General features: G+C 41.7%; 1 protein-coding gene across 1 annotated transcript; it reads left to right on the top strand.

Moving 5' to 3' along the window:
- Positions 1-1,880: 1,880 nt before the first annotated feature.
- emc2 (ER membrane protein complex subunit 2) lies at positions 1,881-34,167 on the top strand. The gene is made up of 11 exons (XM_061081516.1): positions 1,881-1,924; positions 2,678-2,791; positions 13,128-13,192; positions 14,132-14,217; positions 16,032-16,089; positions 21,387-21,472; positions 21,775-21,834; positions 25,434-25,515; positions 25,757-25,867; positions 27,545-27,649; positions 33,618-34,167. Exons 1-11 carry the CDS (start codon positions 1,885-1,887, stop codon positions 33,702-33,704), a joined length of 894 nt encoding a protein of 297 aa, XP_060937499.1. The 5' UTR covers positions 1,881-1,884; the 3' UTR covers positions 33,705-34,167.
- The last annotated feature ends 37,922 nt before the right edge of the window (positions 34,168-72,089 follow it).

Raw genomic sequence — 72,089 nt, forward strand, 5'->3', positions numbered from 1 at the left:
CAAACATTGTTGCTAATTGCATCTGTCTTCATTTTCCGCAAACCTCTGTACAACACCAACAAAAAAGAAATGTAGATGGAACAGGAACTATTTCAAAACCACAGAGAGCACCTCAACCTTACCTCAATTTTTTTGTCCATAACTGTTCATTTTAGAGATTGCCAACTCTGATTGCTTCTGTCAGAAATCAAAATATAATGGCTGTGAAGTGTTTCTACTGGAATATTTATTTTTTTCTTCATACATGGCGACTGAAAAGGAAAATATATATATGCTTGTCCCATGTGCCATATGTGGGGGCCTCCAGAGCATGGAAACCTACGTAAGCAACAGTCAAGTAGTACAATTTGGGTTTTCAGATGGCTGCAATTGATCTCCCATATTGTGACATTTCTGTACAAGAGCGCAGCTCCAAGTTAAACAGATGCCTTATGTCAAAAGGTTTTTTTCACCCCCACCACATACAGCTGCATCTCAGAGTTATAGACAGCTTGTTCACGGAGCACTTTTCCCCTCATGCCACCATAAAGTCACAGCCACTGCACAGTGTTTATTGCAGACCACTATTAGGGCCCTGGCCTTCAGTGGCACCTTGGCAGACAGGGGAAGCCCTCTGCCCCAGAAGACAGTGTATTATTGTTTGGATGTGGTTTATTTGGTATTTCTTGTTCCAGTGAAAACCCAACCACAGATCAACTGACTGCTATGTGCAGACTTGGAAATTACAAGTGCTCAAATCACCAAAGCTGAGCGTAACTTAAAGTGTACACATTCTTTTTATTTGTATTCATAAAAGAGTTGATGACATTTAATTCTTCTCATGTGCACTTGCTCTTGCCTGTAACTGATGATGCAAGATTTATTATAAAAATCAGGGACCTTTTAACATAAAACTTTTCCTTGTGGGCCCTTCACAACATAATGTCAACAAAGCTTAGCTGTGGGCAATGTGCTCTGGATATATGACATCAGATCACTGAAATGTCTCTGTAAGCAAGTTTTTAGTGTAACAAATATCTAATGTGGTAGGAGAGAAGTGTGTAAGAGAGCAGACGCGGCATGGGGATGAGATTCACAGAAGCTCCTGAGGGAAATCAGGATGGTAGATATGCTTGGAAAGCACATTTCATATTCCAAAGGACACTGATAAATTGTAGGCTCAGACATCCTAGCCAATTCTTAGGAGAGGAATGACAAAGACATCATCTGGATTAAATGCTGTAACCTACTTACCATCATGCTGCATGCTGCTGAAAGTGCAATGGTCATAGCTTTATTGTTATGATTATCATTAATATTGTTGTTGTTTTATAATAATACAAATTTTAAATATACTTTTAAAGTAAAAAACAAAATTATTAAGTCATGCCATTGATATGAATATACATGATTTTTAAATGAACCGCATCAGTTACTTTATAGAACAAAAAACAAATGGTATAAATACTACATATTCTTCTCCCACTATTACTACTGCTACTACTACTACCATTACTACCACGACTACTAGTACTGATAATAATAATATATTGAGAGTTTCTTGTTGTTCTTTTTCTCGTTTATTATTATAAACTTAACTTTAAATAGACTTTTAAATAAACAAGTGAAAAACTTAATGATTAAGTCATGCTGTTTGATAAAAATATATAAGCTTTTTAAATGAACCACTCCACTTACTTTATAGAAAAGAAACACATGGTCTAAATACTACTTATACTTCTACTACTATTACTATTACTGCTTCTACTACTACCAATAATAATAATATATTGAAAATTCATTATTATTATATACGAATATATATATATTTTCGTTTATTTTTTATGGCCCAAGCGCTTAAGTCCGTGACGTAGGCGCACGACGTATGTTGTCAAAAGAAAAAAGATGGCGTCGGTGTCAGAACTCTACGATGTGGGTTGGGAAGGTAAGACTGAAGATAAAATAGATTCTCCTCGTGTGCCATTGAGACCAGTGGATTACAGTTCGTGTGGGAGTCTGAATGTCCGTGTTCGTCCATGAGGGAGAGTCGTCATTGTCCCACACGGACAAAACACAAGCGAACAAGGCAACGTGAAGTGCGTAGCTAATGCTAGTTAGCTTGTCTGCTAAATCCTCGGGTTCATCCAGTCATTCAGTGAACTCACACCTTCTCAGTAGCTGTCTTGTTAAACGAGTTATTGGTGACATCACTCGTGCTTCGTGTCGAGAGTTTTGTGTTTTAGTCGGATAACTCCCTGTCTGTAGCCGGTTCGCCAGTCATGGTGGCTCCTGCTAACGCTAGCTGCAGCTACGTTTGAATAGATCTCTGGTTGTGTGACTGAACAGCAGTAATAACTACAGCGATGTAATAATGATATTACAGCCACGTCGTGTGCACGTATGCGTGAACACGTAGCACAATCATCATCACAGTGGTTTGAAGTTTTTCTTATTTTACACATTATGCGATAATATGTATACAACGTGTCTATTCACTCCCCCAGGGTGTCTGAATATCCCTGATACATTAAGTTGCATCACCCACATCAGGTCAGATGATGATAATTCAATGCAAACGATATCACAGCAAAGCTTCAGTCGTGTGTTGCACATTCCCAGAGTTGCAGTACCAGACTTTACACACATGTGTTGATACAGACCACAACTGTCCTCATGGTTTTCATATCTTTGGCCACAGAGATGAGAGACAAGCTGCGCAAATGGAGAGAAGACAACTGCAGGAATAGTGAACAAATAGTGGATGTTGGCGAGGAACTCATCAGTGATCATGCATCAAAACTGGGAGATGACAGTAAGTGTTTCAAGACAAAACAATAAGCACATACTTACAGAATATTTACAAGGGATACACATGAAAACAGGTGGGCGAAATGGCCAAATATAATTCCCTTATATCAAGGTAAAAGTTATTTTCTGTCAAAATAGATATTTATAATCTGGAAATGTCACAATCTTATTCCTTTTTAAATACTTGACTTTTGCTCCTGAGTCAAGGTTGAGGTTTTAAACACTTCTTTACAAGATTTGAGGTAGATCAAGTATGTGTTTGACCTCCTCACTGTGCCTGCATAATGCAGAATTTCTAGATGTTGGTTTCCTGCCCAGCTCTTAACACACGTTTAAACTTCCTGTTTTTGACATACTTTTGTCCTTAATGATCAACTCTTGTTAGCAGACAAAACATGTCTGTTTTGGTAAAAACACAATGAACTGCCTATCCACTTTCCCTTGAAGCTGCTCCCTTGTCACATTAGAGTAAGAGATGAGTGTAACCTCCATAACATTACATTACATTTCATTTAGCTGACGCTTTTATCCAAAGCGACTTACAATTAGTGCATTCAACCCCGAGGGTACTGACCCAGAACAACAAGAATCAAGAAAGTAAAATTTCTTCAAAAATAAAGCAAAACTACAAAGTGCTATAAGTAAGTGCCATTTAAGTGCTACTAAATTGTTAGTTTCAAAAGTTGTAAGTATTTTTTTTTTTTTTTTTATTAAAAAATAAATAAATAATAATATTTACAGAGATTGAAACCACACTGTTATTAACTGTGCGTTCATATGGACAAACATAAATAGGCACCGGCATGAAAGAAAAAGGAAAGAATACTTCAGTTGAATAATGGATGAATGGGATCAGGTTAATATTTGTATTTATCTTAGCATAGTAATATAGAACATGAGTACTCACAAGACAAGCCGATAATTGGGATATCATTGACACAAGTAACACTACCATTACAATGGTGTGAGCAGTTTCCTTAAGGGAATCTCTGCTGCCTAGTAAGTACATAATGCCTTTTTCCCTCATTTTATATATCGGGCAACGGTGAGTTCTACCAACCATTATCATGTCAAAAGTCACGGTTTCCTCTGGGACAGTACTGTCCTGTTGCATTACCCTGTAAAACTCTCCCTTTTCCCCCATTCTCATGATTCATACATTCCTTAAAGGTTTGGATACACACTTACATGCCATGGTTTAATTGAAACCAACTCTTAAATTGGCTGTGAAATGGGATGGCAATTATCAGAACAAGAGTTGGCATCATTAAAGTCAAGAAAAACTTCAAGCGTTTGTTTGTTTTGGCATAACCTGCCAGTGTCGGGGTGGAGTTGGGTTTTTCTTTTCAATTAACACAGGATGTTTGTTGGGCTGAACATGTCAGAGCAGTCTGTCAAGCATGTTTTATGAATTCCATTAATAGGCTGCTGTAGCTAAGCCATTAGTCAGTTTGATATAATGTCACATTTGACAAAATTATAATGCTTCATTAAACATTTCATTTAAAAAAAAAAAGTTTTTAATGTGCATTTAAACTTTTAATTTATTAAAATTTGCAAAATCTACTTTACAGTACACAGTATAATGTCTTACCAACAGTTACCAAAAGCAGATTAATACATAAAAAGATAAACTTCAAAAAATTAACAAACTTATTTTTGGAATAGAATGGTTGTGTTGGCGATTGTGCTCAACATGTCTTGCTTTACTAGTTTTAAAATAGAACAACGCTGACAGTTTCAGACTGGCTTCATATTGGTTTTATTGATTTGAAAACAGGTTTCTGCCCTAAATAAATCTCTGGATGAATCATGGAGGAGAAAATACAGAAAACAGAGGTGTCTAATATAAGTAGAGCTGTTTATATGACTAACTACAACCATATATAGATCAGTATAAAAATAGCAAGATAGTGACTTTTTACAGTACATTTTAAAAGGTGAGCTGCAGAGATACACAGAAGTATATTTTTTATGAATTCACTATTGTTATAGCTACTGGCTGATACTTGAGATTTGAAAATTCAACATCTTCCAAAAATTTCTTTGACTTTAATATAAAAATCCATTCAAGAAGTTGTTGGTGAGGGAAAATGTCACATAACCGTTGACCAAACCTTGCTTTATATTGTATTAATAGTGTTTCCCACAGAATTTGATTCAATTTGTAGTGGTAGTCGATGTATACAATACCTTTGCAGACAGAATTATTAAATATAACTGTATATAAGGTGCACCACTGCAATAGTTATAATTTACAAATGCTTTGTTTCATATAAATAATCGAACAATACTTGTGAATAGCTCTATATCTGTTTATTGTCAGTCTCACCTGTTGCGTCTCTCCCACAGCAGCATCTTGGCTGCTTTCCTCCTCCTCTCTTACATATCTCTCTTCATCAGCTGCAGATATCCCCCCTGACCCTCTCTTCCTTGTTGTATAGGTTTGCCCCTTTGGACTCAATTTTCCACATATCTAAAAACATTGCTGCGTGTTAAATAGGGGATTTATGGATGCTGCTCTTTGATAAATGTAAAACTGAACTATCCGATTGTTGTAATAGTGACCCTGAAGATTATGGGTAGTGTTGTATTTGTCCATGACATTGCAAATTTTTCTTAAAACATAGTTGATATCATACCGACTTGTGGCTTCTACAAGAGCAAATAACAGTGTTTCACAACCTGGAAGCCATACGTCATCCTTGGTTGGTTACAATATTATTGCTGATAATCAAAATCTCCAATCAGAAAATCAATGTGATTTTTTTTCCTCTTGAACCAAACTGCTGAGCTCTATTCTGATCGTCTTCTTATGTGCTCATCTTTTAATTGAGAGTGCACACAAAGAGGAGAGGCTTTTCACAGATTAGTCTCTTGTTATGGTGTGTGTGTGTGTCGGAGAGAGAGAGAGAGAGAGAGAGAGAAATAGAGTGTAGCAAAGAGGGACATAGCGAATAAATAAGCTGTTTTCAGCTCTATAATGAAATTAGCTTTTACCCATTTGAAATAGTAATACAAAATTGAAAAATCAATATGTAAGTGTTACGCCCCCTGGTGGCTCGTAGCTGGACATAACATAAATGCAACAGGTCTGAATAAGTGAGGGTGCAATCACACAAAACACAAGACCAGATATAAGATAAAGACAGTATTTATTTAGACAAAGCAACACAGGGATCAACAAGGACTAACAGTGGCACCAAAGAAAAAGAACACAAAGAAATCCCCCCCCCTTTACAGGTGCTTAGCACCCAAAAGTACAGCGGGTGGTGCTCACTCTAACCTGAGGTATTAACAAACAGTAAACCTACGTGAGTGTGATATGTAAACCCCGGAGTATCTTACCTATCCTTGTAGTCCCTGTGCGCACAACAAACAAAGTAAACAAAGACAAAAGACAAAACAAAAGTAGGCTGCTACAACTTAAACTACTGGTAAAAACTCACACAAGACACCAGCAAACATCAGGACCAAACAAAACAATCAGCGCTCTGACACAGCTCACCACAAAAGCCTCCTCTCGCCAACAAAACAAACACAGGACTATTTAAAGGGGAAGGGTTGACGAGAGATCTGTCACAGGTGGGGTGATTGGAAGATTGGATGCAGGTGAGATGAGCGGCCATGATACTTCTTCTTCTGGCCACTTCACTGGCACGTCCTGCCCAATAGCTCCCCCTTCCAGTCACTGGAGGCATCACCAGTCTATAAGGACTTGGGAACAAAACAACACCACAAGACAGAACACAACACATGTATACATACAGGACATACAGAACACTGTCCGTAACACTCCCCCCCATAAAGAGTCAGCCCAGGGCTGACGATACCTTAAACCATCCCGTAAACCCCAAAATCAATATCAATTTCCCACAGCGGTTTAGAGGACTACTGACCAACAATATTTACACGCGAGACAGAGCGTCTGCAAACACATTCTCGGTGCCCTTTTTGTGGTGGATCACCAGGTTGTAATTCTCAATAAAAAAAGACCAACGCATCAGTCGTTGGTTGTGGTTGTGCATGCGATGCAGAAACACTAGCGGATTGTGGTCCGTGTAAATCACCACAGGCTCCGCACTAGACCCAACATACACCTCAAAAAATTGAAGCGCAAGCAGCAAAGCCAACGTCTCCTGTTCTATGGTAGAGTAGTGCATTTGGCTACTATTAAACTTCTTCGAAAAGAATCCTACAGGGTGGACCAAACCCTCAGAATCCATCTGAGTTAAAACTGCACCAGCACCAATACCGCTCGCATCGACTTCCATGGAAAACGGTTTACTAAAATCAGGAGCACTGAGTACTGGCGCATTACACAAGAGTGCTTTACAACACTCAAAGGCAGTTTGACACCTGTCTGACCAGACAAACTTTACCAATGGACTGATCAAGTCAGTCATTGGGGCTGCAACAGAAGAGAAGTTCCTACAGAACCCTCGGTAGTAACCAGTCATTCCGAGGAATCGGCGTAACTCTCGCCGAGTGGTGGGCACTGGGAAAGATGTGATTGCTGCGATTTTGGCCTCCAAGGGACGCACTTGGCCTCCGCCCACCTGTTTACCCAAGTAGGTCACAGTTGCCTTCCCAAACTCACACTTTGCCAGGTTCAGTGTCAGGGATGCATCAGCCAGTCGCTGAAACACAGTTCTTAGCGAGTCCACATGAGCAGTCCACTCTGATGAGTGTATTACCACATCATCCAAATATGCAGTACAGTTAGGTACACCACTAAACACAATATTCACCAACCTTTGGAAAGTGGCCGGAGCGTTTCTCATTCCGAAAGCCATCACGGAATATTGTAAAAAATTGTCAGGAGTCACAAAAGCACTGATAGCAGAAGCACGTGGTGAAAGGGGCACTTGCCAATAACCTTTCAATAGATCTAACTTTGTGACATATCGAGCTGACCCTATGGTATCCACGCAATCATCTACTCTGGGCATAGGAAACGAGTCAGGTACAGTAACATGATTTACCTTTCGATAATCTGTACAGAATCTGACAGTAGCGTCAGGCTTTGGAACCAATAAGCACGGAGAACTCCATGGACTGGAACTGGGCTGAGCTAAATTATGTTCAAGTAAATAGTCAACCTCTTTTCTCATCAAAGCTCTCTTATGTGCATTTACCCTGTATGGGTGCTGTTTAATAGGCCGGGACTCACCCACCTCTATGTCGTGCTCTAACACCGTAGTGCGGGTAGGCACATCTCCAAACAGACAGGGGAACTCTGAGATAAGGCAGAGTAGGTCAGCTTCCTGCTCCCTGCTTAAATGATGCATCAAGGATGGAAGTTTCACCAACATCTCTGAATTAGACAACCGAGGGGTCTGTTGCTGGGCATTGCGTAAACTCAGGCCATCCTCATCACTCACTGCATTAGGGCTCACTGCTAGTGACACCGCAGCCGCAACAGTGGCTACAAGAGGCGCACTGCGTGTCTCCGGCTGGACCTCGTCTCTGTTGTAATAATTTTTCAACATATTTATATGACACACTCTGGTTTTCCGTCTTCTATCAGGGGTCCTGACCACATAGTCAGTGGCACTCAACCTCCTGTCAATAGTATAAGGTCCTGAAAACCGAGCACTCATTGAATTACTCAGAATGGGCAGTAACACTAAAACCAAGTCACCTGGCTGTAGAGAACGTGGAAGTGCTTTTTTATCAAACTGCCGCTTCATACCCTGTTGTGCAGCATAGAGACTCTCCCTAGCGATACTACAAGCCTCGTGCAGTCGTTCTCGGAAGCGACTCACGTAGGTCAGCACGTTTCGCTGGGTGGACGAACTCTTGTCTGTTAGCTGATCCTTTAACACCTGTAAAGGGCCTCTGACGGTGTGACCAAATACCAGCTCTGCTGGACTAAAACCTAGTGACTCTTGCACTATTTCCCTAACGGCAAATAGAGCCAAAGGGACGCCTTCATCCCATTCCCTACCGCTCTCCATGATATATTTGCGCAACACTGACTTAAACGTCTGATGCCATCTTTCGAGTGCCCCCTGCGACTCAGGGTGATAAGCACTCGAGATCCGATGTGATATCGAGAGGGATGTTAACACCTGTTCAAAAATACCCGAAAGGAAGTTGGTACCCTGATCGGTTTGCACGATCTTAGGAAGGCCGAAAGTAGAAAAGAACTTGATCAGGGCCCTTACTACTGACTGAGCTGTTATACTCCTAAGAGGGATAGCCTCCGGATACCGGGTAGCTACACACATGATTGTTAACAGGAACTGGTTACCGGATTTCGTTTTTGGCAGAGGACCAACACAATCAACCAACACGTGCTCAAACGGTTCCCCTATAGCCGGGATCGGGTGAAGAGGTGCAGGCTTGATAACCTGATTAGGCTTCCCCGTGATCTGACATACGTGGCACGTACGGCAAAACGAAGACACATCTCGCTTCAAACCTGGCCAGAAGAAATGTCGCAACACTCGGTCATAGGTTTTCGTAACACCTAGATGACCAGACCAGAGATGTTCATGAGCCAGAGATAACACGGACTGTCTGTACTGTGTAGGCACAACAATCTGAAAAACATTACTCCACTCATTATCAAAATCAGCGCGAGATTTCCATCTCCGCATCAGTAGATCATTTTCCATAAAATAATCAATTTCTTTATTTTTAGCGATCTCTGGAGCAAGAGCCGCAGCAAAACACTTTGCTAAAGTAACGTCCTCCTTCTGAGCAGCAATAAGACTGCTTCGTACCATAGGCAACCTAGTTGTCTCTGTGGTGGAAGTATCGCCCTGAACCTTAAGCTGGACACTCGGCTCAGCAGTAGACTGAATAATCACAGATGGGGAAAGAGTCGGGCCAGACACCTCAGTAGCGAACAGGGTATCCGATAAATCAACTGCTTCACCCAGACTACGTGCTTGAGCACGGGTGACCACACACACAGGGAACACTTCAGGGAAGTCCTGAGCCAACACATCAGGCTGCAAAATCTCAGGTCTTTCTAGAACTTCTAAAAGTGGCATAACTTTGCCACCAGCGATGTCATTCCCTAGCAGAAATGTGACGCCTCTAACGGGCAAAGACGGGCGCACGCCCACTTTAAACACTCCTTTTGCTAGGTCACAGGATAAATGTATCTTATGGAGAGGCACAGACACAAAGCCCATTTCAATGCCTTGCACAAGCACACTGGAGCCACTTAAAGTGTCATTGCAAAAAGGTAACACATCTGACAATATAAAAGACTGTGCTGCGCCAGTATCTCTTAATATGCGCACTGGACGCTGGTTCAACGCATTCGCACTAAGGGAAACCAGGCCGTCCAACACAAATGGTGTGTAACAGGGTTCCAGAGTATTGTCCTCCATCTCCGGGACTAGTGACACTGGACCCAACAATGTTTGCACCAAACCAACCTCTTTTGGTCGTTTGCTTGGCTGTGACAGCTTGCGTTTTAACCTAAAACAGTCAGCCTTTATGTGACCTGTTTCGTGACAATAGTAACACTCCCGTTCCCGGAGAGGCAAGGGACGTGGCGGACTAGACTGCATTCTAGCCGAGGCAGAAGGAGTAAAAGACCTACTCTCATATCGGGGAATCCCAAATGTTTGCTTGTGCGATAACACAAACTCATCAGCAAGCACCGCAGCTTGCCCTACTGTCCCAACCTTTTGCTCATTGAGATACGTCACTATACGATCAGGCAGACAGTTCTTGAACTCTTCAATGAGAACCAATTGAGATAGGGTGTCAAAATCAGTCGCGTTGCTTGCCTTGCACCAGCGATTAAACAAAGTCTCTTTCTCACGGGCGAACTCCACGAAGGTTTTACTTGACAATTTCTTAAATGTCCTGAACTTTTGTCTATACGCCTCCGGCACGAGTTCGTATGCACGAAGCACAGCTGCCTTGATAGTGTCATATGACAAACTATCTTCTAGAGAGAGGGAAGCTAAAATCTCCTGGGCTTTACCTGTGAGTTTACATTGAAGCATTATAGACCATACCTCTTTTGGCCATTGCAGGGAGGTAGCCACTCGCTCAAAGGCAGTAAAATATGAGTCTACTTCCGCCTCACGAAACTGAGGTACTAGCACGATATTTCGGCTCACTTCAAAACCTCTCGCCGGCGCGGAGGATTCAGCAGATACAGACCGAGTTTGAGCTGAACTCGCAGCAGCAGCTTCTATTTCTAGGCGCTTTAACTTCACCTCTTTATCTGCGGTTATTTCTATTCTGCGGTAATCCGCCTCTATTTCTAATTCCATTTTACGAATAGCCAACTTGTGACTATACTCTGCTTCTTTCTCTTTCTCCTGCGCCTCCATCTGCAAGCGCGCTAAGCGTAGCCTATAGCGGGCATCATCACTTGCTCTAGGTGAGGAAAATGGAGAGAGTCGGGGCAGAGTTAGAGGAGGCTTACGCTCCAGATCAGAAGGAACTGACTCATCCTTACCCAGCCCTCCCCCATCTACCTCTTCCTCCCTGCTGTCCTTCTCTGAGTTAGAAGACAAGGATAAGGCTGGACTAGCGGGCGCACGAGTAGCGGCACTGCTGCCCGTACCAAGCACTTTGTTGTGAACCAACATACGTACGACCGCTTCTTTCAATTCAGCTTTTAGCTGATTTGGGGGGACTGAAAATTCAAAATGTGCCGCAATGGCATACAAATCTTTTTTTTTACAGCGATCAATCTGTTCCACAGAAGGATCACTAAGAAAACACGCAAGATCAAACGTGTCCATGATGTTTCAACCAGCCTTAACACAAACCTTAACTAATCTAACCAATATCAACAGCCTACTTGACGTGTGCACTGCACACCAACACTCAACAAACCTGTTGCTTAATTAGGATCAAAGATCCCGGACGAGCCCCCAATTTATGTTACGCCCCCTGGTGGCTCGTAGCTGGACATAACATAAATGCAACAGGTCTGAATAAGTGAGGGTGCAATCACACAAAACACAAGACCAGATATAAGATAAAGACAGTATTTATTTAGACAAAGCAACACAGGGATCAACAAGGACTAACAGTGGCACCAAAGAAAAAGAACACAAAGAAATCCCCCCCCCTTTACAGGTGCTTAGCACCCAAAAGTACAGCGGGTGGTGCTCACTCTAACCTGAGGTATTAACAAACAGTAAACCTACGTGAGTGTGATATGTAAACCCCGGAGTATCTTACCTATCCTTGTAGTCCCTGTGCGCACAACAAACAAAGTAAACAAAGACAAAAGACAAAACAAAAGTAGGCTGCTACAACTTAAACTACTGGTAAAAACTCACACAAGACACCAGCAAACATCAGGACCAAACAAAACAATCAGCGCTCTGACACAGCTCACCACAAAAGCCTCCTCTCGCCAACAAAACAAACACAGGACTATTTAAAGGGGAAGGGTTGACGAGAGATCTGTCACAGGTGGGGTGATTGGAAGATTGGATGCAGGTGAGATGAGCGGCCATGATACTTCTTCTTCTGGCCACTTCACTGGCACGTCCTGCCCAAGAGCTCCCCCTTCCAGTCACTGGAGGCATCACCAGTCTATAAGGACTTGGGAACAAAACAACACCACAAGACAGAACACAACACATGTATACATACAGGACATACAGAACACTGTCCGTAACAGTAAGTTTCTTGGAATAATATTGTGCCAATACAAATAAATCAGTGACTGGAAAACACTGCTGTATTTATTGATATTGCTAAATCTATATTTTTTTGTGAAAAAACATTTGGAAGTAAAAACTTGTTCTGACGTGAACTACAGTAATGGTTTACACAGTCACTCACAGAAGAGGATGAGAAATGTTTCTTCAGCTGCTCTAGTTTCACAAAACATAACATGTTTTTACATAGAAATGTAGCTCACCTCTTTTCCTCTGGTACCATTAACATCCCCTTCTCAATGTGTCACCCATGTTAGTAGAGAGTGTCAGGATGTCATCTAATGATGTGGACAACTGTTACGGATGCAGGTGCATGGTCATTTTCAGTTTCACATTTTCAGTTCAACTTAATTTTGAAAGTGAGAGGTCATCATAACAAACAGAAAAAACATATTTCCCCTAAAAGGGTTAGAACAACCCAATTTTTCTTAAATGTAATGTTGTTACTGCAATTAAACAGGTTATTTATTACAGAGTCACTGCTGGCAAATACATTTAAATTAATTGATAAAGTTCTTTGAATTAACTCTTGAGCTGTTTATTCACTTGGTGGAAGCCTGCTTGTGTGCAGATGACAGGACAGACGAACACGTTCAATACATCATTTTTTCATGTTACATCGGACAGTGGAAAGGAAAGGGCGTTAACACAGTCTTCTTTGTGTGTGTCTCTTCTGCCCAGTATGGATTATTTATGAGCAGGTGATGATCGCAGCGCTGGACTGCAGTCGGGATGATTTGGCTCTGGTAAGTTTTTACTGTACTTCCTCATACACCCAGGAGCTTCAAAAGCAAAATGCTCTCTCACAGCTATTCCTATTTTGCAGCACCCCTTTTTGCCAAATGTGAAAATCTGAGTTTCATTTGGCCAAATGGTATTACTCTGTCTGTACTTTGGAAAAACAATTTGCTGAGAGTTGGAATTAGAGGGTGTAGCAAATGAGAGGAGAAGCATGCTTCAACTGTTAGCTGAACTTGGCCATCATTTACTGCCTTTTTCCCCCAGGATTTATTTGCCTTCCTAAAGCCTAATGTGATGTTTCTGAGTTCATGTTCTGAAATATTCATAGCTCTGAAAAACATTCAAATGTGCACAGGATAAAAAAAGACAAGAGGTCAGAGTAATTGAAATGGTTCATCTGTAATCAGTATGGAAGTGACAAATCCTTTGGCAAAAAGAATGACTCATTGAGAACGAAGAAGGCAGAACTCAGTCATTAGAAATAGTTGTCTGTTGGCTATCCTCTCAGCTCTGCTGCCAGACGTTTAAGAAAAGCACAAGGACCAGACTTGAGCTGATGGATAGCGCAAACGATTCAGATCACGCTGCAGATTTTTCCATCTCATTCAGGATAATGCTGAATGTGATTGCAACCATTCCTTACCTCTTACACTTCTCAAACAAAAAAAAAAGCTCTGAATGGAGGGGGGAGGAAAGTATCCTCCTTTTTTTAATAGCAGGCAAGGTAGCCCAAATGGGTAGCATATAAACTGTGAAGGTTATTTTTGACAGCCTGCTTTCTTATCACTGTATTAGGTTTGTTTAGCTGGAACAATTCAAGGCAGGTGGTTCGGGTTGAAAAATCACGAGTATCTGTCGAAGTAAGCGTGTGAGAGCATGAGTGTAACACGAAGTTTAGTTACAGCCAACTGTAATTGGTCTCTCCTCTGCCCACATCCTTACAGACCTGTCTGCAGGAACTGAGGAAGCAGTTTCCAGATAGCCACAGAGTGAAGCGATTATCGGGCATGAGGCTGGAAGCTTTGGAAAGGTAAGCATCGGACCGCTCCAGAGATAAAAACAAAGGGGTGACAAAAAAGCACTACCTTGCTGTTATTTATGATACTTTTGGAGGATTGGGGGCAAGAAACAGTTACCAGGTCTTAAGTGGTACAAAGGTCTGGTTGTGTGTGGTAGGGCGTGTTTATGTTGGATAACCCAGCATTCTTTAGGAGAGGAGGGGAACATAGAGAGGAAAGGTTCAATGCTGGGTAGTCCTGTGGCCCTTTTGCCTGAGTTAGGGATTCCCGGGACGGAAGTGGTCGGATCCCACTGTTATTCTGGGGGTCCCTCAATCTTCTTTGGTTTCGGTTCTATATTTGTTTTCTTTATTTTGTCACTCCTCATCTTTTTCCCCTCCTTATTTTCATGCTTTTTTTGCCATCCTGTTTCGGTGTCTGGGCTGTGAGTATGTCCCCTAAATATTGACATGTGCTACACGAGCCCTTCTCGTCCTCCCTCAATGATATGTTTTATTTTTGAATCTGCAGTTTGTAAAAAAAGTAAGCAGAATGGAGCATGAGCAAGAAAGATAAACAAGGGGGGTATTTTAGTCTGCTCTGAGCTGAAGTAAGGGTAATTCAATCTGTTTACTTCCTCACTCACATTCCACAGCCGGATCACCATTGCTGGTTTATCGGTTATGTCAGAGTTTATGTGATAATTGAGAGTGATTGCTTCGGCACTGTCAGATTAAATAAACGGCACACTGGGATCTAATTGGCAGCAGACAGAGCTACACTTGAATGACACAGCTTCAAACGGCAAGGCTCTTCCCCTTCACACACACACACACACACACACACACACACACACACACACACACACACACACACACACACACACACACACACACACACACACACACACACACACACACACACGGTTCCTAAATAAATAAAGCAAATCAAAGTGGCTCGTGAGTGGTTGCCTGGTGCCATCTGAAATCTCCCAAAGTGTGGCTGAGTAATAAAGTGAATGTGAGGGAAGCAGCAGCGCTGGAAGTGGGGCTGCTCAGGGTTAATGGAAACCAGAGTTGCTTCTGTCTGTTGCTGGCTGTGGGCGGGGCAGTTTCTGATCACTGAACCCCGCCTTTCACTGCTAAAATGTTAGCATTGCAGATTGCCCCCAATAGAAACAAAAGTTGAAGACTCATCCGTCAGCGCTTGATTGGACATGACAAGTAAAGTTCACATGCCTCCGATTCCCAGATTTCTTTACCATATGATTTTATATTTACAGCTCATAAATTTCCCTCTTTAAACAGACTCATGTGGTTGCAGTCCAAGAGTGTAGGCTAGGCTGCGTATTGTGTAAGATATTGTTGCTTATCAAGTTCATATGTGTGTATTGTCGTATTATGTACTGGCCTAGAGACAGACAACTGGACCTGAGCAGTAGCTGTGGACCTTGAAAGATGTAAAAGCAGCAATTTTATTTTGTTTAAAGGTGAATCAAACTGGATCCAATCAAATGAAAATACAGACCTCTAAGCAGTACAGTCTGTTTGTATTGATTTCATGACTCATTGTGAAGTGATATAAGCTTCTCACAATGTTGGCTGCGTGACCAGCAACCTAAACTTAAATGAGTGTTTATTTCCTCCTTTAGATCGCCACTGATTTCTTTACAGGGTCACTGTAATCACAGGAACCTGCCATGCTGTATACAGAAACTTGACTACCTTGAACTCTGTTGGATTTCCCCACCACCTAATTTTAGCCAACTGGGGACTAGGATCTGGGATTGGTTTAAAAAAATAAAATAATAACCAACAACTTTGTCTTCTTGTCCCTTTCTCTCAAGATACGACGAGGCCAACAAGCACTATGATTCCATTCTTCAAGATGACCCCACCAACACGGTAAGACTGAGGAGTCGGGAGCGATTGGGGAAAAATCTCTCTGCTTAGCATTCTACTTTGCCTCACTCTGTGGTCTCAGCTTTTTTGGCGGGCTTTAAATCTGCCAAAGCACTTTGGTGTCAGTGGTGTGAGTTTGCTAAGTTAAACTCCCCTTGGCCTCCCTGACCTCAACCGCAGTGCTGATCAGCCTATCACCCACACAACTGAAAAGTGTTTAAGGGGAGGTGGGGGTGATTCATGGTCTTAGTCAGTGGCAGACATGTTTGGTGGAAATAAGGTGTAAATAAGGCACTGGCCTTTGAAGACAGTGATTTACTGGACCTTTCAGACCCCCACGCTGGACCAACGACTGAGCTCCTGTCCCGGCTTCTCTGTTGTCGTCTACCAGCTCTGGGTACAAAGTCCTGCTGATAGGTAGATGCAGACGAGCCCAGAATAACCCTAATTTCTCTGAAGCACTCTCTGTGCTTCCTTCTCTCCTCAATTTTCTATTCATCTCTATCAAATGACTTGCAGGAGCATGTCTAGCCAATCCCACACCACCATCTCAAAACATAATGTACCTGCTGTAAATTGTTTCCATAAGGACATGTGGCCACGCAAGAAAATAAATCTTTTAAAGGGTTTTCAAAAGAAACCATGACCTTATTTATTTTGGCTGTACCCCTCCCCCTCACCCCAAAGATGTTCAACGAGTTTCCAGTACCACGCTGACATATGGATCGCTTTAGATGTGTTAAACATTTTTCTAGCTAGAAACAACAGCATAGGCATCCTTGCTTTGGATGCCATGTGAAGATTCTTCATATCTTCAGCTGTCTAATCTAATCAAATAGAAGTCTTACTGGAAAAAAACTACCTAATAAAATCCACCTCTCTTTAATGTACCCCTCCCTCCCTGCTTGCTTTCACTGTGGCATTGAGGAACAGCCTCCTCATCTGTATGTTCCCGCCTCACACCATGCTCTGCCACAGCTGCTGCCTCCCACCATAGTCACTCCCACCTTTACTTTGTCAAGACCATCTTTGTTTATATAATACTTTTGTTGCTGTTGGAAGTTTGCAAGTCGGATTGGCACGTCACACTTTAAAACGAGGGAAAGGACTGTTTTCATGGGCTTGTTCCCTCAGTTTAAATTTAAAAGATTGCTCAGGTCGCAGGAGTATTTCACAAATCAGTTTAAGGGCTGGAGTAAAATTATAATATGTTTAAATTTTGTATTTTGTCCAGCAAGTATGTGCAAAAGCCATACAACAAACTGAAAGACTACCAACCAATACGACCTCTCAGAATTCCTCAGTCTTGTGGTGTATCCATCTTTAGCGATGTTAAAAACAGCAACATCTTGCAAAAAAATGTGTTTAGTGATATTCTACTTTCCTGAATTATCCTGAAGGCTTGTTCCATGTCTGACAAGAAAATAACATAAGGATAATTTGCAGTGAATTATATGAAGATATTCTGTTCCGATTATTTTGTCCAAGACAGGATTGAAGTAAAAAACACATATCGCGTTATTTTCTTGTAACACTGTCATTTTCATATACAAAATGCATTCTGCTCCAGCAAGTCTTTGGCGTAGTGTGCAACAATTTGCTTTAACATCCGTTCACTGTTTTTACAATGGGAGTTGTAATTTTAGTGAATCCCACGGCACCTCCCAGACACAGCACAGATCCTCAGGGGATTCCAGAGACATCCTCTGAAAGGGAACGGTCAGTTTCCTGGTCTCTGAATGCTGGATACTGCCACCCTGGCGAGTGTAGGATGTCAGTCAAACATGGGGCCGGGAATGGAACAAAACAGACAAATAGGTTCTCTGTCCATGGGATGTTAACCTTAAACCCTTTTTTTCCCCACAATCCTTGTCCTTAATGACTTGGGTGTAGCAGTGGCAGGTGGAGCGATGACATAGTGACATCGTTCAGGTTTTACAGCGAGGGCTATCTCCTCCCTGCATGTTCTCCAACATACTCTTAAGAATCGGGCAAGGGATGGGCCTGAGAAATGGCGGAAAATTGGCGACCACAAGGAAGACTTGCGAGGCATCCCAGAATGCGAAGCAGAGATTGGAAACTGAGCTGTTGTAATTACAGGCTGTGGAATAGATGTGGTACCCATTAACCAAAATTGTTGAATCAACAAAAATTGCTCAAGGTTTTTTTTTTTGCCATGGCGGTGTCCAAAAAATGTTTCAAACTCTTAGCCGTTCCATTGCTTGCTATGTTCCAATACCTACAGCAATGATCTGGCAAAATTCTTGTCTGTGTGCGTAAATGCATTTTCTTTCCACCTTTTTAGTTCTTCTTGTGAATATTTTAGATCATGTAGTGCCCTCAACATTTGCATATACTGATGTGCCAATTTATCATTTGTTTACAAAAGGATAGATTCATTCGTTGCATTAAATTGAATCGCAATACTCTCATTTTAGCATAATCGTTCAATATAAACAGGTAGGATTTCTAAAATAAGCCACTGAGGTCATATGGCCGACTCTTGAGGTTGACCCACAATCAAATGCAATTACAGATTTATCGTAGAACAAGATTTAATTTGTCCGGGTTAGGTTATTTGAAATTGAAAGCCTCAGTCCTGACTTTTTTTTTACCACAAATACAAATTATTTCAAATTTTAAATATGTTTTGTAAAGGGTTATAGTGGAAAATAAACACCATAATTGCTTCTTACAAGAAAAGTTTAAAGAATCATAAAAAATATGTTTAGTCTGACACTTCTTCCCTTTTTTCCTCCACCCTTATTCACCTACGTAGGGTGTACTACGTGTGCCACCCTTGTTGTGATGTTTCTTATTATAAAGAGAGGTTGCGGTAGGTCATAAAAAGCCAGGGGTGATGTAAATAATCTACTCCTCACTCCTAAGGCCTCCTCAAAGCGCTAATTAAAAAGGAATCACGACAACAGAGGGATCAGACCCACTGCCAGGTTTTTCTGGATCATTAGTTAGAGAAAGGAGGAGAGAGAGGTGGTTTGGAATTGCTTCTCGTTTAATAAAGTTCTGTGTGACTCTTAGGGCTACCAACTTCCATATGTTCCTTTGAGCCCCAAATGGTTCTTTATCTGGGAAAAAGGAAAAAAAAGTTGGGAAAGAAGGGAGGTGGGTGTGGCGATGGTGGGAGTGCACAAGTGCGGAACGCCACTTTTAACATCAGTGTAGAGTTTGTTGTACTTTTTCTGCTTTCTCTTATTTGGTATTGGATGAGAAAAGATCCCACATGCTTATACTTTGGTCTGAAGTGAGTATAAATTCCTGAATATTACATAGCATAAAGTTCTTTGTTTTGTAGTCAGATGACACAAAAGGGAAAATAATGGCCTTTCACTGTTTATTGTTGCTCAATAGTTTGCTATCAGATTTTAATCATCAAACAAAAAAAGGTGAGGTGAGGCTGCAGTTTATCTATAAGTCGTTGTCTCAGCTTGATGAATAAGTTGTTTTCTTATGATGGATGTGTCAGAAGAGGTCCAGCTTTACAGCCCGCAAGACATGACTCATACACAGTCATCAGTAGCTCTGGTTATGAGTATAGAAGAGGAAGCCTCATTCAATCAAGTGCCAGTCCATAAATAAAATAGGCTGTGGTAGGGTGGTGCACTCCTAATGGAGTGGCAGCCTCCTGTTAAGGTTTTCACTCTCAACCAAAGGAGGGAGGAGGATTGGGGTAAGACATTTGGTAAAGTCAGAGCAGCAGGAGTAATACTTTCTAATTCAGATTGATGAGAATCTAATCCACCTTGAGGTCGTTTCAACATCGGAATGAAGCGGAAAGCAATTTTCAGCTGATGTAAGTTGGGCCGGTGCAGTGCTCGCTGCGTGCCGTGTCGGCAGGAAGACAGGCGTTGGGGTTTGGGGGAGTGTGCCATTTTCCCCACTTGGTTAGGGTATGACTCACCACTTTATCACAGCCACTGAACTCACTCCAACTCCTACACTTTGACTCATAATGTGCGTGTTCATCTCCTGTTGGCCACTATCTCCTGTTACATCTTGGTCGACTTAGATTCATTTCACTTCCCCAGTTATAATATGATTGAAGTTAAGGCTCTTATATACTACTACGCGTCCGTTTCTCGGAGAGGTCTCAGCGGAGGGCAAAGAGTCTTTATGATTTTTACTTCTCCGTCAGTCTACGTCTGGAAAAAATTCACCGCCAAACCCATAGGTGGCGCAACGGAAGACGAGCTCAGAGAAGCCTACCCCATTTGGGAAGAAGAAGTCCACGTGTCTCTGTTTACATGTTAGCTTGCGTCCCACACACTGAACCATGGCAACTAACAGAACTAAATAAAGTGACACCCAGCGGGTCAAAATGCTGATGTAATCGTTTCTTAGCGCAGCGGTTCCCCGGTCTTGTTTCAGAACTGTGTTGCTGATTCCACAGCTTGAATCTGCTTGAGGCTACATGTAGCTAGAAGCTACACGGACCTAGCTCACCCCAGCTTCCACACACAGTCAGCAGGGACTCCCGACACTAACTACTACTATCCAGTGTTTGCTTCTAACCTGATGGTATTATAGAAACAGTGTCATGATAGAAGTGGAATTAAAGTCGTGACGGCGGGTTCTTGCACTGTTACCACCGCAGTTAGCATGGTGGCTAGCCTAGCCCGCTAGCCTAGCCTGCTAGCGCCGTTTTGAAAGCTCGTTATAACCGTATATGACCGTGCACACATGCCCTCAGTGCTCGAACGAGCCACCGTCCGCCGGACAACTCCGCTGGCTTAACACACACGTCACATTAATCGTAGAATCATAGTTGTGTTTGGGTTTGATGCTACATGGAAGTAAACAGGAAGTAAACAGGAAGTTTGAGCTCCGGAAATACGGAAATGATGTCGTTCGCGGACCAATCGCAGCCAAGAGCGGTCCGTCGGGTCTCCAACATGAAGACGGATAGTTAGAAAAATCAGACGTGTACGAAAAACTGTCCGAAGCCCTCGGAGAGGGCGTTTCATGACGGATAGGGCGGTCTTATCTGTCCGTAATAGAAAAAACGGAGAGGCATAAATTGGCCTTTAAATAAGGTGTCACAACATGCATCTGCACCCTTTGTCTTTTTACACAGTTGCTGTTGTAATACACTAAAGTGCTGTTTCACCTTATATATTATCATAAGAAGAATCCGCATTATTTGGTCTCATGAGAGTACCAACACTGAAAATACACAGATGTAGACACTGAAACTTAGAACTCTTGTGCTCACCCCCCTCCCCCTCCAGACAAACACTGGAGGTGCTGAGGTCCTAATCCTGTGTTTACTCTCTGCACTACAGGCAGCAAGGAAGCGTAAGATCTCCATATTGAAGGCCCAGGGGAAGAGCGCCGAAGCCATCCGGGAGCTCAACGAGTATCTGGAACAGTAAGTATTTCTTTAAGATGGGGAGAGGATAAAAAAAAAAACTCCCCTCAACCTCCCCTGGCTTTTATTTTAATTAAAAAACTAGTTTGCTTGCAATTGAGCTGGCACAACTTGTGCATAAAATACTAGGAATTAATTTTACCTCAAAAGTTGAATAACTGTCATTATTGGTATTGTAATAAATAATATTGTACTTGCATTTTGACTTAACTATGTTATAAATACATTCCCTGATTTGAATTCACTGTAATGACTTGATGAATTTATAAGCTAAGGAACTTATTGACATTTTGTGTTTACAGGTTTGTTGGGGACCAAGAAGCGTGGCACGAGTTATCAGAGCTCTACATTAATGAACATGAGTAAATACTTTTTTTTTTATACAACATATTTTAAAACCAGTTTGAATGGACCCCAAGAATGAATTGTGACAATGAAACAGGGAAAATTTGAATTTGGCAAGACAAGTTAAAAAGAGGTCAGCAAGTAAGATTTTTAAGTTTCATTAACTGTTGTTATCCAGCTTTACGACTTAAAAAACAATTTTATTTATATTTTCTGTTGTGTATAAGGGATCTAGGATTACCTCAAATTATTATATGGAAGGCCAAATTACATTAATTGTCTATTTGCCTTCTCAAAATACAGGTTTCTGTTAATGATGTTAGCCACCTTTGTAATTACAGCCTATCTGTGTTAGACTTTACTACATAACATAATCTACCTTTTATTGCAAGAATCACAGAATAAATCATCAGAAAAACAAGGGTGAAATGGTATATATCTCAGTGGGATAAAAAGCACTAGAAAAGATAATAATAGGGTCAGGACATGCAGGAAATGATCTTGAGCCAATGCAGTTGTCTGTTTAATCTCCACACACCCTTTATTTGAATAGTTAAGCCAAAGAAGAAACACAAGTGCTCCTTCTCATATCCGTTTAAACACACTGGCATGGTATCACCATGCTGGACACACTAGAACAACTGATTTGAATATGAATGTTTTCCTCATAGAGGCAAAGTATAACAAAAATGAATAAGGAACAGGTCCAACACCTTGCAGAGCAAAATTCATACTGTATACCTGATGTTTGTTTCTGTGATTCTAATTATTTGAATGTGAACTATTCATTTAATGATATATTTTAGCGTATACAAACTTCCTTAGAAATTAGTTGTCTGTTTGCAGCCACCACATGTTTTGGATGAATGTCAGTTTAACACTTCAGACTGATGGCTTGATCTCCAGTGGGCCGTTGGATTGGTCACAATAGAAGGCGGTGAGATTCCTAACTCAGCCAGGGGTCTCAAAGGAGCCCTGTCCATGTTTGTCACATAAGAGTAGTTTAATAGGATTTCAGTCTTAAGTCGCCTCTCCTGAATGTGAGAGTAGAAAGACTCCCAGACCCCCAACTGATATCTCAGTTGCTAAGGAGAAGTGCCAGACGGACTGGAGCATTGCATTGTTTTCGTCTGTGTTTGTTTGTCCTTTGCAGAATTCAAAAACTACTCAAACCACCTTATGTTTTTAGGAACTCTACTGAGTGCCATTCTGCTATTTAGTTCTTTGTCACGTTTTATCTTAATAGTCTGGGGCTCAGAAGTGGCTGAAGCTGCATCTGTAGTTGAACTGTTAAACTATGGGTTGTTCTGGTGTGTCCAGCATGGTGATTCAGAAAATATTCTCCATCTTGTCCTATGTCCAAAAAAAGTGTGTGTGTGAATGCACACGCTCTAACCCCGGTTGCACGGTTGCTCTGATACTATAGTAGAAGGAGCAGGAATGTGTAGCACGGTGAGAAGGCTACTTATTGGATATTTCATGCCTTTGTCTGAGAGGCTTTTTTGTTGTAGTAGTCAGAGGAAATCCAGGGGTGAGCGGATTATCTCACAGCTTATCCCCACACTTCTAATATCACACCATTCACTCCCACAGCCCCTTATCTATAGGCGTGTCAATTTCGTTTCTTTGTTTTCTTTATTTTGGGTTACAAACTCCCATTTCCCCTCCTCCTCCTCTTCCGGATAGCCTGGCATTATCGCCTTTTTTCCAGAGGGATGTAGCGGGAGGCTGCGAGAAAGGAAGAGAGAGAGAGCACTTGCTGTGAAATTCCCAGGAGAAGGTGGTGGCACTTTTCTTTCCCCCCCAAGCCAGAGAAAACAGAGGCTGATGGAGAAGCGAGCAAGAGAAATAAACTCTCCTCCCTTCACTGCACAACACCCTGGGAGCTAAGAATAAACAAAGCAGTGTGTCTCTGCACTGCCATTGCAGGGTTGTTAGGGTTGCAGCAGACATCAGTGTTAACACATTCAAACTGTAATTAATATCCTCTGAGTTGACACTTCTAAAACAATCCTCACGCCAAAGATATTTAGACGTGGGATTATTTTTGCCTGCTTGCAAGCATTGCATGGAGCCGCTGTTGGAATCTGCAATTGGCGCTCATTCTGACCCGGGACTGTGAGACTGTTCTGCAAAATTGGACTGGTCATCCAAAATTACAGGATAAATAGTAATAATTTTTTCAAACATACTAGAAAGTCTGAATCCATTTTTGTCTTAAATGCAGTCAGAATGTGGTATTAAAATGGGGGAAAGCCCACTGCTGATGGTTTTTACTAACCTCCAAAAGAAACAAATACGATTCTTACAGTCTCGCACATGATGGTGGCTACAACCTTACTCAAGAGCTGTGGTAAAGAGGGAGCTTAGGAGCAGCCGTAGGGAGTAGCTTAGTGTCGGTGGGGTTTGATGGCTCGGAGGAAGAGCGCAAGAGGTGAGGGTCTGGCTCCGGTACAAGATTGTAGTTGATGGCTGATGGAGCAGGCTCTGTTGCAGGCCACGGCCACTGCACAAGCACATCTGAAAGTTTTTATGGAGAGGAAGTGGTAATTGTAAGCAGCCCCCAACCATCCAAGCCCTCTGATCTCCCCCTCCACTCAACCCCTTCCCCCTGTTTGTTTCTTTCTTTCTCTGTCCGCACCTTCCTTTCCCCTCCTATGCTGTTAATCTTTCAGCTAGTTACTTTGGCAGACTTTAAATCGCCTGATAAGTTCTTCATGTTGTCGCAGGCAGCTTTTTTGCTCATTTGGTTCCCGCGAAAACTTCCCATTTGCATCATATCTCACACATAGTGACAAAGAGGTTCCTTTCTTGAGAAGCCCGGTGACACGTGCAGACCTATTTTGGTCTGTTAACGCTAATGTTTATTCAGAAACATATAAAATCTGCTCAGAAGTGAAACATTGGCTACACAAAAACGATTGAAACTTTGAATTAGTTTGAATGTGTTGACAGAAGGCCAGTGCAGCCCTATTTTTCTGCTGGTAGGTCTGCTTCTGCCTCGGTTTGTGTGTGTGTGTGTGTGTTGCCTTCCATTTGTTAGGTGCGTAGACGTTTTATGGCTTTGTATTCCAGTGATATACTGTGTCTTAGCTCAACTTGGCCTGGTACCGTTAAGGGGAAACTGTGTATTAGAAATGGAGTGGCAGCAGATTAGTGTGAGGTCAACAGCTCAGCAGTCTGCTGCTGAGAAGTGATCTCATCTGAGTATAGGCACAGTGTGCCAGCTCTTACTGTAGTGCTGACCTCAGGAAGGTAGTTAACTACACATTAAAGGCTGAAAAAACACACAGACGAAGAAGATTGATCCTCAGTGTCCCCAAAGGAGAAGGAATCACCATACTAGATAGACTTTTACCTTTCCAGCTGTCTGCACTGACTAACCTTTACTGTAAGCCTTTACATATACTTATTCATGTGGTGGATCTTTACGGATCTCTGCAAACTCCAGTGGGCTATAAGTCTGTCGCACCCGTGCCCCATGTAGTTTTCAATTCAGATTTATACCTGTAAATTTATTGGCCATAGATGTTGTGCTTCACAGTTGAGCAAGCCAAAGGATGACATATCCACAGCTGTATCAATCGGCTTACTGTTTCTCTTGTCATTTCCACAGCTACGGAAAAGCTGCGTTTTGTCTGGAGGAGCTGATGATGAGCAATCCTCACAATCACTTGTACTGTGAGCAGTACGCTGAGGTAGGTACGCGCTTGGATGTCCGTCATCAAGCATGGGGGCAAACTGTTGAATAAATGTTAGAGCTCTGTGAAGGGTGCCTTTCTCAGTAACAGAGACACTGACCGACATACTTTAACGTCATTGGGAATATAAGCTCATGAAGGGAGATGTGTTTACATGGGGTTGTCATGTGTTGCTTATTCAGATGTTCTGTCATTGCTTGAACTGCCCCTCAGCACGGCTTAATGCCTTTTCACACAGGTGAAGTACACTCAGGGGGGACTGGAAAACCTGGACCTGTCCAGAAAGTATTTTGCCCAGGCGCTGAGGCTGAACAACCGAAACATGAGGGCATTGTTTGGTCTGTACATGGTGAGTACGGCTCTGCATGAAGAGAAAGTGAATAGAAAAAGCGGAAAAAAAAACAACAGCAGAACCTTTTTTTGTTACCCTGTGGTTTGTCAAGGTTGAGGCTGGCCAGTGAGTGTGTCAAGTAACACTATAGTGCGTATGTATGTGTGTGTAAATGTGTTTTTGGGGGGGAGCGAAGAAGGGGCAGTCAGACAGGTCAGCTCACTGCTGACTCAGACGGTGAACTCCAGCATAGGAAAAGTCTGCCCCTCTGGAGCTCTTTACTTTATAATAATACCCCTTTAGTGAGACCTTCTTTATGTTTATGACTTAAATAAATAAAGTAGGCACAGAGAGAGAGCGAGAGAGAGGGAGAGGGAGAGAGAGAAGGAGAGGACAACTGCTGCAAGATATCCGACCTGGTGCCAGTTTGATTGTAGTCTTGGCCAAACTGCCATTTCTTCCATGTATTTGTTTAAATAGGATGTTGTCTGCTCGCACCAATGTATCACATGTAACTGAGAGCTGACATAAAGACACAAACAAAGCAGTGCAGTGAATAAAGCGTTGAGAGTGGAAGCAGGTCTAACACTGAGAGGCCCAGTGTTTTCCTCCAAGCAGCAATTGGATTCTTCAGGTGGTCCAATACACCTCCCAGCAGCCCCGGACCCTGTGAAATCACTCCAGAGGTTTAGGCAGTGTACAGGAGGAGCAGGGCAGGGTTCAAACCCAGACATTTGCTTCTGTTAACACTCACGTTTGTGGTCAATTTTAGTTTTTTTCTCCTCTTCTTCAGGTGGGGGCTTTTATCCATTATCTGTCACTGATCTGTCTGAACAGCAAGTTTTGCGCATTGTCAGCTCTGATCGCAGGTCCGTCTCCTGACAGGTGCAAGAGGTTCAGTGAAAGGCCATGAAACTTTCACCATCTGAGTCAAGACTTGCTAGCACTGACCACAGTTGGCTTGTGGGTGAGTTACTCACAACACTTGTGTGGGGATTCCCCTCCATAATGGGGCACACTGTTCTGTGGGGATAGCCTGTCTTTGTTGACATCATCTAAATTGAGGTTTCTCTTGAGTCAAAAAAAAAAAAAAATAGAAATAAAGAAAACGCTTACTAAAAAGAACAGAAGCCAAACCATTTTATAGAAAAAGCAGGGCCAGGTTGATTGGTGTGTAGTTAAAGTTTCAGCACGCTGGTAGGGAGGGCTTTGAAGCGCAGGCAGGGTAAGCCCTCTGGGGTTTGCTGTGTGGAGATGATGGCAGGAACATGGGAAAGACATGGGATTTGTGGTTCAGAGGGGAGCTGTCGGGGCAGGCAGATACCGTGATTCACATGGCGCTCCTCTCGCTGCTCACCGGGTTTTCCTTCTTTCGAAGACTTACCAGGCCCTTTCATCACCAGGAATCGATGGTGTTGGAGAAATTAGGCCCCCGTTAAGTGACAATTTACGCATGAAGCATTAAAACGCTCACTTTTTCCCCCCATAAATGATTTCTCCTGTGTCATCAAGCCAAGGTCTGTTTTTTCTCTCCACTCTGCCACAATGACTAGTGGAGTGGTAGATGGTAAGAGTGGTTGCACATTCATCTCAATTACGCCTTTATTGCTGTTTCACCAAGTTTTGATATAAGAACACCCCTCTTCCCTCTTCTCTCCTTCTGCTTCTTCCTCCCGCTTTCTGTTTTTCCTCTAGTCTGCAAGTCACATCGCTGCCAGTCCTAAAGTTAGTGCCAAGGTGAAGAAGGACAATATGAAGTACGCTGCCTGGGCTGGCACTCAAATAAATAGAGCCTACAAGGTGAGTCATAAGACTTGATATAGTTGCATCTAGATTCAAAATATATTTTTTCTTGCCTCCATATCTTTAGTGTCTGTCTACGACTGAGAGTTTTCACTTTTTCCCACATCACAATTCATTTTACCAGACAGTGAAAACCACCGACCATATTGTTTTATGACTCTTCTGTTGTGTTTGAGCTTTCATGGGGTATTTGCACACAATGTCCAAACATCCAGAAATCCCCCTCATTTGCATAGTATGCAAAAAGTATTCACAACCACCAAGTGACCCGTGAATGCACAGCAACCCTGATGGATGCCTTTGACTTGCAGCGCTGAAATTACAACCCTGTTGTCTTTCAGTGTGTCTGGGTACATTTACTGTTGATGTGTTGACTTAAGGCCACAATGTCTGGTAAGACTTTATCCCACACCCTGGCTTCACAGATGAGCTTCTCACGGAGCCACAAGCGGATTCTCCGAGGACGGCAGTCATGCTAGACTGTAGCAGGGAGTTGTCTCATTCATTGCTTCAGTGATCTTCAAGTCAAACTGAACCTTGAAGATCCGCAGCATATTCACGAGCCTGAATTTAGACTTAAGTCATGCAGTTTTCCTAACATCGTTTAAAATGAAATCAACAATCTCAATTATTTTCCCAGAGAGGTGTTGCTAAAACTTCATTACTATGGGCTAATAAACAGATGTGTGTCCATTTGAAAGTGTAGACGTGTGCCCGCATATGACTATCTGCAAAGTGTTGAGGGGAAAAAGTGAGGAGCTGCTTAGATTGTTTAACTAAAATGGTTTACGACGTTGTTATGGCACCCTGAGTATTAAAGCATATTTAAAAGAAATTTTATTTTGCCATACGAGCCCATATGTGTTGCTTATTTGGGCTCCGACAGTTAAACATGTAATAAGTGGTTCTTTGCTCAGCCTGTGTGGGTCCTGTTGCGAGAGAGAGGTTCCCTGCTGAGCCTCTAAAGACCGCGTCTCACCGCACTTGGCTCCCCTCGCCTCATAGACACATTTCATATGTCGAGCACTCAGACATGTGTGTGTAAGTAAAGTCACAGAGAGTGGCTCAAGCTCCTGTGAAAGAGAAGCTCCCGGTTGTTCCTGTACGCTCAAGTTGAGGTGGAAATGAACCGTCATGAACAAGGAGGTGTAGCTTGTTTTGTTCAGGCTCAGACTTAATACACAGAGATAGATCTGTTTAATAAAAAGAAAAATGCAGAGGCTGTCTTGGTCAACTAAATGTGACCTTTCTACAGTACTCGCCACTTTGATCAGAACGCTTGCTGACCTTACCTCACTGTCTCAAGAAGTGTTTGATCCCAGCAGGGGACCTGATGGATATCTCCAAGTGCAAATGTTTCATCTTGTCAGGGGCCTCAAAGAGGGAGAGGGACAAAGTGTTTGAAAATGAAAATCATATTTTGAGCAAACTTGGCACTGTCTTAACTTTTGAAGGACATCAGTGAAGCGTTATAGGAATCAGGCTTTGACTGGACATCTGCTATCGAGTAGAAGGTAAAAGGGCTGCCGACCCTATTTCTTGTGAACATATCACACCAAATTTAATATTTGTGTTTCAAGCTGATTATGAATTTATTAATGCCAGTTGCTTGGATATATTGAAGTAGATCAAACAAGCTTGGAAACAGATCTGAAGCAGTATTGCAACTTCATCTGAAACTCATTACAGGTATTTGACAGTACCGTAACCAGTAGTGAAGCACGTGTTTTCCTTGCCTAAATATTTTCTTTATTGCCAGGGAGGTATGAGAGAGGGTTTAACCACAGGCAGAGGACACACGTGTGAGATTGATGATGTTGGCTGTTGTGAATTAGCTATTGCGTGTCTGCAACAGTCCATTACGTTTCATTTACGCTGACGCTTTTATCAAAAGCGACTTACAATAAGTGCATTCAACTATGAGTGTACAAACCCAGAACAGCAAGAATCAAGTAAATACAATTTGCTTAAAAAAAGCCAAACTACAAGTGAATATGACAGCTCCCATTGGCTCTCATCAAACCTAAGCCCCCAAACTCATGAACGTGTGCTGCCTGACAGCTGTTAGAAGCTGACTGTTCAGTGACTGACTCACTAACTTCAGGCCCTCGTCTCTTCTTTACCAGTATATTGCTGCTTTCAGACATGCAGGGAACTCCTGAGATTAACTGGACATTCTCCAGAGGATCTGTGTGTGCTATTGAAAATGTCTGACTGAGAGCCTCTGGACTTTCTGTGGACTTTCTCCTGCGTTTCCAATATGGGACAGAGGGGAAAAAAACTAAAAGAAAACAAATACCTCAGAAAGAAAAACTGTGCCATACACCTAGAGGACATAGATGAAGATATCAAAAATAATTTTTGATGATAAGAGCTGATGTTGATGTTGATGTACTGTAAACAAACACATGATCCCCACAGCTGAATTAATTTGTTACATCCTGGCTCTGTTTGCTGCACCTTAACGCTCTGGAGATTTCTGTGTTGTTGAGCAGTGAATCAGTTGTACATGTGTGAAAGCAAATTTTTGGCGCAAGTCCGGACCCACTTCTCAAGAGATCCTCCGGAGGTCATGTTTGAAAATTCACTGGCTACACCAGTGAATTTAGGCTGAATGAAACGATTGACCATATTTATTGCATTCCTGCAAGGGTCACAGACACCGGCTTTTTTCAGACACTTTTTATTACTGAAGGCTTTTAGGACGTGAAGAGGATTTGAACAAATAAGATGAAAAGTGTTTCAGAAACAGCTTACCAGCCAAAAGCTTATCTAGTTACTGAAGTTTCATTAAAGTCATTGCCAGGGAAGCTTACGTGTGCATCACCATGATAGATAGACCATGTTCTACTGGCCCTGAGGAAAATGTTTATGGCTGTGTTGTTATGATGTCATACTTGCGCTACTCTTTGAGACCAGTCTACAAATTGTCAAAAGAGTTGACTCTATGGTTTTGACCCCATGCTGTTGATAATGAGACACCTCAGACAGTCACGCCTTGGTCCTTCGGGGAACATGATGTGAGCTGCATCCCACCCTTCAGCTCCTGCCCTGGTGTACAACCTCCTGTATTTGTTTAAGTTGCCTGGTAATAGGGGGTTGTACTGGGAATTCAAACTCGGCTGTGAGTGTGCATGTACAGGTTGTGTATGCAAGCTCGGCTCCAAGCACATGTCAACTTGTCGATGTTTGTTTTTAATGGCTGCTGTGTGAGAAGAGGTAAATGACAAGGTGTGCTGTTGCCTCCTTAATGGTTTTGCTCCCTCGCCCCAGTTTACTGACTTCTGAGATCTTGAAAAGGAGCAGCGGTGTTGGCCTCAGTCATACAGCTGCGGGCTGCTGAGGGCTTGTGCTGGCTGATTGATAGCCCCTTTAAAGCGTTGCTCGTGTCAGTCGTACACTTTTATTAGGCCCTTGTACCTGGTGATTGTCATACCTCAGTGTGAGAAAAAGGTGGGCAGGTGAGTGCAAGTGGGAGCAGACGTCAGCGAGAGGTCACAACTGACTGGGGCTCTTTAAACAAAAAAGAAAAGTAATTACCTTGGTTGGGTCGGCTGACATGTAAAAGACCTGTAGATGTGTGGGTTATAGGTGCAGGAGGCTTTTAAGCAGCCCGGCATTTCCTGCCCTGCTGCCCTTACTCTCCAAACAGATTCTCTGATTAGCTCTTCTGTCACGGACCACGGTCTCCCGCTGCGTCATGACTCTATTATCATATGCTCTAAATAGATGTGGAGCTGTCTGGTCTGCTCCTACTGTTTTAGAACGGGGCAGGAGTTAATGTGGTGGTCTCACCTCAGGCTGCGGAGATAATTGACTACCGGGCCCGGGGTAATGGTGCATTAGGCAGCAAGGCAATGAAATGCACTAATTATTATAGCTACCAGACACACACACACACACACATGCGCACACGCACGCCCTAAATCTAGAAGAATGAGTCACAGTTGGAAATTACTTAGCCAATTGCACACCTTAGCCAACTACCCTCTCTAAGTTGGAGTTTGGCAAAAGAAAAAGGAACAAAGTTTTGCCATGGAAATCTAGTAAAGGGTAAAGTTAGTTCCTGTTTGTTTAAAGTCTGTGCAGCACCAAAAGTTGATCGAATTTAGGTGTCACAGCAATAATAATTAGTGCTTCATGAGGAATGTAGGATTAAGCTGTTTTGGTGTTTTATTCTACAAATAGATAGCATGTGGAGGAGGAGTCTGATCTGTTGGTGTATTATGGGGGATTAAATAAACAATATGCCACCATTGGGGAAAGCACAGTACTTACATTTCTTCCATTGTTTTTTAAGTGTTGAACTAATTGTGTTGACAGTGACAGTGTCATTGCTTCAGTCTGAGGGAGGACACCATCTCTAGAGGCTCATCTCTCACCTTGAGGACATGTAGGATCTGCTCTGTTCAGGGACAGTATTGCTATGTTTGACTCAGGGTAATGGTGTTTGCATATTAAGTTAACTTTAAGGAGACTATGATGCTGTTGTCTCCTGCTTGTCCATCACCAAGGCCAATACAGAGCTGCATATATTTGTTGAATTTGTGTACCTGATTGATGCGATTAATTCCTTGTCTTCTTAAGATTTAACTAAAAAATAACAGTTCCTTTTCCATCACCAGTAGAGGAGTTTGCCTTTCTGTTTTCCCCCAGTGAATGATGTTCGACCTCTCGAACGCACTGGAAATGAAGGCCTTCTATAACCATACTATCTTGCCAAATTTGCTTGTTCACCTTGGTGTCATGTTTCCATCACTTCAAATAGGAGCCGGAGCTGATTCAAACTTTGCACAGTCATTTGACCCGGAAGTTATTGTCCATTGTTTCCCAATGCAGACAAAAGCCAGATGTTAGTGGGTGTTAATGGGTGGTTTACAAGTGGAAAAGGCACTTTACACAGGTTTTAAATTGCAAGGGCTCCATCAGTGGCTACTGTTATCTGCCACAGGGTCTTTTCTGATATCACCATTAAAAGAACTTTAAGATGACGTATCACAATTTTGTTTTGTTGTAATTGAACTTCAACGTGCTAACATTCTAAATGTAGCTGATAGCATCCTAACATCAGCTTGATTGTTTTGTTGTGAGTAAGATATTCCATTAACGTTAGCATTCATTAGCTAAAACAGCCTCGTAGCCCTGTGCCCTGCTGTTATGTCATGGCAGACTGAAACTTGCAGGAAATGTGTCGCAGATTACATTGACTACAATGGCAAAGCTTGCATATAATGGCGATGCCGGACATATTGTGTTGTAACACAACTAATGCAGCAGTTTGATACCTCTTTGGAGACATTTCATAGAGGTTTATGATGGTGGACAAATGTGCCGAGATGAGGTTAATTGGACTAACCCTTCGTTATATTCCTGGTCCCCTGCCCAAGGCTAAGGAAGTTGTGTTTCTTTTTGCCGTGTTCTGAGGGGATGCCTCGTCTGTTGGCAAGATTAATTGGAAAGAGAAAGTGTGTGCCTGTGTGCGCATGCATGAGTTATCTTGTACGTGCTCGTGGATTATAATTTGCGGCACTTCCTGTGAACCCCCGTGGACACGATGCTAAAATTAGAGGGCAGTGTTATGTATTCCTGAACTAGAGGCTATGGAAGTGGACAAATGTGGGCATCCTTATCTGAGCGCACACAGACACTTCAACACACGAACACACACACTGAAAAGTGGCATTTATGCAACATTTTTTTTTAAATTCTTTTCATGACTTTTTACCAATTCCATCTAATGACACTTGTTGACTCCAAGATCATTACTGCCTCTGGGACAGGGATGTTTTCTCTCAGTAAGTGGAGCGTGGTGTACGGTGGATGAGTTTATCAATGCCTCTGTGAGGCTGTGTTCAAGAGTGTTTGGCTGTTCATTACTTTAGTTGGCAGATGAGCTGATGTTCTCTTTTTCTCTACCCTGTTATCTCTCTGTCTCTGCCTTTCAAAATCTATCTCTGACATGCAGCTGGCTGGTCGCGGGACTAAGGAGAACAAATGCTCCATGAAGGCAGTGGAGGAGATGTTGGAGTCCATGCAGATCACCATGTCCTAGGAGCCGGCGCCCATCTTTGTCCTTTCTGTTCAGTTGGAGCAACATGGCAGCTCAAATAGTCTTGCAATGTGACCAGAACCAGATATTTTACTGTTTCTTTCTTTTTTGGATTTGTAATTGAGTAAACTTGACATGCTCAATGGAAGACCTTCCTTTTCCATCCAGCTGGTACCTACAACTGCAACAAGTAGTAAATAGTATGAACCCTGTGATCTTCCTCAGACTGGACTAACCTTTTCCCATCCCTTTCTGTCTTTTTAGTTTCACCTTGAACTGATATCACTAATTACCACATCATAGCTATAGCCATGTGACCAGTAAAAATAACAAGCTGTACAGTAACTGCTATTTATAATAACCGTATGGAGATCTCACCTGTTCACACTGAAGTGCTTTATGGTCTCTGTTGTGTCTGTAAATTACACATCTTAACTAAATAAACAATGTTTTTCCTTTTGTCAAATTTATCAAAATGTCTTAAAAGTTGAACTTATTGTGGAGTTGAAAATGAAAACCATGTAGGAGCAGATTTAATGTTTTTTTGTGTGGATTTCCATGGGCCTTTACGTCACGTTGTCTCCAGCACACTGACACATTTGAACCTGCTGTAACTACACTGTGAAGGGATGAGAGGGACATTTGTCATTATGAAGGCAGCAACAGGGGCCTCTTCTTCCCCAGTGATTCCAGCTGGGAAATCCTGCCTTGCAATTACCCAAGCCAGCAGCTGAACCGACTTCAGCACGCTGAAGAACACCTCTGTCATTTCAGTTTAGAGAGCCTCGGAGAATGCTGCCAGTAATTAACACGCCACAAGTTGGAAAGAAAAGAAAAAAAAAATATTCATGAATTGGGAACATGCATGACAGGCAGGGAAGAAAGACATCTTAGTGCAGCGAGAGGCAGCCCTGGTTTCCTCTGCTGTTGGAGCAGAACACTCAGTTCACTTGGTTCTGTAAAAGCTGAATTTGAATTGATCCAAATGATCATCTTAAGTTGCCGCTCACTCGTGCAGGGTCAGCTGTTACTTCCATCTCTCCTGTTTATTAAGTCATGGCAATTGTCTCATAACTTAACTCTTCGGCTGATGGAAAACTTGAGTGTTGAGTTTATGGTCTTTTTTTGGACAACCTTTAAACTGAGAAGTAACCAGCTTACAGCCCGGAGTGTGAAAAGCCATTTTCTAAAAAATGTTAATGCTCTCTGGCCTTGGTCAGTGGATGAATCAGCCTGCATTTGATTTGCCTTACCAATCTGGTGGAACCAGTGAAAGCCAGGGGATGTTTTCAGCATAAACCAAGTTACTTTTTTACAGGAAAAGGGCTGAGGCTACATGAAGAGGTACAGGGTGAAAGCTTTTTGACTACAAAGTGATTCCTTTTTTAGGTAGCTCCAATGTAAATCTCGGTTCATGCAACGGTAATTTATGAACTAAAAAGAAGAATAAATGTCAATCAGTTTGATGGGTAGTCATTATGAGGTATTGCTGTCCAGTGCCAAACATACTGAGGCAACAGTGCCATCTGTAGTCTGGATGAAGTACTAGTGAGTTGGGTAAAACCTTTGGCTGTGCAGCAATGAGTGACTATGCACCTGGAAGTAGGCTACAATTGTCATGCACTGGACTTAACCTGTATGTAATGTTATTTCTCGCCTGTCTGCAACTCTGATTTGCTGAGCAGGGAAATAATGTGGGTTACGCACCATTTATCAGTCATGAATCTGATAAATAAAGATTTCCCTTGCCTCGAGCTTCCAAACATATCCTTGTAGAGTCAAGGGAAATAGCATCTTGGCCCCTGTGTGCACTGCACAGTCAGAATAAACCGAAGCATCACTTCTCCTCACTGTTTACAACACCTCCAGCTCCTGACAGCCTTTTCAATCTTTGTCCCAGTAGTCCACAGCTTATGAATACCTTGTAAGTCCATACCTGGACAACAGAGCCAGACCAAAAGACAGCAAGGCGAGGAGGGAACCTTCTAACCCCACTAAGCCGTTGGCTCAGCCTAATTTGTGAAGGGGAGTCGCTATTAGTGCTGCTCGTAATCCTGGATTCCCTGGAAGATAAGCCCCTGGAGAGGGTTTGCTTGTCTTCGGCTGCTCTTCAGTGGCCAGGTTAGCTGAACAGGATGAGCCCGGGATGATAAGCTTTCACCGGGATAGAGCTGTGCTTGTTCAGCCTATTAATCAAACGCAAGGGGGATTACAGTGAGTTACAACTGTCCAAGGCTTGAGATACCAAATGTGTCTACAGTAATGGGATGCTTTTTTCTGTTAAGGTTCATCCTCTTGGAATTATTCACCTGCTATTATTAAGATAATAAAATAGACTTTGTTTACCATCCGCCCGACAACCCAAGTTGTACAGATACTTGTTTTGCCTAAGGATCAACCTTAGAAGTTGATTATCCCCTGAATTAGCCTGTAGTAGCAAAAGTAACATTCTCTCTTGTACTCATACTTATCCAGTGAAATATCTAAAACATCTACTGGTTGATACCACACAATTCTGTACAGACATTCATGGTCTTCATAGGATGAATCCTAATGACTTTGGTGACCCCCTGGCTTCTGCACAACCATGAGTAAATAAATGCATTTTAATTGCAATTTAATCCAAAGCAGACGACAGGTTCATTGCCAGATATAGCCTCAACCTAACATTTGAGGAGGGGGCGCTACATTGTGGAAAAGTCAGTAAAAGGCTACAGAGGTAGGAGAAATAAAGGAGAATGGAGTAGAATTAGAGACACTTCAGTGAGGGTGGGGGTCAAAGTAAAGGAAGAGGAACGTGGAGGGCTGCAAGTGTACGAAGGAGTGTTGAGCTGCTCCATGATGCTCGGGAGAAGGGTAGGTTTCCCCAAGTGAAGGAGTGAGTGGAAAAGGAGAGCCACGGCTCCAGCTAGCCCATCCATCTCTGTCTGTTTTAGAAGGAAATGCTGGGAGTGCTAAAGATGGATGAGGCATGCAGTCCTAATCCTGCCCTGTCCAGTCACACAAACGGCCTGGTGATGAAAAAGTGTTTTGGCTACGAGCAGGGACTGCCTGACCCACTCCCTTTTTTCTGGGAATGGAGATGCAGGAAAAATCAGAGAGTTGGATCAGCGAGGACGGATCAGTCAAACAACACCTGACATGTAGGGGAGAGTTGCAAGGAGATAACCCCTCCATTCGCCACGCACGTTAGCCATCCAGAACTCACTTAACTAATTCACATTAATCGGCCACTCTAAATGCTTCCAAGCCTTTGATCGGTTTCGATTAGCTTTGAATATCAACACATGTACACCCATAATAAAAGGCCATTTGTTATTCTGGTGTATTTGCATTGATTTGCCTGGCTTGTCATGTCGAATTAACTCGGTTTTCACGATGGAATACATTTTGTGGAAAATAATGTTGGACACGGTTGCATTCATCAAAGAAGGTCTTTTTTTGCTTTGGATACAGTGCTGAGAGTTGACCAAATTCCATCCATCCATTCCCAGTCATACTGTGCTCTACTACATACCGATAAGGAGGTGTGGGAAGGGGAAGATTTGAATTGTGTGATGAAATGCAGGAAGTGCATATGAAGAGTGGGGGTCACCTAGCGAAGTGTTGCTTTTCTTTCTTGTCATTGCACAATGTCTCCTCTTTGATCCTGCCTTATTTGCTCCTACACAACCACAACAGCATGAACCTAATTTTCTTTCTTCTGGGGGATCGACGCTGGGAAATAATTTTCTCACAAGGAAAAAGAGCATTTCTGTGCACAGGCTGTGTGTGAGTGTGTGTGTGGTGTTTATATATGTGTGTGTGTGTGTGCGTATATGTGTGTGTGCATGAGAGAGAGAGAGAGATGAGAGGGTGGGAGGGGAGTAGAATTTGTGGTTATGAAAGTGTGATTATAACTGTGCAGACAATGTGCAGGCATGTCTTTGTGTCAGCTTGAGTTTGTAGGCGCATGCAAGTGTGTGTGTGTGTGTGTGTGTGTGTGTGTGTGTGTGTGTGTGTGTGACTATGTGGTAATTTCAGCAGTATGAAGAGCCTGTGGAATTAAAACTCTTGGCTTTGGGCGCTGCTTGTACCCCTAAGCCTCTTGACCAGGAGGCTCCAGACGGCTGCGATCTTTTTCCAGAGGATATCCTGCAGCCTCCACTGGCCCTTTCTGGTTGTTGCTCTGGTTTCTCAGCTCCAAGCTCCCTGTCAGAGGCCTCGACCCGTGCGCATGTCGAGGCTGCATCCTGTCTGTAAACTCAGTCACAGTGTAGCGCATGTGTCAAATCAGAGAGGGGCAAGTTACAGGCACCAATAGACAGTTGTGCTTTCCAGCCCAGGCTTCCCAAACCGCGATTCCCCTCTCAGAGCGTCTTCTCAGCCAGAATGCACGGGCTCGCCCCACACAAGGCCCGGGGCCTAATTACAAAAAGGAGGGAAAACCAGAATTGGCTACTGATTGAACTTCCTGGGTGAATGTTAATGTCAACCACAGAGGGATATTTTATACCCTGAGTGGGATGCAGCAGAGACTGGGAGTATGTGGAAGCAGGGGAGGCCTGGGGTTGTGCAGACAAGGTTTAATATGGGTTTATGAATACAAACAGGCTAAAACATGTTATTTTATTCCATAGGGAGTGAGAGACAGCTCATCTGTGTCTGCACTGACATGATACCATCCAGGAATGTTAAACACTGTTTTACTACGGTGCTGTCAAAGGAGTTCAATGGCATTAAGACAAACCTCATTCCAACTGGGAACAATAGGACACACATTCCTGCGCATTACAGCTTTGATAGTATGAGAGTCCTGCCTTTTTTTAAAAACTTTTACTACCCCCATGGTGACAATGGTGAAATGTGGTACATTCACTAAAGTACTTGATCATTTCTATTTCATACTTTGACAAAACCAGACCAGCTGATTTCCTATATTCAGTGTATATGCGCTTAACTAAGTTGTAGCATTATTTTTAGTTTACAGATGTGACAGTGGCATCAATCTTCTCAGATTAGTGTGCTTGTCAGTGAGCTTCAGAGGTGCTGCTAGGTGGATTTTCTTAGCTTAGGATAGAGCCGGCTCAGCTGTTTCTCCCTGTTTCCATGGCGTTGCACCAAGTTAAGCCAAGCTAACCTGGCCGGCCTCAGCTACATATTTATACCCTGCAGTGATGTCGTTCTCATCTGACTCTCAAAATGAATGAGGGCACTTCCCAAATGGCCAACCTCATTTAATCAACTAATTGCATTCACATGCCCATAAGAGAAAGTGAATACATTTGCAGACCGTTATTTAGAAATATATCTTTAATGTTTCTAGAAGAAGCCTTGACAGATATGAGAGTGGTGTCAGTTTTATCTCAATCTGTCAAGAAAACAAACGGTATCTCCCAAAAAGTCTGTTCTGAATCCTTTGGTCACACCTCCAGCTTCTCGGCTTGGGACCAGAGGACATCAGGAAGCAAGCACTTTATCAACGAACAAACCCCCATACAGACCAATACAGCCTCATAAACTGCACCCTGATCTATCCACACAAGACCAACTCCTGCGGCCCAGTCTATGCATGTTCCTGCTCTACACAAATCTACACAGACACACTCTCCCCTTCCTAAACAACTATGTCTTGGTTACAGGTCACACACAAAGGTACCAGCCAGGCCAGTAACACTTAATACAACACTGCTTGCTGTTAGCTCCAGGCTCAGCATCCTACTACCTGTTGCACTGTGATGTATATCCTCAGGTCCTGAGATTCAGTCCAAAGCATTTATCTCTGACTCAAAGATCATATTTTCCTTTTTAGTCATCTGCAAACATATCGTTACTAAACTGTAACAGCAAGTATATTAAATGGCAAACCTTTCGTATTTACGTATCAGGCAAATCACAAGTACGTTGATACTGTTAGTAAAATGCTAATACCATATCGTTGTTTTCTACCCAATATTCTTGCATATCCGCTTAGTCATTACAGCATTTTCACATTTATTCATTGATAAAAAGCAGTTTTAATGATACTCAGGATTGTTGCCTGGTTAAATACAAATAATAATTTACAGTCACTTCAGACATAATGTGTAACATGTTCAAACCGTCTCATGGCGGTGGTGAGCTTTGTACATCCACCGTTCAGCCCAACCACCTGCTGGTGCTACTTCAGCTGCAGCACTTCATTCCTTCAAAACCTGTGTTGCCTCTGAGCATTATCCAACCATCGAACTCCTACAAAATGTATTTGTTATCAAAGTGAGTTTTATAGAAATGTTATTTCTCACTTATGGGGTGGTGTTATTAATTACATCCATATGGACTCTTCAGAGCTGCTGCCATGCATGGCTTAATTTATAAATTGGCTGGTTGCTCTGTCCTCATGGTAGCCATTTGACTCCTCCACTGTCTCTGGGGTGGTTGGTCACTGGTTCATTTCCCCAACTATGTTAACTGGCAAACTCAAAGAGGTTTAAAAGAAACACAGGGATCACCAGTGAAAAAGGGTCTGATTCAGCCTGTTGTGTGTGATCTGTGGAAATGATGGCATCAGTGAGAGATTCAAGCCTCAATCTGCAGGACACACTGACATGCAATGTGGTCTGCTGACTGGCTTTGACGGTATTCACTTACCCACCGTTCACTTTTTGCCGCACAGTAAGGTTACCGTATTACACACTTCCTCACATATATCCAGTCAAGACCCATCACTCTCTTTTGCCATGACACGATCTGTAATAGACACGAAAAACACAGAGTGCACCGTCTGTTGTGGAAGATATGGGGGAATTTTAAAGTTGCCTTTCGCGATGGATGGGAATGAACTCTACCGTGTTATTGCCACGTACAATTTTATGTGTGGTCACGTACACACATATGCACCAACGGATACTTGTGAGACACACACACATTCTCATCAGTGTAAACTTGGCAGGCTAGCGGTGCTACCATCTGCTTGTGGGGAGAAGGATATGGCAGGCGGACGACCACAAACAGCCAAGGTAATGGTGATGGGTTCCACTCAGTCTCTATCTTCCAGACAGCAGTAGACTCCTCATTCCACAGCGTTTGGACTTTGTACAACATGGGCCACGGCACAACGACAAAGTGCTTCTCCAGTTCGCTGGCAGCTACTGGAACATTTCTCAGACATTTACGTCGTTTTTGTAAACCAAACAGAATCTATTATTCATACAGTTCTTACCCATGTAAATCCTGGAGCCAGTAACCACTTATACGTCCAGGTAGGGTTTTTTTTTTTAAATAAATGCTAATTGGGAAAGATTTCTGCATGTGGATGATTCTTTGCTCTTGGAGGCACTTAAAGTAAGGAACACAAATATGGAGAGAAAGCTTGAAACGGTGAGGTGAAGCCAACAGACTAATAGAAAAACAAAATGAAAAGACCTCGGTTTGGGAGCTGGATCCTCGACAAAATGAATAGCTAGAATCCCTGCCAAAAAATAAATAAACGTAGGCCACGAATCAATTACCTATCGCTGCATTTTAATGGACACTTTGTTCATCTGGACTGCAGACAGCTAGCATTCCTAATTATGTATTTCTCCATTTCAGGAGCGCTAGATATGCATAGAGTTAATGTGACTTAAATATTTAAATATTTACTGTTGTAGGCATTCAATCAACAACATAGGTGTAAACTCTTTCCTTTATTAAATGACTCAGTTGATCAGTTAAATCGTGGCTGCCCTGTGTGACCTTCCCTCAGTATTAGTATTGGCTAAAGTTTGCCTTTGCTTTCTGAGAGAGCCAAACCGTAGAGTCTAGTTTCACCACACACTCATTTTTAGGTCAAAGTGGGATCTTTCACTTTAAATCATGCTATAGGTGCTTTAAGGTGAATTTCCAGAGTCCATCTTGCTGCATTTGATTGTAACACGTTTGACATTGCGAGATGTCTTTCACTTTGCAGAAAGCACACAGCATTATAATCAGCATTGGCAGATGTCCACTTTGTCCATCCTTAATTATTCATCAGTTATGACTCAAAGGCAACTCAGAGAAGGTATAATTATAGACAATGTGGAGGCAGACAACAAATACAGTATACTTCACATGGTTGTTGGTTGAAGATCTAGAATGCCGCTGCAGGTTATGTGGTCATTTAAGAACTATAATCAATGTCTTTCTAATAACAATGTGTCAAATCACAATGAAGAACAATCAGAGGGGTCGATCACAAGGAGATATCACCCAAATCTGAAGCTCTCCTGTAAAGGAGCTTTACGGTGAGTCTCAGTGGTTTGTTTCACTGTCTGGCCTGAAGCTTTACAGCTTTACATAGGCGTCGTTAGGCCTCGGCGTCTCAGGCTACAGCCCCAAATGTTTTATGAATAGCCCCATAACTCAAAACATTATATATGTACTGTATATATATATACTCAGTTGGATCAGGTCATGTCCTGTTTTCCCAATGGATATAATATGATATTGTTGTTATTGCTGGAACTTCTCTTGTGGTTCTACTCATGCCACTGAAAATAAATATAATAATGAAGGTGAGTGAGGAATCAGATTGCATTAATTTAATTTGTTTTGATTTCATTTTGTGAAAGCCTATATACCGGGCCAAGCCCCCCAATGTTTCAAGATATTAACAAAACCTCTGCTGCTTTGGCTCACTCCCACAATTTTCACATTTGTTTTGTTGTGCAGAAAGCAGCTATAACACCAGTGGTGGAAAACAACTGCATTCACTCGTAGTGTAAGCAGGAGTAGTAGTGTTTTTTCCACATCAGGGGCCATAAAGGGGTCTCAATTTACCCATAGGTGTTATTTATATGTCCAAAAACCATGCTCACTTTCTGATTCAGTTAGGTGCACATGAAAGTCCTTCTTTGTTTACTGCTAGCTTAGAAAATAAAAATTCTTAACAAATTGTCACATTTTCTGTTAGTATTATTGGTAAGTGACAGTGGATCCTTCCCTGATTCACTGGACCAACTTAAACTAGCATAAAGTAAATGTTTCTGCAGAATGACTTTTTCCTTTTCCTTTTGATAAGTCAAGTCAAATATCTTTACATCAGTGTATTGGTGCTTTTCTGTTTCCATGGATCCACCCTTTATACAGTCAATATTAGGATTCATGGCACACTTTTCAGCTAATATTATCACACAGGCTTTAGGTAGAATAACTTCAATGACACCACTCGGGGTGTTGTGTCTATGTATGTATCAGCACATCCAGAGGACCAACACCACAGTGAACTGAAGGAAGAGATCATGTTTTTCCTTTAAGATATCAAATTCTGCAAGGTCTGATATAGTTTACCTTCTCTCTGGCGACTGAGACACTTTAGCAGAGCTCAGTAATCTCAAGCGTCCCTGCCTGCTCACATTAAGCACACTGTGTCGTACACCAATGCAACACTTATGAGGATCTGGACAAGTAATACATATCACATGCTGAAGGATGCATACTCATCAGAAGGGTAGGGTTACCTTTGTGGTGACTGTTTGTCAATAATTACTCTGTTATTACCTCTGGAAACTTTCTGCAAGATTTTTTCTCCTTTCTTGGAAAATAATCATTGATGCAAATTTGTTTTGTTGTGGAGGGTATGATTCAGTCCAAGATGGAGACCGGTCCGGTTTCCCCTGCAGCCAAAATTGGCCTATTTTTCCTTCGAGAGATCTCAGCAAAGTGGGATTAAAAAAACAAAATTATTAAGTTCCTCGACTGAGAGCATAGCTGTCCTGCCCTCGTGCGTCAACACTCTTATGGTTCTTATTTTCTTTTGATACATTGTTGGAGTATTATCAAGCCCTTAGCGGAGCAGAGTCTGCAAGTCTACCTGAATGCTTGGTGGGTAAAACTTGAAGCAGGAAAATGCATTTTCCTGCTTCAAGTTTCACAATTAGACAGATGGAAGCCTACACTTTGATTGTGGTGTGTTTTCATTTGCAAAGCTGAATTTGACTTGTAAATTGCTAAATCATATGGGGGGAAATGAATAAGCGATCAGATGATGCAGATCAGCTGATCTCATATACTATATAAAGGGTAAGGGGACCCATGCTCCTTTAGTGAGGGCTATTCCCTGGAGATTCATGATACAGACTGAATCCAACAGACACTGTCCCACAGACACCGACATAATTCAAACTGACAGATCAAGGGTTGGCGCTTGGTGAGACATTCCATCTCATTACTTTTCCTCACTGCTACTACAGACGTCATTGCCGTACCCACCCTCTGTAAGGGTTGAACATTACCAAGACTTAAGGGTTGGAACGAGTGTTTCTAGTCTGTTAACACTAAAACAAGAAAAGCAAGTGGTCCATCATCAGGAGGCCCTGAAAAGTCGTGACTTGTGTGTTCCTTTCCTGTGCAGCCTGCACCAAATCATCCAGAGCAGATGGCCTGATCCTGCTCACTGGCACCCTCAGCCCACCCTCCTCTCTCTCTACCGGACGGCTCTGGAGTCTGGGAATCAGGGATGCTGTCACTCATCATCAGCCAGTCAAGTGGGAAGCCAGAGCTTTATATGGATGCCGGAGGGGAGAGAAGACTGACAACAAGCCATTGGCTGTGAATCCCCAGCTGCTGGTACTGTTAGTTTTAGTTGTTGCAAAAAGTGCACAGTAGTAGAGGCAGCAGCTGTAGCAGTGATGATGTCTTCTACTGATAGTAATGACCTGATGTTTTTTTCCCGCTACTGTTACTTTTCTGAAAATCCACGTGTCTGCAATTTTCCTTACATGAATTAATCTGTAATATTATACGTGCGACTGAGAATAAATCACCATCTCTTTATTTTCACACATTAATATGTGATACAAGTGTCGGCCAACAGTGTGTGTGTGTGTATACACTTGAATTATCCTCGATAAAAGGGTGTCATTTGTTTTCGTTTTTACCTCTATAACCTTTAAGAAGTGCTGTTCCAAGATCGTCTTCTCCTCACAACTCACTTTTTTTGTTCTTACTGCTCCTCATCTGGTGACGTCTAGCTCCAGCAGCAGGGATGGCATAGACAGCCTTGCTCTTGAGTGCCGCAAGCCACATTTGAAAATATCGGCAAGACGGCAGCACTCATCTGTCAACGAGTGTAACCTATGCATGTTTATTTTGGTCAAAACTGTACCAGCATGGTCAGCCACAGAGACCATCTCCACCTCCAACCACGGAGGGAGGAATAACATCGACGATAGTGGGCTGCACCGCAGCGCATTCTTTGTCACAATATGTTAGTGATAACTGGATATCCTGGTTATTTCTAAAGCGGAAATAGGTGTGTAGGTTAACTTAAGTCCTTAAACACTAATATATAACATATGCTTTACATGGTGTGCTTTTAAAAAACAGTAGTAGATAAAGAGAACAGAAGAGATGGAAAATATAATGTATTTTTTTGAACTACACTGAATGTTGGTTATGTATAATCTATATTCACCTATTGTCATGCTAATTCTAAGCATTAATTTATCCCGCAAAACTTGCACCAATTAAAAATACATATCATTTGTGGTTGCTTGTGTAGCCAAAACAATGTTTTAAAGGAGGCGACATTAGAAACTGTAATTAATGATACAATATAGAGCTCAACAGTGTGGTCCCAGAAGTAAAAACCCTATTCATTTTCTGAATAGAGATTTTGATTATCAGCCATAATATTGTAACCATCTGAGGTAGACTAAAGCTAGCTATAAGCCACAAGATTGAGATTGTGACACACTGTTATAAGCCCCTGTAGAGTCTGCACGATATCATGTTAAGAATTTACTTGTGATGTTAAAGAAAAGCACTACACTACCCACAATCCAGGTGTAACATCTCTGATTGGAGGAGCTTGATGTTACAATAGAAATATTTACCACAACTGTCGGCAGGAATCGGATGGTTCAGCGTTACATCAGGTTTACCGTAGAGCAGCCATGATTTCTCTTTTTAACATGCTGCAGTTTTTTTTATAGATGAAAAAAGAGTCCAAAGGGGTCAAGGTCACGACAAGTCATGAAGTGAAGAATAGTGTCAGTGGCCCGCTTGTGGGTTATCAATAGTTTATGGGATGTGTAGTTCCCTCAGGCTTAAAAACCACCATGTGCTTTATGACTGCATACTATGTTGTACTGTGTACTAAGTTTTGAGCACTTAATATGTTGCATGCTTAAATGTTGTGTCTACTTATATGTTTACCATGTGGTTCAGCGAGAAACTGTATTTCAATCCTGTTTCTGTTTCGTACATATGGCAGAAAAAAAACATTTATAAAAAATAAATACAAATAATAATATTAACTCCATACACTGTCCTTTTTTCCAATACCTATTTCGTTCAGAATCTTTTTGTTAATGCACACCATTCATCTTGTAGCTGGTCGAATCTTTTTGAATAAGGATTTCTATATAAGCCAAGCGAGAAAGTTCATGAGGAATTTTATTTTCAAATCAGTCGTTCTATAAGTTTATGGTCACTGTTATGTTTTAATGTATATCTATTAAGTGCTTGTTTTTTTTACTTGAATTAAGTTGCAATTAAAACATTTGGGATAAACTAATATTTATTAAACCCTGAACAGATAGGGTTTAATAAGAGTTTAATGATATTGGGATTATGGCTCCCTTTGTGTATGTTGAAACTACTCACATTGTCAGCAAATAGGCATGTTTGGTCTGCATTAGCAGGTTTGACACAAGCAGAGTAAGTTCCACAGAAATCTATTCAGTGGCTGTCTGTCTTTCAATAAAAATGATGACTCAATACAGGAAGTGTCAAAGTGCTGTATGAGGATCCAACGGGATTTTCCTGTTGACCTGTTGACATGATCTCTTATAACACCAGTGGTCCAACCTGAGGACACTGGGCTCATTGCATTCTCAGAAATGTCACATTTCTGAGAATCAACAAGCGCAGTCTCTCTTTTATCAATATGAACAAAGTGTTAATTCTGTAGTTCGTCTCTTAGAATACATGAACATGTGCTGATCGGCTGACAAAACCATAATAAATAATAAATCCACTAATAACCTCATACACCCTTGGATCCCAATACTTTTGCCAAGCTTTCTTTACTGAGGCTTGGCAGTTGTGTCACACACACACACACACACACACACACACACACACACACACACACACACACACACACACACACACACACACACACACACACACACACACACACACACACACACACACACACACACACACTGTGATCATGGTGGTCCTTCAAAATTAAACATCTAAACTGGATCCAAGTGCAGTGCAAATTGTGGTTTTGCATGTGGGTCAAGTTTTTAAGGATAACCAAATTGTGTTGCACCATCTGTCTTCTATTGGCTGTATTTGCTGTAGTGATTTTGGTAGTGTCGTTACCTGACACCACAGATCAGCCAATCTGAAGTGAGATGTTCAACTGACCATACTTTGCTATGCAAGAATGTTTTTGTGACATATATGATTGATTTCACTTTCCTGACTGAGAGTCGACAGCCATGCCATCGGCTGTGTGACTTTACTTAAGAATAAGTACATTACACCAAATAGGAATATGGTCAAAGCAGCAATATAAAATGTTGCAATTTAGCAGCAATTTACCTGCTCAATCATCACCATCTTAGTTGAGTATATAAACATGCTAACATGGCATCACTTGAATGGTACTCAATGAAACCTAATTTAAATCTGCAAGATCTGAATTATTATTTTGATCCGCACCAAATTGCACATACTCATAACAAATTTTCCCCTCAATATGTCAGATTTGATTCATCAGGATACATTATTATTACCTGGAATTTTGATGAAATTGTAAAAACGACCCCTGGATCTGTGCCTTTGTCCAGATCTGGCTAAAATTGAATAAGTTCTTTCTTAACTTACGTTCCATCCCTCTACCAAGTTTTGTTGAAATCTGTTCCATAGATTTTGTGTAATCCTACTGTAAAACAAACAAGCAATTCAACTTCCAACAGTTAATATAGTAAATATAGGTCATACATAATGTCTCCTCCATGTTAACAGATGGGACATGAACCAAACTAAAAAGACAAAATATATGATAAATATTTTTCTCTCAAATTTTCGGTCACTCTTAACACATTGTTGTATATTTAATTGTTAATTTTCCAGGTAAGTTTGGTTTATATTAGTTATTTGATGCTATAAAAACAGGCTGAAACTTAAAATGAACAGACAAAGTTATGACAGCTGAGGCTGTCTTGTGATTGGTTGTGAGTGGATAGACGCATCCTGCTGAGCAGACTCTGACTCCAGATGAGTGAGACGACAACATTTATACCCAGGCCTATTTTGGGATAGTTACAGTGGAAGGAGGTGGAGACTCGTTGGCCATGTTTACATACCATCTATGGGTGGAGCACTGATGGGAGTGTCATTAGTTTTTTCAGGTATTAGAACATATTTTTAGAATTTAATAACTAAATTCAAATAGATCAGCTGGGCATCTAGCTCATTGGATTAATCTATCAGTTTACAAGATATTTTTCCACACATCTAAAATGTAGCTCAGAAATGTCTGGACAGATTTTCACGGCAATCCATCCAAAAGTTGTGTTTGTGCGACACACTGTTCCCTGAGAGGTGCAATTAGCTGTTATCAGAAGACTCTTGAAGTACACCAAGCTCATTGTGGTGGTCCAAGAGTGCTTTGAGGAGACATTTCAACTTTAAAGACAATCACAATTCCGTTGCAAATCTTTACTTAAACCACCATGAATTGACAATGGTGCGGAGATTCTGGAGAGATTTGACCTGTTCTGAATCTGTGAGAATGTTCAGAGTCACCAGGTCAAATCTAACTCCTGGAGAGTGCTTGGCTCAACTGCAAAAGGCTCAGAGTTACTAAACAGAGCCATTAATGTTGGGTAGACGAGTGGTCTGGCCCGAGGGCCTCGTTGAATGGCGGGGGTCCTGTGGTAGGAAGTGGTGGTCAGTAGAAAGCAGGCAAGGGGCTTGGGAAGCGTGAAGCCCAATACACATGGCCTGCTGGCTGGAGCGGAGCACGAAAGAGATAGAGTGTCCGGAAAATATGTGAATATTAAGAATTCATCACATTTCGAGACCACAGACGACACTGAATCTCAACAACTGTCTTCCACCAGAAGTCTCCTGACGAACATAACTAGCGGATCGTTTTGTGTGGTATGAAAATGTTATTTCATCCACTCTGTTTCTCTTTCTCTGTTTTTCATAGAGGAGAGAGGGGAAGGGGGATTTAGAGTACCAAGGTAATCTAGGTAATGTATATGACCCAGAAGGACATGTGAGTATCATTGTGTCATTCTCTGAAAACATAAAGCGTTTGATCCTAATCAGTCTCGACACGGAACACAAGTCAGTACACCATCAGTTGCTCTGAATGTTAAAACACATTGGGCCTCCTCTGAAAGTAGCTTGGCGGCTGTTGAATGTCAGTAAAACTATTTGTTTCATCATTGTTTTCAGTCTTGGATTTCTCGAACTTGTGACCATTGACTTTGGCTGAACATTGGGGAAACGAGGCAAAGATAAAACTTTAATGTATTATTTTTTTTCAGTGCCAAATCCAAGTGATTTCCAGTTGTTATCATCTCGGTGCGAGAACCATAAACATTTGATGAGGACTAAGACAATTTGTTACATTTCCATTATAGTTATGATCTGGAGCACAGTAAATAAAAATTAAATTTTTATTTAGTATACAGTTAAGTCATATTAAAGTTCTTATTGCCATCAATAAATATATGTTCAGCAAAGAATAACCATTTGAAGATTGAACATTTTGTGAGATGCGAGTGCCAGCTGTAGCTGTAGACAAGACCAAAACCCATGAGTTTGATCTCTGCCAGCTGTTATTAGTGGCACTGCATGTCGGAAGCTAATTATTACATATAAGGTCGGGGAATGGATCGCATTTCACACAGTTAACTGATAATAAATAACAGAATAAATTGTAAATGTAGAATATGTAGTGTCGATGTTTGTTGTAGAGGCTTTAACATCTCGAAGCTGACCTGAATGAAGGGGTTAATTAATTACATGTTACATTGGTTTTGACCCTAAGTAATTTTTGTAACACTTGTGATTTAAAATAATCTGATCTCTCTCTCCTCCCATTACATCGACTTCACACTACATAATATTAAGCCTGAATCTTCCAGTCACCAATGCTTTTTGGAACTCACAGATAAAAGCCTGTTTATGAGGAAAATCGATCAGCAGTTGTCAATTTCATTTTATCATATTCACACCAAATAATCATCCTAAAACAAAATCAGGGTAGGCTAATTGGACAAAAATGCATGACGAAAAACTAGACACAAGCGAGGACGTTAAAGAATAAGTATAGGCTTTTGTCATTTCTTTACTATTCTTCAGTTCATCACTCTATAGCATAGGTCAAAAATTGGCAGTCCACTGATAATTGAATTACCCTGATCTAAAGTCTCTGAATTAGATTTTGAATTGTTGTATGTTTCGTTTCTTTTAAGTCCATTTGAATTAGTGAAACGTTGCTAGAATTTTGTGGACTTTGCCGTCAACTCCCTCAGCTGACTACAGTACAGTGGGGAACAGTCTGAACACCAATACTTTTACCTCATGGTTCTCGGGCTTCAGCCAAACCTTGTTTGATTCCAGCTTGTGTTCTGATAGACTTGTTTTTGTGGCGGCCCGTCTCTATGCTTATCATGGTTGTTACTGTCTGCCAGGATCATGCGCTCTTTAGTTACCTGTCACAATAAGCCAGCTCCACCGCCACACTCCTCTTTCTGTGGTAACAATGTGACCTGGAGTCTGGACTCTGGACTCCTCAGTAGGTTCATAGTTCTCTTTGTTCCAGGTCAGCCTCCCCATTTCTTTTTACAGCCCATTATGATCAATAAACACTCACATTTATCCTGGGTCTCGGCGATTGTGCACATTGAATCCCGCTCTTTAGAAAATCCTAACTCATGCAGTATTTCCCATACAAACAGATCAGTATAGTCTTTTACAATCAATATCATTTTCATTGTAATAAAAACTGTCTTTGAAATGAATGGTTGAACCATTCAAAATGTCTCAGCGTTGTATTTTAAATCTAACTAAAATAATTCAATACATATGTATCCATAAAATGGATGAGGGTCTCAGTTTCGTTACTTGAATACACACACTTTCCATCAATATCGTATGTGAATCATGAAAGCCTTCGGCTTACAGGATAAATCAAATGTTTAATTTTAAAATGAAATCCTCTGGTTTTGTCGGTAACAATATTTCTTATTAAATTCCAAACTGACTTCTACTTAATATTTTCAAATAGAGTTCCAAAACAGCTTGGCAGGACGAGTTGTAGACCCCTGGCAAAGATGACCATTAGTACATTAGGTCTTTGAAGCATATACCACCAAACATACAAGGACAATAAAACTGCAACAAAATGCAGTATCCTTGCATTTATCCTTTAGGGAAGAAGGTACTGTAACAAAGATGTATTGGATTTTAGGAGTAATTGTCATAAATAACAATGTAATCGGTTTGTGACGTGCTGACCAGCAGCGCAGGCAGGGTACTCAAATTCAGACCTCCAGTCAGGAGTCGCTTTTCATGACAGAATGACTCTCGATGGCTTACAGATGAACTGGCAACAGGAGGACCACCGGGATCATTACGAGGACTAAAAACTGATGATGTTAGGAGAAGGTCTGAGGAGATGACGGGAAAAAGCGGAGGATGGAGGAACAGAGATCAGACTATGACACTACAACAGACACATTTACATGGACAGCAACATTTCAATATTAACCCAGTTACGACAACTGAATAAGACACTGCCATGTAAAACAGCATTCTCTTATTAGCTTAACCAGAATAATGTCATACAAATAAGAAATGATTGAATGTCCAATGTCAGTGGCATTGTGTTGACATGTATATGTATAAATAAACAGGCTAAAAAAACGTTTATATCCATGGGCCATCAGATCACTTCACCACAACATTGACAGTTAACATTCTTTTTATTCAAATGAGTCTTAATTGCAATACCAGATAAATACAATAACTAGAAAACATCTCTATATTGTTTATTAATATATATTTGTGTCTGTGTTAAGGTCTGTTTTAACCAGTTGTAACCCTGAATTTTTATCTTGCACTGATCAGAAGTAGCACTGAGAATTTAGTTGTATTATCTTGTACACTGACAATAAAGGCCTTCATTCATTCGCACGATGACGTCCAATTGAGTTTTCACAGCATTTTGTGACATCAACATACAGCAGCTTCAAGATGGAACAAGGTGGAAAAAACTAAAAGTTGAAACTTTTCAAAATCAGAACAAAAACACTCAACAGGATGTACGATAGCATTATGTGTTATATAATATATTATATTACAATATATCAGTTTGGGTTTCAAATTCCGGCAGGAACATTGGACTAACATATGTATTGGACATAATGTGACTATGCTCTGTAACATGTAGATAGATGTATGAATTAAATCTTCTATTAGCAACATCATAATCAAATTAATATCTTATTCAGAATAAGGTGAATAGTCGGAAAATGATTGTCCGCATAAACATAGTAGTTGTTATTATTCCATATTAAACATGTATGGGGAGACAAAGACATTTTGGGCTCAGGGTTACTTTAGAGGTAATTTAAAACTTTGTGGCAGCCTCAACTGGTGTGCGGACACAAATAAGGATGTTCCCCTTGAGTTGATATAACTGTCACATCACAGATATAAAGGTTTAAGTATCTCAGCTGCAAATAAAGTGTGAGATCAATTGTTTAGACCCCCGAATTTAAAACGTGACTTCTTAAAGATTTTGACACGATGGAGTCTCTCTGAATACAAGTAGGTCTTCACCTTCCTGTGTCCTGTCTGTGGGTCTGGACCAAATCTGTTTTGGAGACATCCAGCAGTTTCTTTTTTTACCTGTGGTTGTTTGTCCTTCCAACTCTAATGAAAACCCACGAACCGCAAGTGCAACATAAAACGCCAACAGCTAAATTTGTTTACTTTCAACAACTCTGTTAACTTCCATGTGATCTGTCTGTGCTCTGGGAGCTTCTGGCACCTGCCGGGGGTTTTCTTTGAGATAACCGTCAGCCAGATGGTCCTCATCACCCCTGTGTGTGTGTCTGTGTGTGTTTGTGTAAAGTGAGATGGTGTCATGTATCAAATCCTAATTGACTATCATTTTATCTATCCTGATTCTTTATTATTATCTCATGTTAAAAGACCAACAACAATTTTCTCTCTCTCTCTCTCTCTCTCACACACACACACACACACTTTCAATAATTCAAAGTTGCTGAGTGGATAAGGCCGTGCTGAAGTGTATTTCTATCGTAGACAAATCAGATCAGTGGCATTAGTTCAGGAACCAGTGTATGAAGTGAAACCCTCTGAGCCTTCCGGAGTTGACTGATTCTCCTTGTTTCTGCTCCGTCTTTGCTCTGCCCTCTCGCTGTCCTTAAGGGAGAGGAGGAACATCTGAAGACGATCAGAGAGGGTAGATGCTGCGACAGGACAGTGGAAGGGGCCGTCATATCTCTGGGGTCTTGGCAGGATGACTCATGCTGGGTTACATATTGGTCACAGCTGGGCTTCTGTTGCGGAGTTCGCCACACTTCTCAGAAGATCATCTTTCCTACCACCGTAGGGCTAAATTCCACATGTGCGTGTTAACTTTTACCTGAAGCAGGGGGTATAGTAGAGATGGACCAGCGGGTGTTATCTGTTACTTAAAAATGAAGACGACTTTCCCCTCAAAACATGAGATAGATAAATGGTTCAGGACAAAAATAATGTACTGACCAGGCCAGAATTTAGAGGAAAAACATAACATCTGGGCTCATAGCTTTACTCGCAGAAATAGAAAAGATGATTTTTTACATCGTGAGTTTTAATAACCTATAAAAAACAACAGAAAAAACACAACATGCCTCCATACTGTTCATGTGGTGTCATCCAAGTGCCCGCAAGCCCTGACATTTATATTCAACTTGAAACGGTGTAATTTACACCATGTCTAGTTAAATTCTAGCTATTGTTTATAAACGGAGGTTAAATAATTATAGTATGCATGTAATAGAGTGAGATTTAAGGCTGTGGAATGCAGGTTAGCGGCAGTTGACTGACATTCTGGCCTTTCCAGGAGTCACAGGACGTATTGTCAACCTTATAAACATTTATATGTTTTATTATCGGTTCTATCAAGCTCACATAGCACTGGTGATATACAGTCAGTGGTTTAAAATGTCTCTCCTGATAACAACTTACAACACTCGGGCAGACATAGCATGCTGTTGAGTTTGTATGCCACTGTTCGTGTTTTGACGCCTGCTGAGTCATTGGCAGATCCTGGACCGGCTCACATGCTGTGTTCACCTCACATTATACAGAGGATGTGTCTAGCCAGCACTGGCTGTTTCTATTTCATCTGTGGTGACAGCAAATAACCAGATGGTCAATACTGACAGCAATAGGCGATCCTGTAACCGCAGCCCTCTGCACGCTACCCTGTGATTCAGATCATGATATGGAGCAACACAGAGGGAAATCACAGATGGTACAAATGCAGGCCAACAATGTCAGACCTGCAGCTGGTTAACTGTTATTAATAATGGGTTTTTTTTAAATCGCACCTTGGGAAAAGAAGGCTAGAATCAACATCAGGCAATACGTTGCAAAAAAAAGGCCAAACCTGGATACACCCAATTTTGTTGAAGAGAGGTGATCTTGGTTTCAATACTTGGTTAAGGACCTTTAACCAGAGCCGCCCCCATTTGGTCACATTCCCTTTGGTTGAAATCAAATCTCAGATTCATTCATCTTCTTCAGCAGTAGTTAAGCTTTTAAAGACAAAAAATATCTGTCAGCATTGGCTAAAGACAAATATATTGAATAAATCAACACATAAACTTTATATCACACTAAAGAGGAAGTTGTTCTACTAGTCCGAAAAGGGAAAGACTTTATATCACTCTATTCTATTCTTCTCTTTCCTTCATTGAATTTTCCAATCATGCATGGACTGAATACAGGTTTGAAAAATATTAATAATGTGCAATTAATCACATGAAGAAAATGCGTCTCGTTGGCAAAGACCTCAGTCTTGACAAAGCAGAATATTGTTATTCACAGGGATGTTGTAGAAGGTTCTTAGTTCGATTGAACTGGATCTCCTTATGTTGTGGTTAAAGTCAGCTGGATGAAATCATAATTTGAGATTGATGAGACAAAACTAACCAAAATCATCATGGTGCTTTTTGTCTAGGGCGTAAAACACACTTTAAGAGTAGCTGACTACTTTTATGTATAGTAAACTTTTTTATACAAAATAAGTCAAATGTATTCACAAATGATCTTACTTCAATTTGACTTTAACAGTCGCAAGGGAGAAGGAGATTGCTTTTTTATGACTGAGGGGGTTGAGTGGTGTTCCAGGCAAAGAGGAGTCTGACACTCATCCACACTGCAATGTGGCTTCCTGTATCTTCTCTACATAATAATCCTTTACCGCTCATTGATCTTTATTGGCTTTTTATATTGCCTGTATCACACCAGTTGTAATGTTTAATTCTCCGACATGTGCTGGAGACTCTTCTAAATCTATTTATTTTGTCACTACTGTAGTTTTGACTTTAACTTTCTTTCCTTCAACGGTTACGGATTTATGGAGGACCCACTGAAACATCCACGAGACATTTATGAACCCTAGTAAAATTTTATTTTGTTCTGTCTTCTCAATGGTCAGACCACAAACCATCCAATCAAAGCTTAACAGTCAGTATTGACCTGTTTTTCTGCTGTGGCCTGCTCTTGTGGCATACTGTCAAGACTCTGAAGAAAGGCCTCCAGTCTGAACATTTGCTTGGATGAAGGGACCAAGCGTTTCTTATTCTAAAATTGTCCATCTTCCACTGTCTTTTAGTTGCTCAGGCCCTTTGCGCTTTTGGCTTGAACAGCAGCAAAGTCGTCTGTGAACCAATGATCAGACGAGGTTGAATATTTTAGAGCATTCCATGTGGTGTCGGCCATGTGTGTTTGTCTAAGATAGAATCTTAGTTCAATGCGTTTATGTTTATTCTGACTGAGGTGAAATTTGGAATTCAACAGTTATCCTGACCCGCTGACGTTCATGATTTTAACATTGAACAGAAGACTGAACTCTATAAAGTTCTCAGAATATTACATTTCAATAAGTAATACCTTCTGCTCTATCATTATTTAATTTAAACGCAATGTTCTGTCAGATTGGACAATCGAAAATATGTATTTAAGTTGTCAATTTGCATGAGTTTCATAGTTATTGACCGTTACTTTTACCGTTTATTATTGCCTTACTGCTACAGACTCTGTTTTTTGCTTTGAAACCACACTGAACCATATCTTTGCACAGCTCTGGCTCCAATTGAAACTGACATGACTGTAGAAAAATAGCACTGGGTATCCATTCACATCCATTTCAATCACAAGCAACAGCCTGTGCACTAGATCCAGCTCCACAAAGTTAAAGAGCTGCTTGGCGCTATTCCTCTCCTTTGGATGATTGACAAGTAACGCATCTCAGACTACCTCTGAGTGAATGAATGTTACATAATAAATTCAGCTTTACAGTTGTTTCTATCTTGGGAAAATCCCAGGCTATTCTTGTCCATTTTAAATGGCATCAAGGGCATGAAATGAACTGTTATCGTTTCCAATGAGCAATAAATCCTGTGAGTGTGGTGTCCTAAAATTTGGCAGAAAGGGTCCAGCATCTTAAACTGTACAAGTGAGAAATACATTTTCCCACCACAAAAGGATTACATGACAAGAAACAGGCAGTGGTTTGACATAGAAATAGCACAGTGGAAAGTAAGGCTGTTGTGGTTGGGGTAGTGGAGGGCTATGTACTTTTGACTTTAATAGCAGTGACCCAGGTTCAAGTCACATCTTGGTCGTATCAGAAGGGCTTCAAATATAAGTGTTTTTTGTTGCAATTAACTTTAGTATTTACTTTTTGATATTTACCTTACTTCCCTGATCAACGACTGAAATTGTTAATTTATTATATTCCAGTCCTTACATCCAGGTCACATAAAGTGCATGTGCAGCGTGTGATGGCTGTAAATTGCCGATCTTCTACGAGAGAGAGAGAGAGAGAGAGAGAGAGAGAGAGAGAGAGAGAGAGAGAGAGAGAGAGAGAGAGAGAGAGAGAGAGAGAGAGAGAGAGAGAGAGAGAGAGAGAGAGATAGCCTACTGCTCATCACCTGTTGTTCTTTACGTTAAAGAGATCAGGTGGGCTTTGGTATTGAACGTGCATGAATGTGGGGGGTGGAGCTTCTAAAGGACCAGTGAAGGGAGTGGTGTACTAGCTTTGGTCTTGAATTCAAATATGAACAGTTATTCCCCCAGAATTACTTACCCCACCTTTAAGTGTTGGACGATAGTTACCAACGATCAACTAATTGTGCAAGACAACAGGTTCATTGTCCAGTGTCATATGAATTTATTTCAATTAAGCATATCTCACAAACTGTTCATCTAACCTTCTATTGTAAACCACATACATGAACACTAATTAAGCAAATATCAGTTCCTTTTTATGAAAAATAAATTGACTATAAAATCTTCTTTGCAGTTGAACCAGGTAGGATCAACCCAAAGTTTTCTAACTCCACTCTGCACCATGGAGTGTATAAACAAATCTCTGCATGCAACATCCAGCATGAAAACAATCTTATAGTGACACTGCATTGGAGGACTCACTTAAATGAGGAATAATTCTGAAGTAGCTCCAGAGCTTTAACACTGGCCAAAGAGAGGAGCCCTTTCCAAACAAGCAGGTTTAGAATGGACACTGCACAAGTTCTATAATAAGAAGCAAATTATTTTCACTTTTCACTCAGTTTTGGATCTTTTGGCCTTTATTGTGGCCTGTGTTATTGTGTCCATGGACCTTTTGTATTAATGAAGCCAGTTTTTAAACAGAACAGGATGCTGAAATGATGACAAGTACAATGAAAGACAAGTGGCGAGGTGCCTGGTCCGAGCCAATTGATCTCACTATAATTAGAAAGCTACAAGATTTATTCACACAGCTGTCACATGTGACCATAAACTGCCCGACAGCCGGTTTATTAGAAAGTCCCCAGAAACATATTAAACACCTTCTTGCTCCGCTACAATAAAATGTATTTTAAATGTAATAAATGTAATAAATGTAGAACACAAAAGTCGCAACATGAGGAGCAATATGCTGTGAGATCGAATGTGTATAACTTACACCTCCCACCCACCTCTTATCTTCCATGTTTCCAACCTAAAACACACATTTGGCACTCTATGAGTAAGGTTAGCTTTTGGAAACTGTGTTGCCATGGACACACACTGTGACAAGTACATTTCCATGTGTTCTCTCCTCAAGGCAGTGAATCAATCAAGCTTACATGCAATAAAAGCAAAAGGGGTGCGATTATTATTGCACTAAATATTATGTTGTCACAGTGCCATTTTTTTGCTCTGCTGCCTCTTTTACTACTGGTCGCAGATGAGTGTTTTATGGCCCCCATAGCCCCTAGCACATGATCTTTATGCAGTAATGGGGCCCTTGCATTCCCGGTAGACTGCTTTTTAAACAGACTGACATTGTAATTATGCCTGACAAAGGGCTATGACGCAGCAAAAAATTGGTGTGGCTATCTCCTCCTGGAAGTCTGGGGCCACATAACTGGAAGAAAGACCTCTGCACCAGAGCTCACACGACTTTCACTGATGGCTCGGCCAGCGAAAACCATCCTGCATATGTTTTTTTTTCAGGGTTTGAAATAACAATGAAGAACAATGGAGGCGCCAGGCCGCAACCCACGCTAATCTGGACACACTTAGTACAATGTTCAACTGCCGCTCAGCACCCTACTGCAGCTATGTGGTGTTTGTATTCCAAAAGAGTGAGGAGGACGAATGAAAAGAGTGTTAGCGAGTTATGGGGTGGCTTATTGGACGCTGGCTGGAGACCTTGGCCTCGGCAGAAGTCGGAGCTGTGAGGTCATCCACACAGAGGGTGGGATTTTACATGCTAGTGGCTGCCGCTCTGTGGGTGGTGCACAGCGAGGACGGGGCCAACATATTAGCTGTCATACTTGTACCCACGTATTGGATTTCTGTGAAACAATATTTGGGTTTCCCGTTGACTCCTCCTGTCCAGCATTCGGTCCAGATTGTTTGCTTGGCCCCTAAACCCAAGAGAAGCATGTGAAAATATGAAAGATAGTGCCTCAAAACCAACGAGAATGTATAACAATACCCAGAGGCCAAACTTGTGTTTCCTTCTATTTCTTCTGTTAAGTTTCTGTTGCAGCCGAACAGAGTTTGATTTACAACATTTGTAATTCATTCTGAAACGACACTCAGAAAATAAATTATTATGTTTTCTGTGTGAAATAAAGCATGTCAGCGTGATGTGGAAATTATAAAATGACTTTCGTAAGTAGTTACTCAGGAAAAAATACATGTCTGTATGTGATCAAAATATGGCAGTGTTACACTTATTTTCTCCTCATAAACAAATAGGTATAGAGACAATAGAATGCCACAAGTCATGCAATAAATGTGATCTATTAGGAAACCTCATCTGAGGCAAAGGCAATATGGTTGAGGTGCACTGTTCCAAGTCAAATTACAGATGTGATTAGGCAGCTTTGGGCAGTCGTGTCTCATCTTACAGCATCTTAACGCTTATTAGACGGAGGGAGGATACGGGACATGGTGTGAGTGTGCCTCTCTACCTTCCTAACTCTCCAGAAACTATTCAGCAGACCCCAGGGCCACTCCTCAGTAACTTATGGTCACTTCAGCAGCTGACGGGAGTTGGATTTCAGCGAAAACATATTTATGGCTTCCCATACGTAAATCTCAACAGAAATGTCAAGTTGTTGATGCTACTGCAGTAATCTTCCCAAAAGACAGTGAGTAAATTTTCAAATAGGATGCCAGGGCTTTATTTGACCCAGAGGAGCCTGGCCGACATTCTGGCTGGCCTGAGGACTTTCCTTATTCTCCCTCTTGTCTATTTTCTCAGTTTTAATACAGAAACATTTCGGATTTATAATCAGCCTCAATTTGCCATGTTATATCTCTGTTTTAGTGCAAGTTCAGTGGTTCTGCAAATTGTGCCACATTATTTGTTTTCACATTGCTTTCCTTCTTTGCCTGCGTAAAATGTCTCCTCTCGGATTTTTCCTCTGCTCGTGGATTTTTTTCTTCTGCACTTTTTTTTATTACTTTAAAGCTGTATGTCTCTGTACACCTAACAGTGTAACAGTGTTGACATTTATTTTATATGTACTTTGAATTTTTAGTTTGGTCCATGTCCCATCAACTTAAAGGGCCCATATTGTGTAAAATAAATTTCCTGGGCTTTTACTATCCATAATTACTTGAAGCGGGTCAGTAGGTACCCTTAAACTATGAAAACAGTCACAATCACGCTCACCACCACCACCCCTCCACACCAAACTCGACACAAGGCAGACATGTTGCTGAGCTAGCAACTTGTTAGCTACCACAGGCTAACCACAACAAACAACACTGAAGAAACACTGCAGCTTGAAGGGATGCAAGGAACAGAATGTGTCCGTGCACATTCCTCCTAAGAACGTTACTGTTCAAGACCAGTGGTTACGCTTTATTTCTTCTGACGGGCCGTGTCGCGGTGCTCAGTACGGAGTAAAGACCACGTTACTCCGTATTGAAACTCCTTATTTAAACTACGTACTGTAACTCGGGTCGTTAGTCGTACATTGGCGGACTGTCCTGCTAAAACTTGAACAAACATGAGGACGGTGTAACTTACCGTATAGAAACATCCTGTTCTAACCGACTGTGAATATGTGGCTGTTCTTATATACGTAGATGTATCCAAACAAAACGTGACTTTCACCTGTGTTTACCAGAGAGATCATAAATGCGCTAGAGTAAGACTGGTGATAGGCCTGGTCTCCTGTCTCTCAAAGAGCCAGTTTGGTTCTGCAAATTGTGCCACATTATTTGTTTTCACATTGCTTTCCTTCTTTGCCTGCGTAAAATGTCTCCTCTCGGATTTTTCCTCTGCTCGTGGATTTTTTTCTTCTGCACTTTTTTTTATTACTTTAAAGCTGTATGTCTCTGTACACCTAACAGTGTAACAGTGTTGACATTTATTTTATATGTACTTTGAATTTTTAGTTTGGTCCATGTCCCATCAACTTAAAGGGCCCATATTGTGTAAAATAAATTTCCTGGGCTTTTACTATCCATAATTACTTGAAGCGGGTCAGTAGGTACCCTTAAACTATGAAAACAGTCACAATCACGCTCACCACCACCACCCCTCCACACCAAACTCGACACAAGGCAGACATGTTGCTGAGCTAGCAACTTGTTAGCTACCACAGGCTAACCACAACAAACAACACTGAAGAAACACTGCAGCTTGAAGGGATGCAAGGAACAGAATGTGTCCGTGCACATTCCTCCTAAGAACGTTACTGTTCAAGACCAGTGGTTACGCTTTATTTCTTCTGACGGGCCGTGTCGCGGTGCTCAGTACGGAGTAAAGACCATGTTACTCCGTATTGAAACTCCTTATTTAAACTACGTACTGTAACTCGGGTCGTTAGTCGTACATTGGCGGACTGTCCTGCTAAAACTTGAACAAACATGAGGACGGTGTAACTTACCGTATAGAAACATCCTGTTCTAACCGACTGTGAATATGTGGCTGTTCTTATATACGTAGATGTATCCAAACAAAACGTGACTTTCACCTGTGTTTACCAGAGAGATCATAAATGCGCTAGAGTAAGACTGGTGATAGGCCTGGTCTCCTGTCTCTCAAAGAGCAGTCAGCCAATCAGAGGAGGGGCTCAGGAGGCAGGCGGAAACAGCCTGTTCTGTCTGCAGCTCCAGAGAGGCAGAAGAGAGGACATGGAAATACACATTGCAGCAGTATTTAAGACTTTAAACTGCTGATATATCATCTTAGGGGAACCAATATCTCAAATTAAATTCCAGAAAGGTGTAAAATATGGGCCTTTTAACATAGACTGAACAGGATTTTTAACCTATACTGCAGCCAGCCAGCAGAGGGTGATCAAGACAAATTGGCTTCACTTTCATGTCGTCCGTTCTTTATTTACAGTTAATAAACGGCAGTAATAACAAACCTTTTTGCTCTTTTAGGGTTGTCTCTTATAAAATGGTGTTCTGTGCCATATACAGCTCTCTACATTAATTAGTATTAGTGAATCTATCGTTGGTGACACCTGGGTTTCTCCTGCCATGTAAAGTCAACATATCTGCTGTGAAAATGGACTGTAGTTACAACTGGCCTGTCAGCAAGCTTGTCACCACAGCTGAGTTAGATGTCCAATCGGATTTCTGTTGCGCTGTGATTTCCGTTTTTGACAGAAATGCCACCCATTAAGTTTAAGACTGTCAAGAAAATTATGCAACTACACAAATCATCCCAGTTGTCAAAAGCTTTTATATTAAAAACTACCGTAAAACTCTGCTTCTGTTCTGTGAGTTCCCAAAGTTCCCTCTGCTGTAGCCAAAGCCATGGTCCAGAATAATTCTCCATATTTTCTGTAAACCTTCTGTTAATGCTACTTCAGAAAGTTCTGGAAATGGTGTTGATTACACTCGTTTGAGAAAAACACAACAATGCAGTACACAGACCTTACCCTCACCCCCCAACCAGACATAATGTTAAAGAATTACCTCAGTACTAACTGACTGACTGTAAGCAGTAATGGTCATGGTCAGCAGTCATAACAGAACCATAGCAAACCTCCAGTCATAATTCTGCCTCAGGGGGCAACAGAGGCAATAGCACGAAAGCAGCAACTGAAGATGATTAGAAACGGAACCCCGTCAAGGTCACGGTGCCACAACACACTCAGCCCATTGCTTTGGGAAGTGGGAGATGTTGAAACAGATGTTTTTCATATTGGCTTTGTGGCGTTCAGTTGACGAGTGCTCTGTTACATTAGCGCAGCATGCTGTACTGCTGGAGGAATCGCATTCAATTTCATCTCTCCCTAATTACTCACAATAAGCTCTTACTTGCTCAGCGTCGATTTACACAGATCCCTCTGAGGACCTGCACAGCTATAAGAGACACCAGCCACCCCATACCCTGTTCCGACCTTATATTGGTGTGTATGAGTATCCTCTAAGGTCCATTAAAAAGCACCTTCAACAACATAATTTAGACAATTTAGATTTAAGAGAAAGCCACTTGTGTTTCACTTTTTTAGCATAAACCTTTCCCGTGAGAAATAGAATTGGAAACCAAACATCGGAACTCTAAAATAAATAGCCTTTTATGATTAACTTTATTGACCTTAAGTGGAGTTAGTACTTTCCGACCTGGACATCGTCAAACCTGCTCGGTGCGTGATTGCCAGGATATTTTATATTTGTCCTGCTGTGCCCTCGGTATACCTGGCTGTATAAATAAGACAGGATTTGTACGTGGTGTGTTAATGATGTTTGGAAGCTTGGTATGGTCATGAAAGAAGTAGTAAAGTAATAAATAATGAGCAGATCTCATCCAAAGTATGCACTCTCATGTGGATGGGTCTCACATTGTCCAGAGCTGTCAGTTAAATTTGTGTTTGTCCTTTGTCTCCTTTCTCTTATACATAGTACATGCTCTCTCTCTGTCTCTCGCACACACACACACACACACACACACACACACACACACACACGTACGCACACACAAACACACACACACACACACACTCACACACACACACAGAGACAGACTGAGAGTGCTGTCCAAGCAAGGAACAAATGAAAATGGACAAGCAGTTAACAATATTAAATGGAATCAAACATAGGCTGTCTCCATTGCCCTATACCTCTGTCTACCTCCGTCCTCGGTTTCAATGATAACGTGTATTGTTCCCTAACTACACCATTGCTTTCAATGCACCGAGGCCAGAGCCTCATCCATGTTCATTTATTTTGAATCAGTGTCCAAGGCACATATGACATGCAACACTTGGCAGGAGTTAATGGCTGTTTTGTTATTGTAATAAATGAGCGATTTAGCCACTCAACCTGTATCTTGATTGCTTTTTCCCAGACAAATTTTTTGGTGCAAAGACAATAATGCACTTACAAACCATCATGAGTTGAATTTGATAGTAAAACTAAGCATTTTATTCAATCAGACATGACAGGACATCTGTAGAAAAAGCCACGATGGAGTTTGCATTGAAGCAGATTTAAATTTAAGGCGATAGACAGAGTTTCTTTTATTCTGCTTGTGAGGCTTTAAAAAAAAGGTATGTGATTTTCTTAAAGACAAACAGACAGAGACAGACAGACAGATAGCAGTGCATTATTGATCCCAAACTGGAAACATCTTAATAGTAGTGCAACAGCTTATGTGAATGATATAATTCAGCTTCAAGCACTGACAATGCTCACATTGTATAAACAATTCAACAGTTTCCCTCTATAACCGTAGGTCTAGCAAATTGGCTGCTAGCCTATGCACACCAGATGCATTTTCATACATGATGCATGTAGTCATGTTATCAATATTGTTCAAACCTGTAGCCATTCAATGTAAGCTTTCACATTTGTGATGGAATTTAGCTTAACGATATTGCATTTTTTTTTTTTTTTTAAGACCAAGTTCAGTTTTTGCTTCTGATACAAATCTAACTTATCAGGTAGCGTGTTGCTGCCAATGTCACATTTTGAAGCAGTAGTAGCTCTCAAGCAGTTTAAGCTTTTTATTAATATTCAATACTCAAGTATTTCATTTTTTCTTTAGTGCCACCAGATCAACACTCTGATTCCATCCTTCTTTGCCAAATGCAAGATGTTTTAATTTGATCTCTATAATGTATTGCAATGCATTGCTGTTGATGTACAGATCAAGGCTTTAAGATCCATATAAATCAAATAAATATAACTATTCATTAAACCCTGGGAAAGAAAATACGTATATGTGTTTCCAAAAAAGATAAACTCATTTTCAATTCATTTCAATTTCTTTCTGTGATTGACATTGAGTGAATGGATGTATGGAGCGCTCATGTTTTTAATTTCCCTCATGTCTAAGCATGCTTCAACATCCATGCTTCAACATTCATTTGTGTCCAGGAAGAAATATTACCAGGTTCAACCTAGTTAGATTGCCAGTGTGACCTTTATGTAAAAGTGATTATACAAGACTGACACAATCATGATGAATTTCTATCACATTAAGTGTCATGGTGCATGTCTGAATGCAGCTTCTTGAAGATTAGCTGGGAAGAAGGAGAAGTTGAGTCAAACATGAAAAAGGTTTAATCAAGGAAAATAATCCCACTGACCACTCTATAAAGGCCCAAATGGAACCAAAGTAGACACACAGTGGAAATTGTGCCGTCATTTGGAATAATTCGGAGTCCTGTCTGTCTATGAGGCCAATAGGAACAAGTGCTACCAGGTTCCATGTGATCCCAAAAGTGTTGCACTTTTAAAAAATAAAACAGGATGAAACTGCAACCAACTGCTCTGACATCTTTATATAAAGTTAAACTTTCCCTTTTTCAGGTAAACTTGTACTAAACATGAGTGACTCATCCTTTTTACAGAGAGCATTCCGAGCTCACGTCACAGCACTCCTTCCCTCAGCATCACCATTTCACCCCAGAGGAGGGTTTACATTTCAGTTCAGTGCGAAACGCCAACAGTCCCTCTAGCCACACAAATGCCTATTATTTTCCCTGCAATCTCTCTATGTCTTTTTTATGAGTATTTTGCCAGAGTAGGACGGATCGTTGGGTTTCAGGAAAGAAAAAGCCCAGCAGCTGCCAAAAGCGATCGTTGGTTGAGAAACAATGGCACGCCCTGTTCGATTCTCACTGCTCCTCGAACCCCAGACGTCCTCCTTGCTTTAATCTTCTGTTCCTCTTACTTTTCAGATCACAGTTGCCTCCTCCAATTGGTCGTGTCAGCTTTGGCCCAGGAACACTGAAACAACCTGACCAACATGGTCATGCCTCTTGCCAGAAGGATGGGGAAGAAAGCAAGGGGGAATGAGAGAAATGCTTTAATTGCTGCAAGAATCTGGACAGTTTTGGAAAAATTTGCTCCAGAAATGTGTGGGTAATAAGACAGAGGCGAGGTGAAAAGTGGCAGTGTGTTCCAGAGGACTCGAATTTGCTGCAGCTTCCACTTGCGACTTGTGTGGCAGATACTTTTCTGCTGGGCCCAGGCCACGCCAGGACAACGGTGGAGAATTGAGAGTAATTTTAAAAGTGTGGGTGCACATGTGTTTGTCGCAGAGATGGGGGTGGGGTGGTGGTGGTTATGTAGATGCAAGGGAAAGCCATGGGTAATTGATGTTGACAGTTGTGGAAGAGGACTACGTGTCCAAGATGCAAAGAGAAACAATTGAGTAAAGATGACTGAGCGGAGCCACTTCCCATAGATATGAAGTCAGCACACCACAGCCTGCTAATGGTTTTCAAGGGTATGATTCATTATTTTCTTTTATGTAAGTAAGTACGTGCGATATAACTTTTTTAAGGGTTGACGTAGCTTACTTGGAGTTTGGGATCATTCTGAAATATTTGGAAAATTCAAATCTTGGAGAAACTGGAAATCGATCTTGGAAGAATCATTCATACAGTAGCTAGGCTGTTAGTACTTTCTCCGAATGCAGTACATGCAGAAAGCTCCTTCAGCCCCCATGGTTTGGGCTTATGCTGAGAGCTGTGAAAGCGATTACCGCTGTGGTTTTTGTCCGCATTTCAAACATCTGCAGGCGTTTCATTCAATGTTCGATTCTGACAGCAAATATTTGAATAAAGCACAAAATTGTGTCAGCAAATACCTACACACTCATTCACATTTGAGAGGTTTTAAGCAAAGAGACATTTGCGCCCATTTCAGGGAGTTTATTGGATGGGACGTGTGGGGAGAGCAAGATTAATGGCTTTAACTTTATCTTGGCAAATCAAATTCCAATAAAGCTCAAAGAGAAATTAAAATCCAGCCAGTGCGAGCACTAAACTGCGACTTGATTGATGTGTGAGGGTAAAGTGGTTCCAAAAGCCTGCAGGTGATTCTTTTACAGCCCTGGTATCCAATTCAAACTGGAAGTTTTATTAGCGGCCAATTGCTACTACAGGGATGTTTGTTTCCTAAATAAAGCGCTGCTCAGCTGGACGTGCGTGTCAGAGAGAAAGATTTATAATCTCCTGGTTTAACATTTCAGTGTATAAACTGCAGTTCATGTAATAAGAACTGCTTATTCTTTGCTAAAACATAGGTATTTTGAAGAAACTGAGCCCAACAAGCAGGATCAGATTTTGAACCTCTTTTTTACTTGGCTGCTGCTAAAATGAATTTAACAGATGCAATACTGTTACATTGGAGTCAGAGTCATTCATGCATACCAAGTACCAACAACTGACACGGACACTGGCTTTTGAGGAAAATTGAACAATTACTTATTTTAGATTCAAGTGCGGTTGGTTGCAAACATTTCTGAATAGCTGTTCTTTTTCTTCAAAGTTCAAGCAGTTCAGTGTTTTGTTTTGGTTTTAACATGTAGCTCCATGATGCTTTGTCAGGGTAAATCTGAGGATGCCTGTACGGGATTGGAACTACCGATCAATCTGACCAAACAGGACTTTGAACAAAAGAAGCCAGTGTTACTCAGACTTCTCTAGATAAAGAAAACAAGTCATGTCATTGTGTATTTCTAGCTTTAAGGTCAAAACTCCAGCAGAAGAGTTATGACCACTTCAGGATAAGTTCATCTCTTTATCTTTATTGTTGCAGTGACTCATTTTCTGCTGTTTCTTTCATTCCGGCTGTCCTCCTTGAATCAATGCTGTTTGACATTTAACATTTGCATGCTGGAGACTTATACAGTAGGTAGAGTCAGGTCTGGCTCTCCTCCACCCTCGTCCCTGCTGGATGCCCTGCTGGCTGTGGGGTTCAGAATAAGGGCAACTAAGTGATGGCTGCACTCGTAGAGGTGTTGATAAGCGAGGACGAGAGCAGACCAGAGGATGGCCTGATAGATGGAAACTATCACGGGTGAACGACCCCTTCTGGCTTGGGTCAAATAAGGCCAACAGAGAACCAAAGTAGATAAATATGGATGACCTGAGAGGAAAACATGATTGTTACCTCTTTCAGCCCACTGAGAACCTGGAGCATTTTGTAGTTGGAGTACCCTTTTGGTGGAATACTAGTCAGTTATAACAGTGAGACACAAATCAGCCACAATATTAAATCAGGTATCTTGTTGTGGATGCTCTTTGTAATTTTGAGGCCATGTTTTTCTTCATTCTAAAGTTTTGAGAGTCGAAGCTTCTGCTGTCTAATTATATTTTTCCATTTAAAGTCTTGTAGTATATGGTGTGGCAGTGGTAATTGATGCTTGGAGTGACACTGGTGTGGTTTTGGGATGTGCTCCACTGGTGCTGGTTGCCTGGACGCTGGTTTTTGGCCCGGATGCAGGTTGCCTCTTCATATGCACAGTCATTGTGTTTTTATCAAGTGGTGGAACAGGTTGCTTGTGTTTACACCTGTTGCCATCTTGACACAGCATAACAGAATGTTGATACCAAAGGCCATTGGGACCTGGTCCGGATTTAGACGTTTTTAAAATGATAATCAGATTCGGGTTGAATTCTTTGACATTGGCTGGGCTATCTACTTCATTTTTCATGTGTTTATAACCAGGAAAAACAAGCAATTACCATTTGTGTCAGGAACAGGCTAGCACAAAATCTTTGCAGCTTATAACTGCGTCAGGCCTGCGTCGAGTATGAAATACCCCCAAACAAATACAATTTTAAATTTCGATATTCAATACTTTATTTATGATTTGCAGAACAATAACACACAGCAGTCATTGGCAGTGAAATGTTTGGGTCACAGGCTTCCAAACTGAAAAGCCCAACATTCGGGTTGTGCTTGGTTAGTTTTCCCCTGAGCTTGAGACCCGAGCCTTATACTCTTTTGCAGAATACTGTACTTTTGTCCGTGTGAGATGATTTATAACCAAGTCAACACAGTTTCCTCTCGTGCTTTGGTGTCCCCATCTGGTTACGACATTCCACTCATCTCTTCAGGTTTCAATGGCTTCATTTGACGTGACCTCACCACGCTCACCACAGTTGGGCTGCACCCTTTCTACCATGCACTTTGCATGAAGGCAGCAACTGATAGGCTGATATAGGCTTTTTAACCTGCTAGAAGATATACTGTGTATTATACTATAAAGCTTTCAGAGCACAACTAAGCATTCAAAGAAAATAAGATGATTTTATTTTACAGTATATTGATTAATCACAGTGATGAAGGTATTGCACTATCCATGTGTGTTGATGAGGATGACACAGCTGTACCACCCACAGCTATTTTCAACACTGATCAACCACAACATTAAACCAATAACCTGTTTATAGCTTTATATACAACTGCTCAATGTAGGAAACCCACAACACACACATTCTCAACGATATTGGCATCAACAACAATTCCATCGATATACCAAACAAGTCCCATGCTCATTTTTAGCTTTATAGATTTAGTAGCATTTCAGCAAAATACCCATTAACCCCAGAAAGGGGGCATTGGCCCAGGGAGATGTGTGGAGATGGAGATGAAGTGGATACCCATGTGGTGGCCTGTGGTTGGGTGCCAGTCAGGCCATCAACAGGAGAAGGCTGTTCCCACGAGAGGAGATATCAGCATGGCCTGGTTGGCTGACAGCTCCAGGCCCCTTATTGAAAAATCAATGTCCATTTGTGCGTCCAGCTCACCTGGCTGTCTGCCAGCTTGGCTGAAGTCACCTAATGAAGCCTGATCCCGTTACCTGATTCCTGATTCACTGAGTCAAAGTGACTTTGCAGCTGAAGTCATCCACCCATCAGGGACCTCGGGGGTGAGTTCAACATGAACCATGCAGCATGTTGTTGTTGCTTCTGTTGTTTCACTTTGCATTCTCCTGCTCTTTTTATTGTCCAGCAACATCCTGACATGCACGTCTGCCTTTGCATTGATCGCACACAGTCAGGGGGAAAGTCGCCTGGCTTCATGTTTGTAAAAGCATCATGCAAATGATGCGTAATTTTGCATTTGATTCAGATGTACTCAGTGTTCATGTGCAGATTTTTTTGTAAATCTAAAGATAACTACTTAAGTGACACTTTATCTAACATCATCGTGCAAGTTGTAATATTAACAAGAAACTTTTTTCCTTTTGGTGAAAGCTTCAATATGTTTGATTTAATTACACAGGAGAAAATATGGAGGCCTCACATGAGCCAAAGTTGGTTCTTCAACGGTAATTCATTTAAATTAATTAAAATGTGTCATCCTAGAACTGCCTTTGAGTCGCCCAACAACGTGAATGTTCCTTCAGGTTTTTCCAATAATTGAAATCCATTCTATTTGGCATCAGTACATCAGTTAAATGCTCTTGAATGGATTGCTTTCTAGAATTCCTCTCATCCCGGCTCATTTACTGGACATGAAGTCCTCACCCTCACACACTGGCTACACTCACACTAAGCAGGCAGCCTGGCCAGTTAATGACCAGAAGGCAAGCAGGACTGCATTGTGGGAAAGCAGTGAATTTGACAATTGACCAGTTGCACATATTAGTGCCTTCTTACATTTGATCTGGAGTTTTAGTGACAGAAGTTGAACTTGAAACTAAAATCGTTTTCCTTTTCTTTAATGTTGATAAGATGGGCTGAGGAATTACATTCTCTCAGTCATCGTGTTGCTCAAGCATCGGAAAGCTTGGGTAACCCCTCTGTCTAATAGCGTACCGTAAATGACTCATACCAAGATGGATTTCTAAAAACAAAATGCTGCCTGTATCCTAGACTATACACTGTGCAGTATATCGTAACTGTGGTCATCATTCCAAGCTTTGTGGATAAACCACCGTAATATCACAGCTGAGAGTGAGGCTTTTCTTCCAGTCACTCCACTCACAGTTTACCATTAGATGGATAGCTGGACTACACTATGGTATTGTGTATTGTGATTCATTTTTAGCCCATGCGAGGACTGTGGTCTAATTGTGTCCGGGAAACCTTTCCTGTGTCTAAACGCTCGGCCACTCTGACTGATCATTATGCTAAATGTCAGCTGGCTTTAAAGTTGTGGCTGAGGCAGCTGAGTGGCAAAGCCACCCTTCTTCAGTGGATTACTGCTCTCTGTGAAGATTCATCTGTCCACGGATGAGCGGCCGACAGCGGCAGCAGGCTGTAATCCTCCAGGCCACAACAGCAAGGCCTGATCCAAGGTGGAATGAAACATGCAACTGTAAAACCCCAATCAGAATTAAAATCCCAGTAACTCTACTGGACTGGGGCAGCAAGCTGATCCGGCGGCTGGTGATTACTACGGTACATGACGCAGATATACAATTTCTCTCCGTCTGGCTGGGTGCTGCGTTCTTCCTTCCAGCTTTGGAGAAGTAAAAGGGGTTTTGGTGATGGAGTGTTTAGCAGAGCATTCCCCATGTACCTTCACTAAAGGGTGAGTCATATCAATTGGGGGGAGAGGAGGAAGGAGGAGTGAGGTCAGTGAGGGTGAGGAGGAGGGAATGGTGAGGAGATAGTTGCTGGAGGAAGAAGAGGAGGAGGAGGAGGAGAGGAAGGCTTTGCCGAGGGCATTGCTCATGATAGGAGACACCATCGTCCAGGCGGGAGAGTGCTCTGCCTTTTAAGTGGCCGATGCTCTCAAAATTGAGCTGGCATTCATTACCAGAATGACGTAGTCCGTCTGTACACCGTGTCTATCCCCAGTCTGACCCTGAATTCACACTGGCCCCTGCTTCCGCTCATCGAAGGGGAACTGAAAGAGGAGCAATTTTGAGTTGTAGTGTACATTAGGAATTCTTCAACATATATGCATCTCCATCCAAAATTCCCATAGATACTGGGAATTAACCCACTCGTTGCCTCCAGTTCCCCCCGAACGCCATCCCTGCCGCTCCGCCTCTCCTGTCCCCCCCTTCCTCTGCACCGTGGAGCCTCATGGAGGAGGCAGTGTGTAATGCAATTTGGTTGATTAAAAGAAAACATTAAAGCACTACCTTATTGAATTTGACGGCACGTACGGATCCGGATCTCACCGGCCACTCTGTTTTATTGGCCAGGATAAAGGGGATCACGTCATTCCCCATCACCTCCCACCTCCACACCAGCCTCCACACCCAGCGGCCCCGCCTTCCTCCATCCCTCCCAGCCAAAGGCAAACCTTGGCAGGAGGACGTCCTGGCAGGACAGAGACTTATTTAGACCCCCCCCACCCCCACCCCCCTTATCCGACTCCCCGCCCTTTCTCATTGCGCCTCTCTAACCTTGGCCGCCACAACAGAGAGAGAGAGAGAGACAGAGAGCGAGGGTGACAGAGCAGAAAATATTA

Source organism: Limanda limanda, chromosome 11, assembly GCF_963576545.1.
Source record: "Limanda limanda chromosome 11, fLimLim1.1, whole genome shotgun sequence".
NCBI lineage: Eukaryota > Metazoa > Chordata > Actinopteri > Pleuronectiformes > Pleuronectidae > Limanda > Limanda limanda.

What these genes read in the sequence shown, in the direction of transcription:
- emc2 (XM_061081516.1), top strand. Translation starts at nt 1,885, where the DNA reads ATGGCGTCGGTGTCAGAACTCTACGATGTGGGTTGGGAAG. An exon ending in AAGATGACCCCACCAACACG is followed by an intron (nt 16,090 to 21,386) that starts GTAAGACTGAGG and finishes TCTGCACTACAG; the next exon opens with GCAGCAAGGAAGCGTAAGAT. An exon ending in CTCAACGAGTATCTGGAACA is followed by an intron (nt 21,473 to 21,774) that starts GTAAGTATTTCT and finishes TTGTGTTTACAG; the next exon opens with GTTTGTTGGGGACCAAGAAG.